General features: G+C 44.5%; 3 protein-coding genes across 3 annotated transcripts; all 3 read left to right on the top strand.

Moving 5' to 3' along the window:
* The first annotated feature begins 20,720 nt into the window (after window positions 1-20,720).
* On the top strand, window positions 20,721-31,709 carry LOC310829831 (keratin, type I cytoskeletal 19-like). The gene is made up of 8 exons (XM_083708834.1): window positions 20,721-21,259; window positions 23,783-23,865; window positions 24,654-24,810; window positions 25,869-26,030; window positions 27,372-27,497; window positions 27,681-27,901; window positions 29,336-29,367; window positions 31,399-31,709. The coding sequence occupies exons 1-8, from the start codon at window positions 20,861-20,863 to the stop codon at window positions 31,494-31,496; spliced, it is 1,278 nt and encodes a 425-aa protein (XP_083564960.1). The 5' UTR covers window positions 20,721-20,860; the 3' UTR covers window positions 31,497-31,709.
* A 3,249-nt stretch (window positions 31,710-34,958) lies between these two features.
* LOC310829818 (keratin, type I cytoskeletal 12-like) lies at window positions 34,959-42,444 on the top strand. Its single transcript, XM_083708794.1, has 8 exons — window positions 34,959-35,737; window positions 36,323-36,405; window positions 36,612-36,768; window positions 38,501-38,662; window positions 38,778-38,903; window positions 40,371-40,588; window positions 40,914-40,966; window positions 42,182-42,444. The coding sequence occupies exons 1-8, from the start codon at window positions 35,189-35,191 to the stop codon at window positions 42,277-42,279; spliced, it is 1,446 nt and encodes a 481-aa protein (XP_083564920.1). The 5' UTR covers window positions 34,959-35,188; the 3' UTR covers window positions 42,280-42,444.
* Window positions 42,445-51,754: 9,310 nt separating this feature from the next.
* On the top strand, window positions 51,755-61,322 carry LOC310830867 (keratin, type I cytoskeletal 12-like; the record flags this gene model as incomplete). Its single annotated transcript, XM_083710703.1, has 8 exons — window positions 51,755-52,114; window positions 53,470-53,552; window positions 54,587-54,743; window positions 55,914-56,075; window positions 56,834-56,959; window positions 57,652-57,869; window positions 59,540-59,865; window positions 60,985-61,322. 8 exons carry the CDS (start codon window positions 51,755-51,757, stop codon window positions 61,086-61,088), a joined length of 1,536 nt encoding a protein of 511 aa, XP_083566829.1. The 3' UTR covers window positions 61,089-61,322.
* Window positions 61,323-61,944: the final 622 nt, after the last annotated feature.

Here is a 61,944-nt window from a genome sequence, read left to right as displayed (position 1 = left end):
AACGGGTAATACTAGGTAGACAACTCTAAGCTAACTGACGTATTCTTTCAGCTTTATACCCAATGTAAGCCCAACCAGCTAGAACATGGGCATGGCTGTCTAATACTCTAACATTATTTACAAACTTGGACCATTCTATGCAATCATCTCAAAAGATGTAGGAGTGGTGGAGAAGATGTGCAGAAAGAGCAAGCAAAGCTGAGCTTGTGGCCCTCCAGATGTTGTTGGACTCCAGGTCCCATCACCCTCAACCAGTGTCCATGCTGGCTGTCCAACAGCTTCTGAAGAGCACCAGGTTCCACATGCCTTACCTACTGTACAAAGAAAGCCTTAAGCCAGGCATGACAAACCAGGTGAACTGGTCACAAGCTGATGCTCTCCCACTGAGCTACTGAGTCCCACCTTTGGGGACCAAGAAAAGATGTTGCTTGCTCCATTCCCTGGGAGACCCATCTGTGTTGCTAGGAAACCACCAGGTATTCCTTCTGCCTTGGCAGCCAAACAAGCCCCACAAGGGCTCTCACACCGCTTCTCGGTTGGCCCTGGGAAGAAAGCGTGAGAAAGATTTATGAGAAGGTATCTAGGCTAAAATTAACAATTTCTCAATGTGCTACAGACTTGGCGCCGTCCTGGGTTGGCAACAGGTTCAGGGTGAAGAAAAGGCAGGAATCCTTCACTGGAACAAACCTATAGAACTCATCACCCATGGGACCTGCTAGGATAACTGGGGGCAAAGATGGCTTTGAAAAAAGACACTTAAAAATATAGGGAGGATTGTTCTAATATCAGAGTGGATAGCTAGAAAATAGACCATCTATATTCAGAGGCAGGATAACTTGAATTGACAGAACAGGTGGTAGTGTCATGTTTGTTTAAGCCTGGATTTTTTGAAGGGGAGAGATAAAGACGACTACTTTCTACCATCAGGTTTTAATGAGAACCTTATTTTCTTTTATGAAGTCATAGAATCTTCTCTCTGCACATAAGCAAGCTCCACGGACAGATGCCAAACTTTCACAGGCTACCCAGAGCTCTTTCATTATGCCAATTGAGAAAGAAGATCAAAGGTGTCCATAATTAATTTTCGCATATGATGTTTTGCCTGCACAAAGCTCATTGCATTCTTAGAATACCCAGCTGTCAGATGATGGATTTTAAAACTCTTGGTCTCTTAACCAACAACTTCAGGAAATATGGAAATGAAAACACTTTCCTTTCTGCTTTTCCAAGAAGAGGGATATTCAGCAAAGCTTGGTTGATGTTGTGTGGGGTTTTGTGTTTTTTTAAGGAAAGCATTCCCAGATCTGGGATGCCTCTAGATGAAGGCAAACAACAACCGTCTCAAATGTAGATCCAGCGCAGAATCAGACTTCCAGGATTCAACAAGTTCTATGAATAGCAGGCTGCTTTGGTCTAATCCACCATTCGGTATAGTGTCTAAAAACTCTTTCTTAGACTCCATCTACACTTTTCATTTAAACCAGTGTTATGCCACTGCATGCTACCTTTAAATAATAATAATAATAATAATAATAATAATAATAATAATAATAATAATTATTATTATTATTATTATTTAAAAAACAAATTGCACCCTAAATAATCTATAGTTCCCAGGATTCTTTGGGGGAAGCCATGGCTGTTTAAACTGGCATGATGCCACTTTAAGTATATAGTACAAATGGGTCCATACACACTCAATACCGCACCTTAGGATTCACCTGTATTCATAGCAAACCATTGGATGCAGGCTGTCTTGCCTCAAAACAGGCAGCTGAGCTGAAAAGTCGGAGTTCAGTGGCACAGCACATCTTCCACATGCATTGCAGATGGTTTCAAATTTGATCCCTGCCATCTCCAGTTAAAAGGTGCTGAGGAACAGTGCTGACAAGGACCTCTTTCCCAGAGATGGACAAAAGCTAAAGTCCCTACCAGAGAAGAATGGCAGATCAAGTTGATGGATTATGCCAAAATGGCAAAAATGACCCGAAGAATCAGAAATCAAGAAGACCAAAATTTTAATAAGGAATGGGGAAAATTTATAATTTATCTTAAAAACCATTGTAAACAGTTAAAATCGTTAGTAGGATTGGAATAACACTTGTAGTTTAATGGTGAATTTTGGACACAATGGAGAGGTAAAAGATTTGGATTATTATAAAAGATGCAGGAGGAAATGATTAACAAGAGGACCCACAAAGGAGAGGGTAAAAGTCCAGGAGATTCTTTGGAATCTTGTTTCTCTGTTGTATGTTGCAAAATTTTAATCTGAAAAAACAAACAAACAAATTTATTTAAGAAAAGAGGAAGACCTCTCTGTCCCAGACTGCCTAATGCCAGTGTTTGAGTAGGCATCAATAGACCAATGGCCTGATTCAGTATAAGGCATCTTCATATGTTCCTTCCAAGGCTGTGATTCAGTTCTATTACATCATCGTTCTTAGGCAGTCCCTGTTACAGAACTGATACTCAAAACGTATGATATTAACTTTCTCAAAGCCACCCAGAGTGTCTATGGCTTTTGCTTGGATATGAAGTGCAATTCTAACGCTTTATCTAAGTACTTATCTAGCACTAAGTATCTAATGACTGCAAGGAGCACACAGGTGGCTGCCAAATAAAACTGTCATCGGTTTTATGTAATTCCCCAAAGAACCTTCCCATAAATCTTTGCAGCAATTATTCCGCCTCCTCTAAATTCCCTTCCCTCCTTCTCAAGCCACATAAATACACCCTCGCAAGGCCAATGGACCTGCACGTATCAGACGTTCAACTCTACCGCCAACACGGTTGAGGCTTGCACCCAACATGGTGCCAGCTGTGGTTGGACTGGAGCTCCCTTCAGCCTTAGCCAACATGGCTGATTGTCAGGGAATATGGGAGTTGTCATCACTCATACGCTGAGGTGCTTGAAACACCAGTTCAGAAATCTCTTATACTTGGTTCAGGGATTGGCAACTTCTAGGCCATATCTGGACACTGAATGGTATCCTCAAGTCCTGTGCTTGCCAAACAAGTGGCAGAAAGGATATCTGGAGGAAGTGGCAGCTGTAACTATGGAATTGACTGAATGAAATGAGTCACCAAGAGGACACCTGCAAGAGGCCACCCTGTCAAAGTGGCCACCCATTAAAATTAGGCCCTCTTTTCCCCTCATAGAGTGGTAGTTCTTAGGGTGGTCTAAGAATCAGTTCCTTTTCCCAGGGAAATCGAGAAATTCTAGTTCTATGAAAGGAATAGTTGTTTCCTAACATCTCTCTCTCTCACTCACACTCTCTCTCTAATTTTCATTATTACCATTTCCAAAATCACATTCACGTTCAAATATACATTTCCACCATTAATATCTTTCTTTATAATAAAAACATTCAGTGACTTTTGTTCTTTGCCTTCCCTGGCTCCTTTAATTTCCCCACCATTCCTGCATATTCTTATATATCCATTTAGATATGTATTACACTGTTGAATTTACCTTAATGCTGCTAGCGTTTTCACTTGTTTACAATTATTTTCCAGATACTCCACAATGTTTTTCCACTCCTCTTTATATAATTGATCTTCTTGCTCTCTTATTTTACTTGTTAGGCCTGCTAACTCTGCATATTCTATCATTTCTAATTGCCAATCCTCCTTTTTAGGGACATCACTCACCTGCTACTTTTGGGATAACAAGATCCAAGCTGCTATAGTGGCATACATAAATATTTTTTTCTGACTCCTGGGTACCATCTGTACCATTCCCAGAAGGAATGCTTCTGGGGTTTTTTTTTTTTTTGGGAGGGGGGGGATATTTTTTAAAACATTGTTTTCATCTCATTATATTTCATTTCCCAGTACTCTTTAACTATTTTTGCATGCCTACCACATATGCAAAAATGTTCCTTCTGCTTCTTTACATTTCCAACATACCTCAGATTCTGATTTATATATCTTAGCTCATCTACTCAGAGTTAGATACCATCTGTGTATCATTTTCATACAATCTTCTTTCAGTGTATATAGCATGCAGTAAATATTCCATAATTTCTCCCAGAGGTCAAATTCTATATTATGCCCTATATCTCTTGCCCAGTGAATCATTGATGATTTTACCAGCTCATCTTTCATTTCCCATTCAAGTGTTTTCCTAACAACTCTCAACACCCTTAGCAGACTACAGCTCCCAGGATTCTTTGGGGGAAGCCATGACTGTTGAAAATGATATGATGATGCTTAAATGTGTAGTGTAGATGGGCCTTGTTTGCAGATCAGGATTCTATAGAGTACCGAGTTAGAGGGACCATTTACCGTATATTTCGCTCTATAACATGCACCCAACCATAATACGCACGTAGTTTTTAGAGGAGGAAAATCCGTAGGCGTGCCCACCCGTAGGCATTCCCTCCATAACACGCACAGACATTTCCCCTTACTTTTTAGGAGGAAAAAAGTGAGTGTTATGGTGCAAAAAATACGGTATATCTTCAAAACCAGAACTGTAGCAGTTAAGACAGATTATATTTCCACTTTGCTGAGGGTCATAATATAGAACAAGCAGGTAATTAAGAAATACCTTTCCTTCTGCATCCTCTATGTCTTCTGGTCGTTGGAAAGCGGCTGTGGGTCAAACTGTACGTATGTGATGTGGGAGTTCCGTGGCTGGTAATCTTTTCATTCTGCAAAAAAGTAGCTGTAACACCCCACCACCTCCAATTTGGACCAGGGTTCCAGCAGAAGGAGAGGGGCGATCTAAACCTCTGCCCTTGTACCATGATCTCGATCCAAATTCCCTACAAACCTGCCTTAGCTACGGAGGGAGAAACTCACAGGCTCGTTTTCCTCTCTGTGCCTAACAGCGCCTGGAATGGGTGGACAGGGGCGCCGACTTATAAAAAATATTGGGGGGGCCATACCGGGGTCCTGCCCCGGGAAGTTTTCTAAGAGCCGCTCCCGGCCTGTTGCTGCTGCTGCCGCCCGCCTCGTGGCCCCCTCGCCAGCTGAGGGAGGGAGAGAGACTGAGAAGGAGAGAGATGCGTGGTGGGCAAGGCAAGTGCCCGCCGCGCCGCGCCTCCCACCGCCCCTCGTGCCGGCCGCCCCCTCCCCTCCCTTCCCTGTGCGCGCGCGCTCGCTCGCCCTCCTCACCCCAGCTCTTGGCCGTTCGCCCCAGGAACTCGCCGCTGTTGGCAGTTGTAGATGAACCTCCACCACTCGGCCATAGACTGGCTGAAGGGCTTCTTCTCCTCCTTGGCCATAGAGAGAGAGAGAGAGAGAGAGAGAGAGAGAGAGAGAGAGAGAGAGAGAGGCTGGAGAGAGAGAGGAAGCTTGGTGGTTCGCGGGCGGCGGTTTTTCCCCTGCCGAAACAACAGCGGCTCCTCAGAACCGCTAAGTAACTCTCCCTCAGGCGCCCGGCGGGAGAGCAGAAGAGAGGAAAAGGAAAGAGGGGCTGGGCCAGTCGCACGCACCGAGCAAAACTACTCGCGCCGCCTCTTTTACTACCGTAATAATTATTTGGTTTTAACTCGTTACTGAATGGATTTTAAAAGGTAACTATCGTCAAACAAGGAAAATTAAAAATACCAACATAATTTTGTGATTTTACAAAGCATAAAATAACTAATAATTTTCTTAAATTATTGGGGGGGCAGAGCCCCCCCAAACGAATTTTTGAGGGGGCTCAGGCCCCCTCAGGCCCCATGGAGTCGGCGCCTATGCGGGTGGATGCAGTTTAGACCAAGCCTGTGGTGTGAGGGCAAAGGGTTAAATCTCCCTTCCCCAATCCAAACACTTGCACACTGCCCTTAGTAGTTGCTACTTGCAAAATGGAAAAATAAACAGGCATTAGGAATCACAGAACTGAAACAAATCATTTGGCCAGAAGCAAACCTCAAAGCAGTAGCTTCTTACTATGACAACAGTCTTAAATGTTTAGGACCTGGTGTTGTTTCACTCTTTCCCTGGGCTAGTTCATCATTAAATCCGTTGCTAGGATGTCTTCCTGTGTCAACAAGGTTGCTTGGAAAGGAAGCAGTGCAGAGGTGGCATATTGCCTCAGTCTCAAACGTCAATGCCAAGCCACCTTGGAAGTGCAGCTGTCTCTACCCACAGAAAACAATGCCATGATTAATCGTTCAGGAACCATTAACCACATCATCACCTGGGAAATGTCTCCCAATTTAAAGATTAGCCTTTAATGTGTCCCAAAATGACACAAGGAAAAAAACCCATCGTTTTCATTTCGAGCCTGTCCTGGTTGCTGATGAATAATCGCAACCCATGCCTGTAAATTTGGGGGTGCATGTCTACTCAAAAGCAAGTCCCCCTGTGTTCCTCAGGCTTACTCCCAAACAGGGAATAGGGGTGTCTATTTCTTGTCTATGTCATTTGTGTATCTGTTCATTCAGAGGTCTGTTCCATTCTGTTTCCACATTCATCTGTGTTTATGTCCAATTGCACTAACACTCCTCCTGCACAGATTGTTTTTCTCTCTAACGTGATCGACTCCATATTACAATAGGTTCTGGTAAGAGTAAATGGAATCATATAAACTGTAAAGTGTGTCTTACCAGCCAAACTATAAACTCATGTGCTCTGTAAACTGGGGCCAATTCTTCCCGGCCAAAATAAAAGGAGCGCTCTGCCTTCAGACACTTTGGGTATTGTTGTAGGTGTCCTTACTTTACCAGCTTCAAGCTTGCTGATTTATAAAAGGAGAATAAAATTCACTGAGCCAGAAGAAGCAACATGGGAAATAATTGTCTGACTTGTTGTTGTTGTTGCTGTTGTTGTTGTTGTTGTATTTCGCCATTAAAATTTATATACAGCCCTTCATCCACAGATCTCAGGGCGGTTCACAACATAAAATCACAAAATAAAAACCATAAAATATATAGCAAAAATAAGAACAACAACAAACCAACAATCCCCCTCTCCCATATCTTTGAGGAGCTACATCGTAAACAGCAGTATTCATGTAGCCCCATTTCCAGCAATAGCAGGTCAGTCCCCTGGAAAATGTATGACCTGCAGGGACCTCATGTAAATGTTTACACAAATTCAATTGCATATAATGAGGACAGAGCCTGGTGTGCTGGAGCTCACGTCAGAAGCTCACATCAGTTGGGCATAGTGCAGCCCTGAGCTACAATTGCATTTACAGTCATACCTCAGGTTACAGACGCTTCAGGTTGCGTTTTTTCGGGTTACGGACTGCCGAAACCCAGAAGTACCAGAACAGGTTACTTCCGGGTATCGGCGGTCGCGCATGCGCAGAAGCGCTAAATCGCGCTTTGCACATGCGCAGAAGTGCACAAACGTGCATCCCACACAGATCACATTCGCAACCCGAGCATCCACTGTATTGTGCAAGAGAACACAGCTACATGGCTATGAATGAAAACATTGCATAGGCCTCTGTGCCTATTTCTGTTACAGGTCTGCTACATTAAAAATGTGCTAGACAAATTTGACAGAGAAAAAGCACACAGTGGAAAGTGAATTGTTTATTGTATTTTCCTCAACAGCTGTGAAACTCAAAAACCCAAAGAGCCTAAAAAGTGAAAAACACACCCAAGAAAGTGAACTGGAAGATGAATGGGAAATAGTGCAAAGTTCTTAACTGCCCGCCCCCCAAACAAAACAAACTTAATTCACATTCAGTTCACTCTGCAATTACAGGAACAACTTTCAGCTATAGTGCAGAGATTTTTGACATATTTGGTGAATCTCACCAAACAGAACTAGTTTGTTCCAAGCACTGAACTTTTACTAGTTTTATAGTTGCATGGATGCTCAAAATCCAATGCCATGGAGGGAGACAGGTGTGCAGGTGTCAGGCGGCAGAAGAGCATGAGCAAAAAGGATGCAGGGGTGTGCCTATTAATGCTGGGGTGGAGGGAGACTGCAGATACAAAACAGTTGTTGAGTTCTTTAATGAGAAGTAAATATATGCTACAGGAAGCTGTCAGGCTAGAATTATAGAAACAAAAATAATAATCCAGCAATATGGGTTTTCCCACCTTGGTTTCAGGTGCAGCCAATGAGTCACATGAGAGTATTCCTTTAAAAATAAAAAGTTCACTGGATTCAACATACTGTATTTAAGCAACTTCCATAGAAACTTGTATTCACTGCATAATCTTTTCCTGATTCTTAATTACACATGGGTTTTAGGTTTCCAGCCTTTCGTCTGTTACCTGATCTGCTACAAATGTCTCTTAATCTGCGTAGGTGACGCAAAGTTCTATGGATGAGTCACCTGGAAGCCATTGGTGTTCATAAACCGGAAAACATGGAGAAGATCAAGCTTTGCAGGCACACACATAATGCAAAACAAACAAAGAACCCCACATTATCTACAATATATTTTAGAAAGTGTTTGGTCCATCTGTTTGTCTGCCTGTCTGTTCTCTATAGGGTTCCGAGACCTCTTGAGAGATCAGCAAAAACCTGGCACAAGGACTCCCAAGTTGGAGGTGGTGTTCTTCACCATCATTTGGACCCCGGGAGCAATTTGGAATCAAGATGGCAACCATGTTTTCTGGCTCTCAGATGGACAATGCAATTAGTTAAATCCTTGCATTGTGTGGGGCAGGCTTCCCAAACCCAGTGAGCTCCAGAGGTTTTGAACCTCAAGTCCCATCATCTTTGACCACTGCTGGCTGGAGCTGACAGGCGCTGCAATCCAGAACTGGAGAGCATCAAGTTGGGGCAGGATGCTTATGTGTTTCAGAAACAGGACCTCCCTGTTGGTCACCGATTTCCTATTATACTGTGTCAGGAGACAAACATTAGTTTTCTCAAGACAGGAATGTGACATGATAAGGCCATTGTTTTCCTGGGTGTACACATGCATTTCTTTTGTCCTGCTGTTGCATCTGGTTAAGCAGGTTTTGCAAAATATTTTTTTAAGCCTGTAGAACCTGAGAGCAGAGACTATAGATGGATGTGTTCACACCACTGCCAGTCCTCTGAGAAGACACCTGATTACCCTCAGCCAATTTTTCTTTATAAGGAATTGTTGCTGTTCTTTTAAAAGCAGCAGCACTCAGTTCCACTTGGCATTCCATTTCCACAAGACATGTTTGTTTCCCACAGTTTGCAGGCCACCGCCAAGGTTATCCTAAAGTGCAAATATTGATTTAGGCTTCTTTTAGTGAAAGACTCTTCATCGGGGAACCGGCTCCCTGGGCTCAAAACCGAAACTGATGACTCAGAAGCAAAGCCCACTGAAAAAGTCTTTTGGTTTCAAGGGAGGGATAAGCCCTTATTTGGGCACTCGCTTTACATGATTAACAATTTCAGGCTCCTAAATTCCAAAGGGGGGTCTATGTGTGTACAGCAGGCTCTTAAATAAAAACAGCCCCCCCATCTGTGGATAGTTGGTGGTGGGGACTGGGGTTTGTAACGATGTGGCCCATAGGTGTCACCCCACTCTCTCCTTCCACCTGATTGTTAGTCAGTCCCCGCCACCAACTATCCACTGGGCTTTTGTGAGGATAAAATGGAGAGGGGAAGAAGCGTGTACCCCACTGGGAACCTGTTTTCAGCCTGAGGGCTTCTGTCACAGGAGCGTGCAGTCAGCAGTTCTTTGAACACAGTTCAAAGATGGCGTTAGCTCTTCATTAGCAAAAACATGATCACAGACTTGGTTGAGTGTCAGGCCTAAAGAACAGAGTTGCTCATTCCCAGCAGTCTTCCTCCGTGAAAATCAGTTGTCGAGAATGACAGTCCCCACCTCCTCACAGCAGTCTAAATCCCCTCCTCCCCAGGGCTTCTTCCAAGCAATCGGAGATTGCAACTGCATGCAGCTAACCTCTCCTCTGCCCTTTTCATGCCTCTTCTGGTTCTGGGAGACAAGCAGGAAGGGGAGCCTGTCTCAGCAGGAAACCAATGACTCCTTACCAACCTGACTTATCTCTGCCTCTTGGCCTCTATCCTTCCCTGCTTCAGCCTCAGCCTCTGATTCCGGATTTCTCTCTGTCACAGACTCTCCCTGCTCACTAAGCCCTGTTACCTCTTCAGCTTCCAACGCCTCCTCTTCGCATTCTTCTCCCTCCTCTCCCTTTGTCGTCCCACCACCACTCCCCAGGCTCGGAGCCTTCTTCCCTTGGTGGTTCCCCAGCTGGCTCCTCCCACCAATCCCATGCGCCCAACCAGTCCATGACAGCTGGTTATGGCCTTGGGAGAGACCTACGCAACCAAACCCAGAGGCCTAGCAGACCGCATTTGGCCCACAGGCCTAAGGAGCCCCATTCCCAGCAGTAATGCACATGTAACCATTAATTTGCCTTTGGCTCCAAGAGTCGGAAATTGCAAATGAGTCTATAACACCGGCAAGGTACAGTTCCTAAGACAGAGAGGTTATTTTGTAATTTCTAAGGAGCAAGGTGCCAGGAATTTGAGCCTGCTTGGAATCCGCTTTGCCTGGCCTGCAACCGGCAGCAGTGACTCAAGTGAAAGTAGAAATGTACACATCACGCATTGCATGGTACAATCTGTGCATGAAGAAATGAGGAAAACACACACTTTCACACTTCCTTAACCACCTGCACCTTCCTCTGAGGAAGAACGAAAAGATCAAGATCAGTGTCAGGGACTGGCAGGACAGAGGAGAATGAGGCAGATCAGGCAAGTGAAGGGCCAGATGCTTCCTCATCCTCTCCTGCCCCACTGTATCCCAGAACCAGGAGGGCACTGGTCTTCATTAACTATGAACCCCCAAATCTGGGATCCCCTCGAAACTGGTGCCAAGGTTTGCAGTTGTTTTGCAGTGAAACCCCTGCGTTTTGCAGTGCCCCACAAATGGAGTAATTCCTACAGCAAACCCAGATCCGTGGTTAATGCCCCCAAAATGCAACATTGTCTGATTCACTCCAAACCGGCACCGAACTTTGGCAAAAGTTTTTGTCTGAAAATCCCAACAGCAAATGGGAATAGAACTTAAGAAGCCTTTCAATGGAAAGGAAAGGTGGTGACAGCAGAACTCTGGGACTGTTGCTGCATCACCACAAAAACCTCTGGGAAAGCCAAAGACTTAAACAATGGTTTTAAAGAAATGAGGAGGAAAATACTTCTTTTGGGGAGTGGGAGGGGCCGGGGATAAAGAAGAATAGAATGAGGTGGAGAGGAGAGGAGGAAGAGCACACTGAATTTAAGATTGAGGAAATGGCAAACGTGTCCTCTTTTTTGCTCTTCAAAATACGGCAACACTAGATGTGGCATTATCACAGCATGCGGCTGGCAGCTGGCATAAGAGATGGGAGAGTTGAACCCCCCCCCCCCCATCAAATCACCTTATGGCATGGAGCTCATTGGTTTTGGTCATTTTGGTTGAATTATTCCAATTGCAGGATTGCAGGAGGTACGCTCTAGAAGGCTAAGGCAGGCAAGGACCCACAGCCCAGGTGGGGCTCACAGTCTCAGGGAGAAAGTATGTGATTCCTCAGCTGGAGTAGGCACAGGACAGGCCACATGCCTCGTCAAGACCAGGTGCTGCAGGGATACTGCATCCTGGCCACCTTAACATGTGTAAGAGCTACCTGCTTTTTGCAGATTCCTTTGTTCTTATAATCAAACCATGCCTCTTTATTAATCAATAAGCTATTGTGTGTCTTCACTTGGGGTGGGGGGTGGGCTTTTATGTACATTCATATTTCAAATGCTTCTGCTCCACTTCTGCTTTGATTAGAGATCAGCTTAAACAGGGAGCATTTAAGCCATGCGCTAGCAACTTGTAGGCAGATGGCGACCTCTAGTGAGGAAGGAACACATATATTATGATGGGTGAAAAGGAATGCAGTGCCACTTCAAGCAATTGTCAGTAGGAAGAGCACATCTATGATAGAGATGGATAGATAGATAGATAGATAGATAGATAGATAGATGATAGATAGATGATATAGATGAGAGAGAGAGAGAGAGAGAGAGAGAGATATGATAGATGCATTTCAACAGCACACATTTCCCATAATTCACACGTTTAGAAGAACAACATAAGAACAGAAGAAGAGGCTGCTGGGTGAGGCCAATGGCCCATCTTAGTCCAGCATCCTGTTCTCACAGCTGCCTGTGGGAAACCTGCAAGCAGGACCTGATCACAAGAGCATTTTCCCCTCCTGTGGCTTCCAGCAACTGGTATTCAGAAGCACTGTTGCCCCCCTCCATGAAGGAAGAGCCTGGTCCTCCTGGCTAGCAGCCTTTGACAGCCTCATCCCCCACAAATTTGCCCAATCCTCTTTTAAAGATATCCAAGTTTATGGCCATCACTACCTCCTATGGGAGCAAGTGCCATAGCTTAACTTTGCCCGGGGGTGTGTGTCTTCTCTTGTATCTATTCAGCTTCACAGGACTTAGTGTTATGAGTTTGTAACCCAAAATGTTTGTAACCTGAAGCATTTGTAACCCAGGGTACCACTATAGTATGTTAACTTGTATCAATGTAACTAGTGGGCATTTGGGGGGATTGTTTTCCCCACCAACAGGGATTAAAGCTTTTCATTTCAACATATTCATGATATAAATCACTTTGCATAATAAAAGAAGATAATTTGCAGCTTGCTCAACTAAAAATAAAATTAAAAAAAAACACCAACCAATTTGAGCTCCTTGGAGAAAAACTGGGATCTAAAAGCAATACACAGGTAAATACAGTGGTACCTCGGGTTAAGTACTTAATTCGTTCCAGAGGTCCGTTCTTAACCTGAAACTGTTCTTAACCTGAAGCACCACTTTAGTTAATGGGGCCTCCTGCTGCCACCGTGCCGCCAGAGCACAATTTCTGCTCTCATCCTGAAGCAAAGTTCTTAACCTGAAGCACTATTTCTGGGTTAGCGGAGTCTGTAACCTGAAGCGTATGTAACCTGAAGCATATGTAACCTGAGGTACCACTGTACACGTCTTGCATAAAAGATGTACACAAGCTGTGTCTCTTACTGGGGAACACATTAAGAAAAACACACAGGAAAGTGTGCACTTCACATTAAAAGTGCCTATTTTTATAAGGAAACCATGCACACAATGTGTGCAGAGTGCAAGGGGGAGGGATGGGTCTGTTACCGGAAAAATCCGAGGGCTCCCTTGGACAAAACAAAGACACCAACAAGGATAACTTGGAGTAAAACAGCAGCCTGTAGGCTTGGCGTTTATTGAACTGTTGCAACAGGGTGTTCCCCTCACTTGCAGGAGAGAGGAAAAACACAGAAAAATGGTGTGCAAGACCTTATAATAACTTTTGAAATTCCCATCCTGTAGGTCAAGCCCACCCCCAGAAACATCATGCATACATTACAGAAAGGAGGGCTTGAGGGAGGAGTTGTGGTGGTAACCTGAGTGTCCTGTCACCTAGCTGGTTCCCTTCTCCTCCTCCCCATGAGTCATTTTCTGAAGACAAAAGGTAGTCGCAGTTTCCTGCCCCCTGAGGGAAGATCTGATCATTGTCCTTTGTTCCACTCCATGCTGAATCCACTCCCATATGGAAGTTCTTTGTGATCTTGATTGTCTTCTGTCTAGGACCATCAGGGTTGGCATAGCAACTGGGCAGGGCTCCTGTGGATGTGCTGGGATGGTGAAGGGATTATGGTGCCCTGTATCAAACCTTCCCCATTTTGTAGTCTTTCCTTCATGGAGTAAAATAAAAGTGGAACAATGCAAATCCGATGTATGGTTGATTATCTATGAATTTATAACAGAAGCGCAGCGTATGTAGTGTGTGAGTGTGAGTGTGTGAAGTTTGTACAAACTGAATGATGGGGGGGGGGTTCCTGCTACAGGTCGAACAGCATACAAGGGAATGGAACGGTCCCATGGCTTTGACTGAGACCAAAATGGGATGGAAAGAGTTACTTAGTGCATCTCTGCTCCACAACAACTGTGATCTAATACAGTGGTACCTCAGGTTACATGTGCTACAGGTTACATATGCTTCAGGTTACAGACTCCGCTAACCCAGAAATAATGCTTCAGGTTAAGAACTTTGCTTCAGGATGAGAACAGAAATCGTGCTCCGGCGGCGCGGCGGCAGCTGGAGGCCCCATTAGCTAAAGTGGTGCTTCAGGTTAACAACAGTTTCAGGTTAAGAACGGACCTCTGGAACGAATTAAGTACTTAACCCGAGGTACTACTGTACTGACTATAGTTAAGGGGATTGCTGAACCTTGTTCAAGGTGGGATTTTGGCTTTTCCTCTTGCCACCGCCACCTCCTCCTTCCTCCATGTACTCTAAAATGGAAGCAGCACCTGAGAGTTCATGCCCCGAAAGAGGTGTCTCTGTTCGCTTGTGCCTTAATGGTTTTTTAAAAAGTGGATGCTTGAGTAAACCCCAATGGCACGCATGACGCCTGGGTGAGTCACTAGCATTATCTCTACAAATATGCCTTCACCTTTGCCGTGCTGCTGGAAGCGCTGTGGAAAAAGGAGGGGGGAAATATCAAATGCTTCTCTGTACTGCTTTACCAGGTAACAAACAGCTCTGTAGCTTGCCTTCCTCTGAAAGGTCTAGCTATGTTGAAAAAAATCTCCTTTCTCAGGGAGAAGGATGGGTTGAAGTGCTTATATCATTTCTGCAGATTTCCGTGGGAACTGAGCAGCTCAGAACATAGGCTGCATTCACCCCATACATTTAAACAGTCATGGCGTCCCCCAAAGGATTATGGGTGCTGCAACTTGTTAAGGGTGCTGGGAGTGGTTAGGAGATCCCTGTCCGCAACTCGGTTTGAAAAGGGCTCTTTACAACCTGTTACACTGAAGCTGGGGAAGTGATCTAAATGAAAAGACCTCGCCTATTTCCCCTTCTCCTCCTGCCCATACGCGAACACTTGTATCAGTACGTATCAAACTTTATTTCGGCCGCAGACCAGCACAGATGAACACTTGTCTATTTATTAATAAGCAAATGAAAGAGACATTGCTCGGTTTTCTAAGGTTCTTATCTAAGAGATTTGACTAGCGAACCTTGAACTTCTGCTCTCGTGAATTGCCTTATTTACGTTTACGCTAAACAGCTGCACCCATACCAAACCCAAAACCTATGGCTTCGGGAATCAAACAAATCCAGCCATTATTTTACATACCTTCAATGATTTATAATACCTCCGCCCCCAGCAAACTGCTTCCATTGTTACAGCAACTTTACTCTCGGGTTGTCACCTTCCTCCTTCTCTTCCTGTAGGGTTCAGCTGGGAGGAGGATGGGGAGAAACCTAGAATTATTTAGTTCCATGTGTCATTGGCTCCACCTACTGTTTGGGTTCCCTGCCATTCGCGCCGCCAGTCCCAATGGGCATCGGCAGTGCCAGATTCATGTATAGGCTAAGTAGGCTGAAGCCTAGGGCCTCTAAATCTAGGGGGCCTCACCAGCCTGCCCTCTCCCCAGTGCCACAGTCTCCCCTCTCCCAAAATTTCAAAATTTGCAAAATTGCAATTTGCAGCAGTGGGGCGCAACTTGATTTTTTATTTTTATTTTTTGGTAAGGCTCCAGTTCACAGCCAAAGTCTGCAAAATCTTATATATATATAAATAAAATCCATCTAGATTGCCCTGGTGCAGGGCCCCCCTTAGGAGCAGCATGTGGGGCCCAATTTGGCAAAATTGCTGCAATTGCCTTAAGGTCAGCCCTGATGAGACTGTGCAGGGGTTGGACTGACAAGCCCTGCACCTTCTAGGTCCCTGGTGTCACTATTCAGAGTACAGACTCAAGGACTTGTTACGGAAATAAAGGGGGGGGCACTTATTGGAAAACAGTTTTGTCACCTCTTCCCCCCACCAAACCCCAAGACAATGAGCCCAGCCACCTTTTATTCACAGTTGCATAAGCACTACACTAGAGAATAGCCATAAACCTGTACATTCAACTGCTGAAATATACACCCAAAATGTAGCAATGGAGATTTATGTTACTGCTTTATGAATGAACACTTTGTTTTATGACTGGACTCTGTATTTTGTGAATTACCTAAGAGCCACCAATAGGGAGCTAACCAATTGCTAACCAATGACAGCTAACCAATTGGGTACTACCAAACAGTGATCCCTATTGCTGAAAGCAGGTAACCAGCAGGGAATGCTTCAGCTCAGCCTTTGCACAGTTGACTGAACACCCCCTGCTGTGCAGATAATGGAGAAAGCTCATAAATTGTATCCCTTCTGGCATCCTGACCAACTACATTATGCTGGTATAAATCCTGGTGCACCACAAGCCCAGAATAGCAGCAAATAAAATCCGCTCATACATCAGTGACTGATAAGACTTGTCAACCAGTTCTTCCAAAGTCTTCCTAAATTATAAAGTTCTAAAATACAGACCAAAAGTGAACAGGTCTAGGAAGAGTGAGGCATACAATGGGCACCACCAGTGAAAAGGCCCTGCTCCATGTAACTCCTGCCCTGTCATTTGATTGAGTGCCCACTTGCCCTCCTTCTTGACATTGAATGCTATCTATTGGAGTCTCCAGGCCCAGTACAAAGACCATAAGAAGGGAGAGCAGGGACCTTGAAGTTCCCAACAGCTGTTAATCAAGCAAGCAAGCAAGCACACAGGTCACTTTTGTCACAGTCAGGACGCCTATGTCCTGGCCAGGCCTGCACCCAATCTTGTTTTTGTACAATCTTGTTTGTCCTCAGTAACCAAAATTATATTATCAACATATACAAGTAGAAAAGTTGTTTTCCTTCATTTGCAAGGAATCGTACAAAACAAAGTGGCACTAATAAAGAAAAGTTCCAGGGTGGCAACATAAAGTAACTAAAAATGCTTTTGCAATTCATCAAAACTATCCAGCGATATCAAGTTATAGGAAAACTAGTGCTATTAACAGTAATCCTTCTAGTTGGTTAATTGGTTCGGCAACTTCCATGCACATGGTGAGTGATGCCAATCATTTCCCCCAAGAGTTAAATGATAACTAATCAGAGGCAGCTACAGTTGCAAATGGCAACAAAATATCTGTGAAAGGAAGAGGAGCAGGTTTGCTCAAGTGTGTTGCAGGTAGAAATACTGTTTGTAATGAAGTGAGAACAGTAGTTTACTTGCTCGAATTAACAAATAAGAAAGTTTTGAGAATTTAAATTCTAGATTAGAATTGATTACTTCATTTAGAAGGGGATTGTAAGAAAAACACTGGGGCCTAATTGAAATAGTAGAGTGCCTGGTATCTGGTGGGCAATCTCATCCTTTATTTCCACACTGTGGCTGCCGACCAAATCACCTGTCAGGAGAGTTATGAGATTCAGGTGAGGGTCAGATGCCTTGTCAATCCCAGCAGGTATATAAGAGGATAACCGCCTTTGCCCTGGCCAGGCCCGCAGTTTTTTTAAGAATAACATTACAACTTCATTTTCCTAAAAAATAATTATTATACAGTGGTACCTCGGGTTACATACGCTTCAGGTTACAGACTCCGCTAACCCAGAAATAGTGCTTCAGGTTAAGAACTTTGCTTCAGGATAAGAACAGAAATCATGCTCCGGTGGCACTGCGGCAGCAGGAGGCCCCATTAGGTAAAGTGATGCTTCAGGTTAAGAACAGTTTCAGATTAAGAACTGACCTCCGGAATGAATTAAGTACTTAACCCAAGGTACCACTGTACCACAAAAGATTTACAAAGTTCAGCTATTGCAAAAGTTTTTCAGTGTTAATTTTATGCATTTTTAAAATCACCATGGTATTTAACAATAATATCTTATGTCCTTTAGAGGAGAAATTGTGAATTGCAGCATTTTTTAAAATCATCATGGTATTTAACAATAATATCTTATGTCCTTTAGAGGAGAAATTGCGAATTGCAGAATTTTAAATACCTGTCATCCTCCTTGGCTTCACTCAATTTTATTTATAACACTCTTCCATTTTCTTCTAGCTGTGAGGGTGGGGGATGGGGAGGGGCCTCACAAGTGGAGTAGCCTAGGGCCTCTCTTCATCTAAATCCAGCCCTGGGCAACAACCACCAGTAACTTAGCAGTATTGTTGTGACACTGGCAAATTTCTTTCCACCATTGTGGGACATTGTTGCGGAAGAGAACGCAAAAAAGCCCATTGCATGGTGAACTTCTGCTGCATCAACAGCCACATGGGAATCCCCTGTTGCCCAAGATTAAAACTCGCTCACCTGCTAGTGCAAAGGGCACTTGCAGTAGCAGACAGAGAAAGTTGGGTGCAGCCCTGCATTTACAGCATCTCTTTGCAATTCGTTCTCTCGTGATGAATATGCATTTATTTCCACCCTAAACCAGGTATTCAAAAAGAAAGAACACAAGCAAGAGAAAACAGGAGTAAGACTCTCTGAATAGCAAGGCCTTAACAATTCCATACCCCAGGCTTTGGGCACCAGATGCTGCGACCTACAACAGACTCTCTGAGCATTGTTGAATGAATGACAGGTGCAGCTTAAAGATGCAGCCAGTTAATGTAATTGCAATGCCCTGAAGCACCTTCAGCTATAAAGTCTATAGATTACACATCTGCCATCCATGCTTTGATCAAAGCCATGTCTGCCCTAGCTTTCCATTATCATGTTTTGCATTTGTGATGTGTCACCAGGATGACTAGACTCTCGGCAGTGGGGGGAACATCACCCATAGTTGCTGTCTCCGGGGGCTAGGGCACTGTGGTCCCTCTCAATCTTTTTGAGGCCTTGAATTGCTGGAGCTGGGCTCAGAGCAATGTTAGAACAATGTGCTTCAGAAGACGGCACTTCTGCCTCCATTGATGTCCAATATTTCACAGATGAAAATAGAGGCAATATTGCACATGGTTGTGGGGTTAGGGGCAAAGGATGGCAGGCCAGCAGCATAAAGGACCATGGTGGGCCAAATCCAAATCCAAGCAGAAACTAGAGCAGGGGTCTTGAATCTTTTTGGAATTTTGAGACTGCTCCATTGGCACCAATCACAAAATGGCTGCCTCGGGAATGTGGCATGACACAAAATGGCTGCTGCATCTAACGGAGCAGAAAGAGACAGGGGACCACAAAATAGTGCAGCCATGCTGTCTTATCCCTCACATTAGCCACCAATGCATTCGCAGACAGACGCTCTTTGCACCTCTCCTCAGTTCAGAACAGAAGGAAGGCAATAAAAGAAGGCACCCAATAAAATACATTTAAGAGGATGTGGTACAAGCGGGATTTTCATGCACTGTGGTTTTCTGAAGTAACTTTTACTGAAACCTTTCACCAACACCACAGGAGGTCCTGGTGGGCAAACTGGCACCAGCAGACACCATGCTGGTGAACCCTGAAATAGTGGATTAAAGTGCAAGCCTGCCAATGCCTCCACAGGACAGGAGCACTGAGGCAGGCCACAGACTGCAAGGCAAACTGGGGATTATATTAGCATTGCAAATAATAAACTTGCAAAGATTATAAACGGGGGGGGGGGGCACTTAAAACCTGGCTAACCTGCTGGGGGCTGGCAGTGGAGGGGCAAAGAGCTCTATCTCCACCACTGGTGATTTGCTGCATTTATATGATGAGTGCAGAGTGCAGAGTGATGAGGCTTCCCATCTCCTGCAGCCGACTTGGTTTCTATGTTGGGACAGAGTGCTCCTCCCTTTCTGCATCAGCCTACTCACTTGCCTGCATGGAATTCCTTGTCACCTTTGGCTACCAGGCAAGTGCTTAATTGCAAGGCTGGCCTACCATAAAAAAATCACTGCTCAGTTTCATCTGCATTTATATTTGGTGGAGTCATGATCCACTGAGAAAGTAAGAGGAGCCCTGCTGGATCCTGCCAGTGGCTCATCGAGTCCAGCATCCTGTTCTCAGTGTGACCAAGCAGAAGCGTGTGGGAAACAAGAAACTGGGTTTCACCCTCATGAACATGCCCATTGCTAAAACCACAGTGAGGTCAAATTCTGCTTGTTGATAGTATTTACACCCTGTGTGCCTGCCTGCCTTCCCTGCAAATAGGTAAAGGTAAAGGGACCCCTGACTGTTAGGTCAGCATGACTAAGCCGCTTCTGGCAAACCAGAGCAGCGCACGGAAACGCCATTTACCTTCCCACCAGAGTGGTACCTATTTATCTACTTGCACTTTGGCATGTTTTTGAACTGCTAGGTTGGCAGGAGCAAGGACCGAGCAGCGGGAGCTCACCCCGTCGTGGGGATTCGAACCGCCAACCTTCTGATCGGCAAGTACTAGGCTCTGTGGTTTAACCCACAGCGCCACCCGCGTCACGTCCCTGCAAATAGAGCAGAGGAATTTGCTTATTCCTGTGAAATCATAGAATCATAGAGTCAGAAGGAATCTTGAGGGTCATCTAGTCCAACCCCTGAAAATGCAGGAATCCTGCCCACAGCTGTCCCTGGGTGGGCTCAAACCACCAACCTTCTGGTTAGCAGCCAGAAGCACTGACCCACAAAGCAAGGATGGATTCAGGCAGGAATTCATCACGTTCCAGCTACCTTTTCCCTCCATAGAGAGTAGCTTCCAGCCCTCCCACACATTGACGCTTCCCTATGGCTGCCTATAGAGTGAGATGGTGCAATAAATCATTCAGAAGGGTGTATCTTTGCTCCAACATAATCACAAAGAAACCCGGATCCCCAGCAGACTTTGGACTGAAGCATAGGTGAATTGTTGATTAAACATTGGATTGTTAGTGGTAAATGTTTTATTGCCCAATGATGGGTTGGGGCAAAATGTTGAGAATGTCAATGCCACCTTAACAGGCTTATCAGCAGAGGTGGAGTTTGACACAGTCAAGTCTCTTTCTTTTACACCAAGTATAAAGGTCTAACAAGTTTGCCCCACCAATCATTTCCTACAATAGAGTCTCTGAAGCTGGTAGTTCCTTAGCTAAAGAAGAAGAAGAAGAAGAAGAAGAAGAAGAAGAAGAAGAAGAAGAAGAAGAAGAAGAAGAAGAAGAAGAAGAAGAAGAAGAAGAATCATCAATGGCTTTCTCTGGCTTTTCCTCTGTTCAGTCTTCTCGACCAAGCCTAGCTGGCTCAATCTACAAATCATCGTCGGTCAAAACATACCGAGCGCCCAGTGTCCATGGAGGAGCTGGCGGGTATGGCACCCGCATCTCCACCGGCACCAGCTATGGTGGCTTGGGTGGTGGCTTTCAGCTTGGTGCTTCCACCAGCGACCTGCTGCTTGCTGGCAATGGGAAGGCGACAATGCAGAATTTGAATGACCGTTTGGCTGTGTATCTGGAAAAGGTGCGCTCCTTGGAAAAAAGCAATGCTCAGCTTGAAATGCAGATCCGCGAGTGGTATGAGAAGTGCTCCCCTGTTGCTAAGCAAGACTACAGCATGTATTTCAAAACCATTGAGGACCTCCAGAACAAGGTAAGAAGTTGTTCAAATTCTAAGCCATTGACTGGGTAACGGTATGAGCCTGTGAAGGGTAGACAGTGTGCCATTTCCTTACACGTGTATATCAATCAAGCCAAAAAGTTATTTTAACTCAGAGCAGCTTGTGCTGATTTTCTCACAGTTATGGCTCTCCTGAATTGCCTTTTGCTGGCAGTGCACTGCTTGAGGATACGTGCTGCCCTGGCTCTGACCAAGTGGGTGAGCTATGACCTCATTACACAATGTGAACTAGATAGCACACTTGGTTAGAGCGTGGTGCTGATAACGCCAAGACTGCTAGTTCAATCCCCGTATGGGACAGTTGCATATTCCTGCATTGCAGGGGGTTGGACCAGACGATCCTCAGGGTCCCATCCAACTCTATGATTCTATGATCTATGATCTCTATGGACTCATGTCATTGGTCACCACATGCAAAGGTCATCCATCCATCATGGTCATCCTGCCCATCAGCCTGGAGGTGTGGCAAAGTGGCCTTCAGTCATGCCCTGCACATTTCCCCATACAGTGAATAACTTAGGAGGCTCCCCAACAATGCAATGCTTCTTTTTTATGTATACAACTAAGTGGAACACTAAAATAGAACAGTCCTTCTGCAGAGGCATATTTGACTTTTGTTCTTAAACAATTGTTTGAGCAATGAGCACAACTGGGATCAAATAGCACTGTGTTATCCGGGGCATGGAACCACAACTTTGTATCTAGCCAAGTCGTAGTCAGAGCAGACCGACTGAAATCAATGAACTTACATTAGTCATGTCTGCTGATTTTAGTGGGTCTGCTCTGTGTCTGCCTTAGATTAATTCGACCCACCATTTTTATTTCATTGAGAAAGTGCCTTGGCCGTGTTAAGAAACTCTAGTGAAAAAGCAGATCTGTCCCATAATCAGATTAAAATGTCTGCCCATCAGAAAATATCGAAGCTCCTTGAGAAGGAATCCTCTGTTTTCACCATGCATGTTATTCACTAAACTTACTACTACTACTACTACTCCCATGTCGGGGAGGGGGGTGCACTTCCCTATTTACTCTTCCCACACCCTTCCATGAGTCAATTAAAACCTGTTATAAAATCCCAAATGCTGATGAGAATGGCCTTACGAGCATGCCATTTAAATCATTCACCCCACCCTCTTTCCTCACCGTTTTGTACCTAATCTAATCTCTGCCATAAAGTTGCACCCACAGAAAAGTAAATACGTGGTCGATTGAGACTTGGGAGGTGCCATGTATGGAAGTAGGGAGAAGGGGTAGAGTCCATGTTCAGGTCGTAGCTTCTAGATTCATGATAATTTTCACTGTGTGGTTTTCAAGAGCAAACAAACACTGCGACCAAGCAAAACTTACATACGGGCACTTGGAATTTTGAGAAGATTTCCATGAGGAGCTGCCCCCAACATTACGTGCTCCCATCTGAGCAGGGTGGGAATTCTTTTCAAGATTATTGGGAAATGTAAAACCAAATTTGCTTTAGAACTGCAGCTAATCCACCCAGGGGGGAATGTAGGAATTTAGCAAGCTGCAGGGCTCTTTTTCAGGAGGAAACTCACAGGAACTCAGTTCCGGCACCTCTCAGGTGGGTGCCATTGCCATTCTAAGAGATTAGAGAGGTGTTCATGATGAGTACTGGCACCTCTTTTTCTAGAAAAATAGCACTGGGAAGCTGCCTTATATTGAGTCAGACTATTGGAAACAGCAGCTGACTGTTAGAAGCACTCCAGGATCTTCTAGCCCTACCTTGAGATGCTGGGTATTGAAGCTGCAGCTTTTGGCATGTTAAGCATGTGCTCTACCATTCAGCCTTAGGGATACGGGTGGCGCTGTGGTCTAAACCACTGAGTCTCTTGGGCTTGCTCATCAGAAGGTTAGCAGTTTGAATCCCCACAATGGAGTGAGTTCCTGTTGCTCTGTCCCAGCTTCTGCCAACCTAGCAGTTTGAAAGCATGCCAGTGCAAGTAGATAAATAGGTACTGCTGCGGCGGGAAGGTAAACGGTGTTTCCATGCGCTCTGGTTTCTTTCACGGTGTCCCGTTGTGCTAGAAGCGGTTTAGTCATGCCAGCCACATGACCCGGAAAGCTGTCTGTGGACAAACGCCAGCTCCCTCGGCCTGAAAGCAAGATGAGCGCCACAACCCCATAGTCGACTTTGACTGGACTTAAGAGTCCGGGGTCCTTCACCTTAGCTTTTACCTTTACCACTGAGCCAAAGCAATTCCCCTAATGAAAGGAAATCAGGCGATAGAGTAGAACAGTCCATGCTGAGTCATGCTGGCCATCTCTCTGCCTAGTGGTAGGGCCCATGTTCTTCATTAGAACATCCTTTTAAAGTTCTCCACTGATCTTCTTCTTTGGGCCTTTGTTTCTCATTATATTGCTGTCTCTTGTCTTTCACTGACCTTCAGTTCTAACTTCCGTTGCCTGGAGGTGGAAACTCTTTTAAGTTTCTGAGTTGGTTTGCTGCATGACTAACCCCTCACTTTCTGTTGTTCCCTCCAGATTATCGCAGAACGACTGGCCAACACCCAGATTGTATTGGCGATTGACAATACCAAGCTGGCAGCTGATGATTTCCGTGTGAAGTACGTAGGTTAAAAACCAATGAATACATTACGGCAATCCATTAACATGCACAGTAATATTTCATTACCAATTATTCTCTCTTACACACAATGCTGTGGGCTTCTCAAAGGAAAAGCAGGAACTATGGGAATGTCTTTCCAGTTCCACAGGGGGCCGGAGTGAGAATTGTAAAATCTGTGAAGATTTTATGCAGTCTACATTCATTCATTCATTCATTCATTCATTTATTCATTCATTGCTTGCATTTATATGCCACTTTTTCCTCTAAGTAGTTCAAGGTGCAGTACATGGTTTCCCCCTTCTTCATTTAATCTCAAAAACCCTGTGTGGTAGACTAGGCTGAGATAGGATTGTCATATTTCAAGAAGTAAAAATCCGGGCACAAAAGAGTGTTGAGCTTTTCTTTTTGGAAAAATGCCCAAAAAGTTGTTGAATTTTGGGGGGAAATCACCCATAAGTAACACTTCCTGGTTCTGTTTACAAAAACCTGGACATTTTGCCGATTATTGAAAATTCCCCCTGGATGGTCACTTCGGCTTTGGAATCTCAGACATTTCCAGGAAAAACCAGACATATGACAACCCTAGAGATTGCCATAATCACTGTAGCAATTGTTGGTAAGCATCTACCCAAGAATATTTAAAAAACCAACCAACCCAGGATTCAGGATTCAGCTATCATAAAGAGGTCCATTGCAGTCGTATTGGCCAATGAAATTAACAACTGCTGGGGAATTGGTCCAGTTTGCTAAGAAGGAAGCTGACATGTCTTTTTGAACATCAAACAGATACGAGAATGAGCTGGGTCTCAGACAAAGTGTGGAAAATGACACAGCAGGGTTAGCCAGACTCATCGATGACTTGACCCTGACTAAGTCTGATCTTGAGCATCAGGTCGAAGGTCTGAAGGAAGAACTGGCTTACCTCAAGAAAAATCACGATGAGGTAAGCAAACATCCCATTAAGCCAAAGAGTTGTGGATTTTCTCAGCTTCAAGTGTCCACAGGACCATCTCTGCCAATAGGCAGAGTGAAGCATTTGCCTCAGGTGACAGATACTGGTGAGTAGCAAGATGTCGGATGGCAGAGCTAGGTGTTCTTGTGCATACACACCCAAACCTGATCTGCTATACTCTGGTGCAGCAGATTCAATTCTTCAGTTTGGTAAGCTTTTGGAGATGGAATGCAAGGAGGAAACCATCTTAGGCAGAAAAATATATTCAGATGGGCCTGCCAGTAGGGCCAAAGAGTTCGAGGGAAGATCTAGCAGAGATGTCAGAGAAGACACAATGGGAACAAATTACTTAAATTACTAAATTGCATGATTTCACCAGAGCAGACAGCGAAGTGAACAACAAGATTTGGGTGGTAGCCGAACTGCAGGGTAATGAAAACAGTGCATCATGCAGCAGATACAGAACAAAATGATGCCTTCCTACATCCCTCGGACCGAATTAGTAAGCAGTAGCCAGATCTTGAAAGCCTGTGACTACACAGATGAGGAGCAATCTCATTCGGTTGACTGGTAAAACTCATATATAAGGGCACTTAAGTAGAATAAAAGTAAAGGTACCTCTGACTGTTAGGTCCAGTCGTGACCGACTCTGGGGTTGCAGCGCTCATCTCGCTCTATAAGCCGAGGGAGCCGGTGTACAGCTTCCAGGTCATGTGGCCACCATGACTAAGCCGCTTCTGATGAAACTAGAGCAGCACACCGAAATGCTGTTTACCTTCCCGCCGGAGTGGTACCTATTTATCTACTTGCACTGGCATGCTTTGGAACTGCTAGGTGGGCAGGAGCTGGGACCGAGCAATGGGAGCTCACCCCGTCATGGGGATTCAAAGCATTGACCTTCTGATTGGCAAACTCTGTGGTTTAGACCACAGCACCACCCGCGTCCATAAGTAGAATATGGAAAGCCAAAAAGAACCCTATTCCTTGAACTTGATGCTGGTTTCAACGTTAACTAGCACGGAATAATCATGATCACTGGTCTTTTGCAGGAAAAGGCAAGATTGCAGAAGCAGCTGGGTGGCACCGTGTCAGTCGAGGTGGATGCTGCTCCAGGCATTAATCTGGGCCAGATTATGGACAACATGCGCCAGCAGTATGAAGTCATGGCTGAAAAGAATCGTCAAGAGGCTAAAGACCGTTTTGATAAACAGGTGATGTTTGTCATGATGGTTGTTATGACTAAAGTTTGTTATTATGACTAATAACCATTCACATGGCATTTTACCTGTGAAAACTACTTGATATGCTTTTATTCACAAAACACTGTGATGAAATAGGACGTTAGGTCTGCAATCCTGTTCCTACATCCCCCAATAGGACTTATTTATGATCAGACAATCGCTGTAATTGTTCCATTCTGCAAATTCAGGCTAAGAGAGCCTTCCAAAAACCAGCAAAGGCTGGTTTCAAATGGTGCATGTACACATTATAGCAGGTTTGATCTTAAAGGAGGCATTTCCCTCTCTGTGTGACAGAATGCCCCTCTTGATATTCTGCCTACTACATATACACATATACATGCACACACAAATATATATGCAATTCTTTTTTAAATAACAAAAAATATGCTGCAGCTATGGGGCACATCCTTTGTCATTCAGCAGTATATTTTAGTCTATTCAGCTACACTGTTGATAGATGATAGCTAGATAGCTAGATAGATGATGATGATAGATGATATAGATAGATAGATGATAGATAGATAGATAGATAGATAGATAGATAGATAGATAGATGATAGATGATAGATAGATAGATAGATAGATAGATAGATAGATAGATGATAGATAGATAGATAGATAGATAGATAGATAGATAGATAGATAGATAGATAGATAGATAGATATAGATGATAGATAGATAGATAGATAGATAGATAGATAGATAGATAGATATAGATAGATAGATAGATAGATAGATAGATAGATGATAGATAGATGATAGATAGATAGATAGATAGATAGATAGATGATAGATAGATATAGATATTCATTTTCCAATTAAAAAAACATTCATATTAATAACAAATCAAACCAAATCTTTCCACATTCAAAAACAAAAAACAATATAGCCAATTATATAATCCAAATTAATTAATTTCGATGGAACTTCCCATGTTCTGGATTTCAAGAGCTAAATGTCCATCCTTTCTCTTTCTGCTATCCCCTTTATTACTTCACAGTTTTCCAATCCTGATATTGACAATCTCCTGGTCACTGGTAGAACTGTCTATCTTGTTTTATTTGACCATTCCTTATTTCTATCACCACGCAGGGGGCTTTTTCCTCATTGTTCTCAGTCTTAATATTTTGAAGCACAGTCCTCCTTCGAAGCCTCCTCCTTTTTCTGCTGATTGTTGTTCTAATAGGCTCTGGGCTTCCATCCAAGGTTGAAATTAATTAGTGTATTCAGCTACACTGTTAATCACCCCAACAACAATAATATTTGATTTCTCGCCGTTGGATTTCTCTCTCTCCATCTTTGTATTTTAGGTTGAAGAATGGAATATAGAGGTGACCACCACTACGCAACAACTTGAGGGCCATAGAAATGAGGTCACAGACCGGAGACGTACACTTCAGACCACGGAGATTGAACTCCAATCCCAGCTTAACTTGGTAAAGTTCAAGTGCAGCAATACATTTACTGCTTTCGGTTCATTGCATGACCATTTGGGTTCCTGCCCCTCAGAGCTATGCAAACGCTGGCAATCAGCTGACCACCACCACAGGCTTTGGGTCACTTGACATTCTAGACTAGGGAACATCCTCTTGAACTGAACATCTGCTCTCTTCTTCTAGAAAGCGGATCAGGAGAATATCCTGGCGGAAACCGAAGCACGTTACGGAGCCATGTTGGCCCAGATACAGGCTTCCATTGGGAACATAGAGGCCCAGCTGATGCAGCTGCGGAGTGACATGGAGCGCCAGACCCAGGAGTACAGCAGCCTCTTGGACATCAAGGTCAAGCTAGAGGCAGAGATCGCCACGTATCGCCGCCTGCTGGAAGGGGAAGACAGCAGGTGAGGGATTTGGTCCAAAGGTGCTTACGTGGTGCGGGTCAGCAGACTGCATGTTATGGGATGTGGAGGAAAACAGAGCTGGCTGAGTGACTCTGGTATAGCAGATGGCATAATCGTATCGTATTGTAAAGCCTTTATGGGCATCACATACAACATCCAAAACAAATCAATACAGAATTACTACTTCCCCAGTGGCACAAAACATTTGCTAAAAGAAAGGAGGCAGAGCAGTCTATCGTCACATCTCTTGGTCTCCAGGGAGATCAGACGTCTGCAGTGTATTTTGACAGCAAAAAACCAAATAGAGATATTTAGCCACTAACTTGGTGATCTCCAGATCATTCCCCAGTAATAGAAAATGCATGACCTCTGACTCTGGTTTCCATTTGGGGGTACAGAGTTGATCTAGAAATTGCTGGCTGAGATCAGCATATAGTTTACAATTGAAAAGCATATGTGTAAGGTGGTCTTCACATGGCCAAGTTCTTTCTCCTTCCACCCTGCCTGAGAACCTTCCCCAAAGGAGAGATGGTATAAGCAATGAGCAGAGAGGAGGAGGAGAGCTTTAAAATGTCCGGTCTGCAAAGCAATACACTGAGCATGCAGAGGCCATATAGGAAGTTTGCCCACGCAGATGTCAGGCTGCTAAAGAGATGCTATCTCTTGTCGTTTGCCTAGGAAGCAATGGGCTGTATTCAGTGGAGTCATTGTGCAAGTGGGACGGCTTTCAATCATGCAACAGAACTTCCCCTTCCCTTATGTCTCTCTCACACACAAACACATCTATTATGGGGTTTCAAATCTTCAGCTGATGCAGGCAGAGGAGGGAGGGAAGTGAAGTTACATTACACTTGCAGACATGGGACCTAACTGATATGAAGCCCTGACAGAAATGAAGAACCCAAATGCAATAAGCAAATGATGAAACTCTTTTAAAAAAGCAAACCTTTTTGTAAGTAAAGGTGATCATGGGTCTGGAAACTAAGCCTTAGGAGAAGCGCTTGAAGGAGCTGGGTATGTTTAGCTTGGAAAAGAGGAGGCTGAGATGATAGCCATCTTCAAATATCTAAAGGGCTGTCACATGGAGAAGGGAGCCTGCTTGTTTTCTCCTGCTCTGGAGGGTAGGACTCGAACCAATGGCTTCAAGCTGCAAGAAAGGAGATTCTGACTAAACATTCAGGGGGAAAAAACTTTTTTCAGCAGTGGAACAGACTCCCACAATTGGGGGTGGACTCTCCTTCCTTGGAGGTTTTTAAGCAGAGACCAAATGGCCATCTGTCAAGGATGCTTTAGCTGAGATCCTTGCATTGCAGGGGGCTGGAGTAGAGGACCCTTGGGGTCACTTCCAATTCTAATATGCTATGATTCTATGATTTATAAAACACACTATATCTGATTCTGTTTTTATTTCATTTTTTTAAATAAAAAAAACAGGACTATTCTTGAAGAACTGGAAGCTGAAAAAGGTATGCGTCTGAATCGTCAACACCCTCTCTCATTTGTTGAAGGTTTCCACTGAAAAAAGCATTTCAGAGAGGCCTCGTTGGGATTTTGTTTTCAGAAATCCATTGCATTCTGGCAGGAGGGTGTTGCACCATTGTTTTAGAAACAGAGGAAATTTATACCAAGTCAGTCCCATTGTTCTATCTAGCTCAGTATTGTTTACACTGACTTGCAGCAGCTACCCAACTCCCTTAGATGCTGGGGATTGAAACCTGGAATGCAAAACAGATGCCCCGTCCCTGAGCTATATGACCCTTCCCCTTAGCAGGTAACTGGCTTGCACAGAAAAGGGCTTTCAGGTCTCTTCCAGCATCAGCAATCCACCCATCCATACCATGTACATCACTGATACAAAAAGTATTTTAGGCAGCACCCATATAGACTTATGCATGTTCTGCCATGTGGCCAGAACCACTTTTCACATTGTTTTGGGTACATTACATCTTTAATTTAGCATTTGGGCCCTAATGGTCAACTCTGAGCACAATCTCTTTCAGCCGGCAGTGACTATTGGGGTGGCACATATGGGAATGTTCAGGGTGGCAGGAGATGATATATTGTTTATTAATATCCTTCCTAACTTGCACTAGCAAGTTCCTTTACTTGGCAAAGTTTACATTCCCCTTCTCACACACAGCAGAAATCTGGTTGCAGGCTCATTGCTCATTAGAACCTCTTACTATTATGCAATTCAATCTCCCTCGGATTGAATTGTATGTTCCTGGTAAGATCCCCTTTTAAATCCCTCCTAAAAGAATAAAGACACTGCAGTCTTATTCATAAGCAATAAAATGAAACTTTCAGGCAGAGCACAGCGTGATCCCTGAAGGCAGGCTTCAGGCTTAAAGTTACAGACTTATACTAACAGGTTTACCCCATAAGGAAGATGACCTGGGGGACTGCTTGGCTGGCAGCCAGCAGTTCATTCCAGGAAGTTCGCAGGATGAAAAGAAGATGGAAAACAGGGAGAGGGGCACCATGCCTTGTCCTTTTACCGGGTCTGGAAAGGTCACACCCACCCACTAGTCACATGCAAGGAAGATGCTCCAGGCTAGGAGGAACAGGAAGTTTCGACTGGCTGGATCAAACATTCCCTTGCATGTCCACTCTAGGAAAACAAGGAATGTTGTACTTGGCTGCTCTCAGTGGATTACATCCCATAGCACAGACAGCAAAGTCCTTCTCACGTCACTAGCAGCACTGCAACTTACCTGGACTGTGTCTGGGGCAGGAGAGGACGGTGGTCAGGTCAGGGCGGCCCAGGTGAACAGATGAAGCTCCTGCTGGTGAGGCCCACACAGCCCTGACCTTACCGCTTCCCTGCCCTGTCCCAGCATTTTTTATATATATTTTATTTATTTATTAAAAAATAAACTAGCCCCATCTAGAGAAGCTGCAGCGACATGAGTGGCCGGAGCCCAATTTCCCCCTACCACACTAGGAATTCAAACAGTCATCCTGCTGCAAAAGCCAGCAGGAAAGTCCCTCCCCATCTCTTCATCCAACCAGTCATTGAAAACACTTATGCAATTCAAGCTTTGTTGCTGTACAAGCAAAGTCCTCCGTGCATCTTATCTGGTCTTGTTTTCCGCTCTAACAGTCAGCATTAGATCCCTCCTGAACTGGTTCTTACCAGTCTTGTGGTCAGGCCTCATTCTTGCATTGGTGACACTGGCCTCACTGATAATGAGCTTTGCAGAATTTCTACCTCCTGGTCCCTAGCCATAATGCCAAAACGGAATGATTAGGGGGTCTTCCAAGCAAGACATGAATTTTTTGCCCACTGGTTATGTTATATTATCATTTAAAGCACCCAATGAATTCTAAGCATGCATCTGATACATATTTTTCGGGGGGCTGGGATAACTCGGTAGAGCATGAGATCCTTAATCTCAGGGTCATGGGTTTGAACCCCACATAGGGCAAAACAGTCTTGCACCGCTAGATGACCCTTGTGGTTCTTTCCAATTCTATAATTCTATCTCCCTTTCCAGAAAGGAATAAAGTCCTGAGAATCAAGACTGTTGTTGAAGAGATGGTTGATGGGCAAGTCGTATCATCCAGAACTGACGAGAGGGAGCAGAAGATGTAGCCGGTGGCGGAACGATACGCATTTTACGTTCTTTGTGTTAAGGCACCCAAAAATAACCTAATTTGAAATCCTACCTTTCTGAAGACGAAATGATACGTCTCTATAGTTTTACAAAGGGAACTCAATGATAAAGGAAACAATGTGCTATTCCTAAAGAATCGATTGACTGTTTCTTCTAATTAAAAAAAAAAGTCTGTGTTCATTATGACAAAAGGCTGCAACTGTATGTTTTGTTATTATCAGTTTAACTGGTTGAGTTAAAGCACTCCAGCCTGTATCTAGTGCTGCCCATGAGAACACACTTCCACTCTTGCAACAGGACTTCTTCTTCCCCTTTGCATGCGCTCTAAAATCTGCTCTGGGGGGTTCCAGCCTGAGGGAGTTGGGGGGGGGCTGCAGATGGAAGGAGGAAGATTCATTCTTCAAGTGAAGTCTGCTCACGCAACCCTGGGTTCTGCTCTCCAAGATCCAGCTTCTTTATCCCAACCCCAGCTCTGTGTGGGACTGAATACTTCCCTTAGGCCAGGGTTATGGTTCCTGTCGCGGTCATCCCTCTCCATTGCCCACAATGGCCAGGAATGATGGCAGAGGGAATTAAACAACAGCAGGCAGGCCACATGTTCCTTGTCCCTGCCCTACGCAAAACAATGAATTTTATCCAGGATAGAAATGATCTATCGATTACTGTTCTGCTTTTCATCTTTTCAATCTTAAATCCAGTTCTCCACATTTCTGCAGCAATCTGTGATCATTTAAAAAAAAATCCTCAAGAAAATTCTCCAGCATATTACTGTCAGTTTCTCTCAAGAACCACGTTGTGGCGGGCAGTTTTGATTAACACGTGCAGTTTTTGCAAGCAATTTCCCTCAACTGAACGTACCTTTGTAAGTTATTTTTCAGAAATACATGCATTTTTATGGATGCTATGTAGAGTACTTTATGCATTTCTGTACACATTGGGAAGCTCACAAGCAGGACATGACTGCAACAGTACTCTCTCCCCCCACCCCACCCCCCACTTGTGATTTCCAGTGTGGCATGACATTTTTTCACTGTTGTGGTAGTGGTATTGTAGCTACTACCCATCAAAACAACAACAACAACAACAATTTATTATTTATACCCCACCCATCTGGCTGGGTTTCCCCAGCCATTCTGGGCGGTTTCCAACTGAATATTAAAAACAATACAGCATCAGACATTAAAAACATCCTTAAACAGAACCACCTTCAGTTGTTTTTTAAAAGTAAAATAGTTTTTTAAAAATAGTTTTTATTAACAATTTCAACATAAGAAATTATCACAACATATCATCTTCATCATTCCCCCCCCCACCGCAATTTTCCCCCTCCCTCTCCCCCATCTTCCCTCAGCTCCTCTCTCTGATTTTTCAGCACATGCTGTTCTCTGCATATTATAAAACTGTAAAGATCCTTAAATTATCTATTATATTAACAGTCAATATGTTTCTGTATGTTTATTCAAAGCCAAAAGTAAAATAGTTGTTTATTGCCTTGACATCTGCTGGGAGGGCGTTCCACAGGGTAGGTGCAACTACTGAGAAGGCCCTCTGCCTGGTTCCCTGTAAACTCACATCTCACAGCGAGGGAACCGGCAGAAGGCCCTCGGCGCTGGACCTCAGTGTCCGGGTTGGATGATGGGGTGGAGACGCTCCTTCAGGTTTACAGGACCGAGGCCATTTAGGGCTTTAAAGATCAGCACCACCACTTTTAATTGTGCTCGGAAATGTATTGGGAGCCAACAGCATTTTCCTACTTCGATTTGTCAAATCCTCTTCTTATTATTGTTTATTACGCATGCTATTTGTTGGTCCTGACCTGCTGATTTTCAGCTGTGTTGAGCATTTCTTTCCATGCTAAGATAGGATTGAAACACTATAAGTGAGCAAACAGTTAAATTGACAGCATTTTAATAGCGGCTAACCACACAAAATTGGATGGGATGCGAGGCCCCTGTTGCCTTGTCCGGGTTGCACCCAGGGCAGCTGCCCCTGACACCTGCCTCGAACAATACCACTGCTTCCTTATTATCCTCCCAGCTCCTTTTTATCTTTTTGATACATGAAGTAATCCTTTGCCTGTCAGCTAACACACATCCCCTTTGGCAAACACGCAGGCCTCCGAAAACAGGAAGATTCTGTTGTTGTTTCCCAACAAAGGATAATATACAAATATATAAAGTCGTCCTTTTGAGAGAGAGGGGGGGAAAACTACCCTTCCCGCTTTGATGATCTTGATCCGTGCAAAAGAGCCAAAAAAAACACTCCTCGGTTTCACAGGCATGAGTCACTAGCCAATTCTATGAAAAAGAAGAAGAAGAAAAGAGAAATAATTCTTTCAGATTCTTGACTTCTTGCTCCAATACCATTCATAAGAAATCCCTGTCAAAAACAAACATGCACCACACCTATAAGCCGCAGGGCCTGGGTCCATTGCAAAGTGATAAACTCAAGATGGCATCTCCGACACGATCACTGAGTTTCCTGTATCTGAGTAATGGCTGTAGAGAGGGGTGAGGATTGAGATCACAGCCTGTAGGCAGTTAATGCTCATCCCCATTGCAGGCCTCATAAAAATCTCCCCCTATCACACCCATTGGTAGCAAATAGCACCTTGAGGACAGGGAAATTGCATTGCAACCATTACGGGGGATTAAATCCACTCACGTGCCACCAATCCTGATTCCCCCGTTCCTATTATTTAGGGGAAGGAAACGAAACATGACGTTCAAAATACAACATAATTACTGCATGAGCTGTACTTGGGGGGGAGAGAGGAAGGGTCTATTAAGACAGTCACATTTACACAGGGAGGGAAGAAAAGAAAGATAGTGATTTGTCAGTACCAGCAAAATGCAGTACATATTGGTTGGTTTCTTTAGTGCAAGCAGAGAATTTGATTTACACCTTCCATCCATCCATCCATCCATTCATCATATTTGCACTGTGTTGTGTATATCTAGTGATATACAGGCAATGCAATTTAAATGGGCTTTTATTTTTAAACCAAAACTATTTATATTTTTAAAATTATATTTTAAAACCAAAAGGATTTATATTTTAAAATGTTTTCAGATGATTTTAATTGCTTTAAATATGCTTTTATTTTATTTTCAATTGTATTCTTTTAACATGTTGGTGTTAGCTGCCCTGGGCTCCATTGAAAAGAAGGATGGGAGGGGCATTATTATTATTATTATTATTATTATTATTATTATTATTATTATCCAAAGCCATGAGAGAGAGAGATGATAGATAGATAGGGAGAGAAATATTCAAGTATGCTGAAGAAATGAAGGTAAATGATTTTAGAAACTGGAGGGAGGCTTAGTAAGTTAGAAGATATTTCCGGCTAGCGCTGCACCACATGGATTGTTTCGGAGTTTTGACTCCACTCCACCCAAATCCGCCCCTGTTAGCAGAGCAAATACCTGGAGGGCGCTGCGTTTCCACACCAGCAGACAATTTGGGTTTGCACACATCATCCAGCTTGGCCAGGAGATAATTAAATGGGCAAAGAGATGAAAGTATGTTGCCTAAGGAGGTGTGGACTTCTGCAATCAAACACTCCCTTTGTTTCCATATATAAAGCCCAATCCTACATGAAGGCTGTTCTGCTTTACTTTGCCAGCCCTTCAGCAGGTTCTGCCAAGCAAGGTCCTTCTAGTACACCATGGCCCTCTCCATCCGAGCATCCTCAGGGCCTCGCCAGTTCTCCTCCCGGAGCGGATACGGAGGAGGCTCTCTTAGGCTGTCTAGCAGCAGCAGTGCAGGGAGCTTTGGGGGGTTTGGCGGTGGGTCTCTGCTCAACTTTGGTAGCAGTAGTGGCGGTGGATATGGAGGAGGAGGAGGATATGGAGGAGGCAGTGGGTTTGGTGGAGGACTAGGTGGTGGATATGGTGGAGGGGGCTATGGTGGAGGGCTAGGAGGGGGCTATGGTGGAGGGTTAGGATCTGGCTTTGGAGGTGGCTTTGGGTCTGGAGGAGGAGGAGGAGGAGGAGAAAGCAGCCTTCTATCAGGTACTGAAAAGGAAACCATGCAGAACCTGAACGACCGCCTGGCTGCCTACCTGGACAGGGTGCGTTCGCTGGAAGAAGCCAACACTGAACTGGAACGCAAGATCCGTGAATGGTACGAGAAAAATGGCCCTGGGGCTGGTGGCCCAGGGACCGGTAGAGATTACAGTAGATACTACCCTGTCATTGAAGATCTCAGGAACAAGGTGAGCAATTTCCCCCTCTCCCCGCCAATGATGCCCTCCGAAAAGGCATTGATTGTTGAGGCATTCTGGGAACTGTAGCTCCGTGATGGGTAGACGGGTCTCCTAACTTCTCTCAGTACCCTTAACTAACTACAGTTCCCAAGATTCTTTGGGGGAATCCACGGCTGCTTGAAGTGGTATGATGATGCTTTAGATCAGCCTTTCTCAACCTGTGGGTCCCCAGATGTTATTGGACTACAACTCCCATTACCCCTAGCTATCAAGGCCAGAGCTCAGGGATGATGGGAGTTGTAGTCCAACAACATCTGGGGACCCACAGGTTGTGAACCACTGCTTTAGATGTATAGGGCAGAGGGGGTCTATGCCATGTTCATTAATTTCAGTGTGTCTACTGTGAGTGAATCTTAGTTGGCTGCCATCCCAGGTTAGCTGCTATGTGTGGTTTTGCAGGCATGTTTTTATTTCCATGTGCCGTTTTATCTGCATGTATTTATTTTAGAATTACTAGTGAAACGTCAGTACTAATGAACAAGTTATTATCTGGGCAGAGCTGCGTTCTCTAGAAACATTCTTCTTGTTTCACAGATCATCAGCGCAACGATCGAAAATGCCCGGGTTGTTCTTCAAATTGACAATGCAAGGCTGGCAGCTGATGATTTCAGGCTGAAGTAAGTAGACACCCATTCCTTATGAAATATTCACCGCCCCGCTCCAAATCTATCATCGTCTTTAGCTACGTGATCTGTACCTACTCTTTTGCATTTGTAAATAGTAGTAAGGTCAGGTGCAGATCACATAGATCCAGCTACATCTAGTCATTTGATACGATGCCGTTTGTTTAACAGAAAGAGCTCTGTGTCTAATTTCTTCCTAGATTCGAGAATGAAGTGGCACTTCGCCAGAGTGTTGAGGCTGACATTAACGGCCTCCGCAGAGTCCTGGATGAACTGACTTTGACCAGAGCTGACTTGGAGATGCAGATAGAGACTCTGAACGAGGAGCTGGCATACCTCAAGAAGAACCATGAGGAGGTAGGCCATGTTGTACTCACATTATTTCAGTTTGTTTGTTTGTTTTCATTTTTCAAGGGGAAGCCGGAGTCAGGTCTGCTTGCTGGATCTTGTTCTCCAACCCTTGCTTTAGGGCAGATCCTCACCATAAATTTAAAGCATTTTCAGTGTACATAGGTCTTCCCACAAAGACTTCTACAGTTCATTGAGGGTGCTGGAAAGGGTAGCTCTGTGAGGGGGGAAACTACATTTCCCAAAATGCTTTAGGGGGAGCCATATGTTTTAAATATGTGTTGGATATGCTTCAAATGTATATTGTGGATCTGCCCTTAGAGGCAGTTTTAGGGCTAATGGTTGGATCCATTGTCAAATAAGTGTGTGTTGGGGCAAACACAATCGAACTCTGGTATACTTGGATGCCACAAGGAATGTGAAGTGCTTCTTCCTATCAGAAAGCTTCTTAAACCCCAAATGAGGGGTTCCCAAACTGTGGTCCATGGACCACGAGCAGTTCAAAAGTTTCACCCAGGTATTCTTCAACAGGTCTGGGGGGAATGGCAGTAGCAGCCACTGTGAATGGCAGGCTCAGTGGCTGCTCTGTTATTCTAAGAGGCAGAATGGACTGGAAGTGACCGGGAAAGGCTACCTAAAAGGAGCCGAGAGGATTGGCAGCCAGAAAGGCAGAGTGAGAGGCACATCCATTGCATCAAATGCTCACACTGAGTTCTAATTATATTTTTAATTTCTGCGTTTATTGTAATACACACGCACACACGCATATATATATATATATATATATATATATATATATATATATATAAATAAACATTCAAATGTTCAGTTTAAAAATTATACAGAATCAAGGACAAGTCATTCTAACTTCTATGGCAGGCAAAAATATCATGAATTGGTCCTCCAAAACCCTCAACTATTTAAAAGTGGTCCAGGGCAGGGGGCGTTTAGGAACCCCTGCCCTGAATGGTGTATTATTCTAGAATCTGAGCAGGCACAAACCATTTATTCTTGGCGAGTCTCCTGCATGGGAGGTCCAGAGGGTGGCGACACAAGAACAGGCCTTTTCCGTGTTGGCTCCCCACTTGTGGAGTGCTCTCCAGAGGGAGGCTCACCTGGTGCCATCATTACTTACCTTTGGGTGCCAGGCAAAATCTTTTCATTTCTGCCAGGCCCTTCGCTTTTGATTATCTGCGGCCTCCTTCAGTGGGTCAGATGGATTAGTCCTGCCTATGGAAATAATGAGCTTTAGGCTCCCTCTCCTGCTTTGTTTTGATGCATGTTTTATTTATTTGTTGCTGTAAGTCACTTTGAGCTACTTTTGTGTTTGTTTTAATAAAAGGGCTGGTGAACTGCTTTTTTTAAAAAAAAAGTATAGTAAGTTTAACAGTATGAGGCAGTTTGAATCCCCGCAACAGGGTGAGCTCCCGTTGTTCGGTCCCTGCTCCTGCCCACCTAGCAGTTTGAAAGCACGTCAAAGTGCAAGTAGATAAATAGGTACCGCTCCAGCAGGAAGATAAACAGTGTTTCTGTGCGCTGCTCTGGTTCGCCAGAAGCAGCTTAGTCATGCTGGCCACATGACCCGGAAGCTGTACGCCAGCTCCCTTGGCCAATAAAGCCAGATGAGCATCGCAACCCCAGAGTCGGCCACGACTGGACCTAATGGTCAGGGGTCCCTTTACCTTTTAAGCTGAACAAATGAATAAAATAAAGACTGCTTGTTTCTATTTGGTCTTTGCAGGAGCTCCAAGGACTCCAGGGCAGTGTTGGGGGGCAAGTCAGTGTGGAGATGGATGCTGCTCCAGGGATTGACTTGACCAAACTCCTGAATGACATGAGAGCCCAGTATGAGGCAGTGGCTGAACAGCACCGGAAAGAAGCTGAAGCCTGGTTCAACGAAAAGGTGACCGCCTTGGGAACAAAACCATTTGCTCAGGTCAAATGGCAAAAACTAGTGCTCCGAGGTGAACTGCGTCCTTCCTGTCCTTCTCCCCTCATTCCGGCATTTGATGTTTCAGAGCGGAGAGCTGAAGAGAGAGATCTCTACAAACACCGAGCAGCTCCAGTCGGGGAAGAGCGAAATCACGGACCTGAGACGTACATTGCAAAGCCTGGAGATCGAGCTGCAGTCGCAACTCGCTATGGTATGGGAATCCACCCACTGGGGCCTTTAATGTCTCTTATGTTTACATTTTGCGGACGTGACCTTTAAATCGGTACAATGGGGCACGGAAGAGAGGACGCAGAGGCTGCAAATATGGGTGAATTCAGTAAACCTGTGGTAAGTTGACTCACACTGGCAGCGACAGAAGCCAGGCCCAGCAGGAAAACATCAAGTGAGGTGTTGGCTCAAGCCTGACAGCATGGTGGATTAGTATTTTATCCACCCAGGCACCAGTCTCAGTGGGGAGCTGGATTCTGTGGTTTAGCAAGCTGAAAAGGGGGCTGGTAGCTGCAGAAGCTGCTTAGAGCATTAATGTTAAGATTATGGCAATAGTTCTCACCTCTGCTCCAGTCGAAACTTAGATCAGCCTTCTTCAATCTGGTGCCCTCTTGATTTTTTTTAGACTCCAACTCCCATCAGCTCCAGCTACTGGGTTTGGTGAGGCATGATGTCTGGAGAGCACCTGTTTGAGGAATACTGGGACTTGAACATAGGCCAGCTGTGGGGAGCGGCTGATTTGAACCAGAAGAACCATAAATGAGGGAAATTAAATTAAAAACAAAGGGAAACAGGAAGTCACGACAAAATCCTGGGCACAGACTAGAGAGGAGCAAGAGTTGCTTAGTCACAGGCAGAGTGACCATGACTGAATGATATCTTTCTATGAGCCAGTGAGGAGTACCAAAATCAACAGCTAGAAGTCCTACCATTTTTCAAGCTATCTGAGGAAAGGCATGGGGAAGAAATTTGGTTCGGTTTGCCTATTAACACCTGTTTGCCTAACATGCTTTCCCTGAAAAGATAAGCGAATATTCACAACTGTGTGCACAAAATGTATCTCTTGAAGGACATGCATATTAAAGCACATATATTCGTGGAAACGACGTGCAAATTGCATGCAAAAAAAAATGTATAAATTGGGGTGGAGGAAGTACACGCAAAATGCCGACAAATTTTCACAAGGGCTTTTTTGGGGTGAAAAACAAAATTGCCATGCGGTGTGGGAACGTAGCAAACTGAGCTTAAGATCTGAAAAATAAGGAAGAGAGAGAAGACAGAGTGGTCCATCTCTATCTGAGAGCCAAACAGCACATTACAGGCAACTTTTCAAGAAGTTTTCCTTTCTGTGGGGTTCCAGACATGTGCCTTTGGAGGTGGGCATTTTCAGAAGAGAGCAACAGGCAGGGAAGGGGGTTCAGAACCGTTCCCTGCCAGCTGTCTGTCTCCCCTCTTGATCTCCCTTCCTAGACCTGGCTTTTTCCTCTTCAAAGGAGGCAACTGGGCCACAGTTCCATAGGTTTGTGAGCCATGTGCTATTGGGCCTGTGGGTTGCTCTGTCTTCCATTCAAGAGTCATATGGGTGCCACTATCTGACAAAATACAACCTACTTCTTCCACTTCATTTCTTGTGTATTGAGCTAACGCACCTCTCTTTCTTTCAATACAGAAAAAATCTCTTGAAGACACTCTAGGAGAAACTGAAGCAGGCTACTGTGCCCAGCTGGCCCAAATGCAGCTTCAAATTGGAAACCTGGAATCCCAGCTTTTCCAGGTCCGAGCAGACATGGAGCGGCAAAATGTGGAATATCAGCATCTCCTGGATATCAAGGCCCGTCTCGAGATGGAGATTGAGACTTACCGCCGACTGCTAGATGGAGAAGTTGGGTAGGAAGGCCACCAAATTTACCTCTCTCACTGCGGGGTCAGTTCTCTCACACTGAGACTGAGCATACAATGTACCTACATAAAGCACATTGGAAGCACATTTTCCTCCCTCTAGGAATTATGGGAGTTGTGGTGTTTAAGGGTTTCTGGGAACTGTAACCCTGTGAGGGGTTAACTACAGAACCCAAAATTATTTGAGAGGAAGAATGCGCCTCAAATTGTGCTTTCAAGATATAGTGTGGGCGCACCCTGAGCTTGCTCTGTCTTTACTGTGCCCGATTCTGACAAAAGGATGCGGCCTGAAATTTCTACCATCTCTCCACAGGTCATTTGAAAGTGCTTCCGTGGCAAGTGTCAAGTCGGTGGATTCCTCTCGCGGTGAGCAAACATTAGGATTGCAGTCGCACAGCTTGGGCCTGCCAAAAATACATAACAATGCAAATGAGTTTGGGATTCCAGCCAGCCAGCCAGCCATGCCATGCCCTTTTCTGGGATACTCCATTCCATTCCCCTTTCTCACCCCCTGGTTTTCCATTTTCTCCTCAGCATTTAGTCAGCTCAGCAGACGGTTGCCACTAAACCTGCTCAGTCTTTACTGGGCTGGTGTTGGATATTCCCTCTGAGAGTTCCACCCAGCCCCATATAAAATCATTATTTATTTCATTTATGAATCGCCTTTTCTCCAGAAGGAGTCTGGGATTATGCGCAATAAATAAATAAGACAAACTGGTTATTTTGTACTTCTACAAGCCTGGGGATTGTCCCCCGAGCTTACTGAGAGCGTTACCTCCCATTTGTGGAGCTGTTTGGAGCTATGAAAGACCCACACCTGGAATATGGGTTTGCTAATGGTATATAGCAAAAGCAGGAAACCGCAAGCCCCAGGGGGCAACTATGGCTGTCTGGCCCTCATCAGCCTTGCTTCATGCCCTTCTGGTGGGTTTTTGGCCTGGCTGGAGCAAATCCCTTAACTGTGATCATTGCTTTCGCTTGTCAGGATGGGGGATAAAAAGTGTGGGGGTATCAGTGTGTTCAGGAATTAGCTAACAACAACAACAACAATTTATTATTTATACCCCGCCCATCTGGCTGGGTTTCCCCAGCCACTCTGGGCGGCTTCCAACAAAACACTACCATACAATAGCCTATTAAACATTAAAAGCTTCCCTAAACAGGGCTGCCTTCAGATGTCTTCTCATCTGTACAAAGACTGTACTGTCTCTACTGTACAAAGGCAAAATTTGCATTCATTGCTCTGTCCACTTTTGCCTCTGGCCTGCCCACCACCACTGGCCCTTAAAGCATTCCTTGGGGGACAATTTGGCTCCGCCCCTTCGAAATGCCATAAACCGCTGGTCTGAATACTTCAACCTTGCACTAAACATCTCCTTTTTTGCTTACTGCCACCTGGAGGACGAAGCCTTTGTCTTTCCAAGCTCCTGTGGCACCCACAAGCATGTTTCGCCTCTTGGATTCATTTACTGACTCTGCCAGAGCAAGCACTTTCATTTAAAGTATCCCGAGCTAAACTGAACACTTGGCAAATGTGAAACAGGTCATGTGAAAGTGAAACTTCTGTTCTGTTTTACTTAGATCCAAACAAAACCAGGAAGATCAAGACCATCGTCGAAGAGGTCGTGGATGGCAAAGTGGTTTCATCCCAAGTTAAGGAAGTTGAAGAGAAGATATAAGAGAAAAGCTTCAACAATTTGTTCTGCAAATGTGCGCAATTATTAGGTTTACTTTTTCCTCTAATCTCCGCTTTCCTCTCTTAAGCATGAAGTGTTACAGAAGCAAAGATGCATTTGAAATTTCTCTCTAGCCGAGTGATTCAATAAAAACTCTGCTTCAGCTTGCACAGTGGGTTATCTTGCAAGTCATTCCAGGTTCCATCACAGGTGGTTTCATTGGGTGGGTTGTGGCTTGGTGTGGATGGCATTGTTCCAAGAGGAATATAGCAGGTGTGCCCACCTCCCATGCCAAGTAATGCCCACCCTGTCCTTGCATCCTCCTCTCCTGTTGTTCCCAGCCAGGTGGTTGGGCCATGCAATAAGTAAAACAGAAAAGATCACAACATATATAATCAGAATAAAAACAACAACCCAATAACACACACACACCCATAAAAGAGCCACATTTTAAAAGGGTATATGTCAAACAGATCAACCAAAGGCCTGGTTAAAAATGAACTTTTTTGCCTGGTGCCTAAAGGTGTGTAATGAAGGAGCCAAGCGAACTTCCCTGGGGAGAGCATTCCACAGACAGGGAGCCATTGCAGAGAAGGCCCCGTTCTCGTGTTGCCACCCTCCAAACCTCTCCAGGAGGAGGCACACGAAGAAGGGCCTCAGAAGATGGTCTTGGGCTCTGGGGAGGTTCATATGGAAAAAGGCGATCTGTGAGGTATTGTGGTCCTGAACCGTTAAATCAGACCAGAGGATACTTTAGGAAATCTTGTACCTTGAATCTCCCAGGACTTTTGGTTATTTGGGGTGGAGGGGGGTATTTCTGCATGCAAGTCAATCACATGTTTTATCTCAGCTGGCTGTGCTTTAGGAACAGCCTCACACTTCAGATTTCCAATCTACGTGCAGTGCATATCAAGTCCTGCCTGTACATATTTTCAAATCCACAGGTATGAAACAGTGGCAGAGCAAGTGTTTGGCTGTCATCCACAGCTAGGATTCGAAAGGACTTCTGCCTGAGAACCTGGAGAACTGTTGGCAAGCTCTGTAGACAGCACGGAGCTCAATATCAACAGCCTGACTCAGTATACAATAGCTTTCCTATGTTCCTGACTACCATACTTCATAGTTCTATGTGATTTTCTCAATTCAACTCAAAAGCAATAACCGTACTCAGAACATACAGTAATATTGTGGCAACTTGTCTCCATTCGAAAACACACAAAAAGGGCAAGAAATGTTATTAACAACTGACTACGCTTATAGGACTACAATAAGTTTTGTAAGGAGAACCATATAAAATATTGCAGAAAATATTTGTGAGAATGGATTTTAAGCTATGCATTATTAGTTAGGATCAAATGTAAGATTAAGAGATGAGGTTTGAAAATCATTAGACGTGGCTGATGGAAGTTTCAGGCTAAAATAGCTAAAATGTTCTATAAGATGAGATGAGACGATATGTTCTGTTTGGAAAATATATGTAAAAACTAATAAAAATGTAAATTAAAATAGAAAAAGAAATGTTATTGACATTGTTGGTACAAAGGTTTGAAAAGACAAGACTTCCTCAAGATTTAGTAACATGGGGCCCTCCAGCTATTACTGAAATCCCAGTCAGGGAAAATGGGAGTTCCTGGGATAGTTAAGGATGATGGAAGCTGTGGGTGCTTTAGCTGAGATTCCTGCATTGCATTGGGGGTGGACTAGATGTCCCTCGGGATCCCTTCCAGCTCTGCGATTCTATCAACATCCGGAAGGCACCATGTTGGGTATCTGATTACAGAAGGAATGGAAGCAAAATTAAAGGAGGATCCCTGTTGAAGAACGCTAAGTAAATAAATGAGTTTTTAAAACAAATACAGAGACAAAAGGAAGCAAGCAAGAAAAATAAACAAGCATAAAGACCACAGGTCTATGGGACACAGCACCACAATCAAACAACACATTTCAAACTAGTTTTAAGAAGGACAGGGTGCCATCTACTGGGGACGCAGAAAACAACCATTTAAAAGAATTCACTTTTTACCAAAAACATATTTCACCCAGAGGCTCAGATGGGGCTTGTCAGCCTGGGTAGGCAGTTCATCTCGGAGGAGGGAAACTCTCATCCTAAACCTCTGCTGCCTTGCAGAATATTTTTGGAAGGAGTAAACCCTACACAAGTCTGGAGTGGAGTCCCTAAGACAGTTGGATGGCACCTTGGATGAGAGCCAGTGTGGTGTAGTGGTTAAGAGCGGTGGACTCGTAATCTGGTGAACCGGGTTCACGTCTCCGCTCCTCCACATGCAGCTGCTGGGTAACCTTGGGCCAGTCACATTTCTTTGAAGTCTCTCAGCCCCACTCACCTCACAGAGTGTTTGTTGTGAGGGAGGAAGGGAAAGGAGATTGTTAACCGCTTTGAGACTCCTTAGGGTAGTGATAAAGCGGGATATCAAATCCAAACTCTTCTTTTTCTTCTTCTTCTTCTTGTATGCCTCCTTCTGGCAACTCCTGCAACCCAGCCGGTGCCAAATGTATTGCTCTGCTTTCCTTTGGACCACATCAGTGAGGCCAAGACGAGAGTCTTGTTGTCTGGGCAGCCCAGGACCTCCACACACACTGCCCAGGCTTATGCCCTGGGGAGGGCACTTTGGTGCTGCTAACACCGTGATTTGACTTCACCCCCGGAGGTGCACTCCATTGCCTCTCAGGACAGATGGATGCCAACAACGATTTCACCCTGGTTCAGTGGTTCTGTTGCCCAAGTTGTTAGGCTAGTTTCATTCGTTCAATCTAGGCAAGTCAATGCTTATTATGACAAAAAATATGATTGGCCTATTATATTTCATTAAGATTCAAATCCTCTTAATCCCCATGCACCTGAAGGGATGTTCTTCCTTTCCTCGTAGAATGCAGTGGCCCAGTTCATACACAACACAAAGTGAAACCATGGCTTAGTGCAAACAAGCAAAAAGTAGCTTCCCAGAGCAAAGGCAGCAGCTGCCGTGCTCTTCTCCCAGGTCTAGCCAGCATTAGAGATGGGGAAGAAATACAGTTCGATTCACATTTAAGGGCAAGCCGACCTAATTTGCACAAATAGAAACTTCCTTTGAAATTCACACTTCTACAGGTTTAGCAAGACACTTCTCCAGCCAATTAATGTGTATCGATTTTGCAATTTTCGCTTATATATGCCTTTGTATGATCACATGAAGTTTTAAGTGATCATACAAAGGCATATATTAGCAGAAATTGCAAAATTGTATTACAGGAAATTGCAAAATTCAGAGAAGTGCAAATTGACATGTTTCAGTTCACATATTGGTTTGGGGAGAGCAAATGAGGCAGGTTCACATACAAAATGCAAACTGAACTCATTTCCCCACAATCCCTAGCACAAAGGCAAAAGTCAAGGAGTTCAAGGAAGATAATAGTAGAGCGGAGATCTTAGGCAGTGAAAAGATCACCTGTGATTTTTAACAAGGGCCGTTTCAGTGGAGCACAGAAGGTAGAGGTCCGATTGAAAGGGGTCAAGATGGAGGCTGGAAGAGAGAAGCTCAACAAAAGGAACAGCGCACTCCAGGGATTTGGAGGCAAAAGGGTGGGGGGGGGAGCAAGATCAACCAAGATCCTAGAGGGCAAGGATGAGTCAGTAAAGGGGTTGGAGAATGTGGAGCAGGCAGGTGGAGGGCAGATCTTAGCAGAGCATCAAATACAGAAATTCCAGAGATTGTTCCAGTGATTGTTGCAATGGGTGTGGATCAGGGTGGTGCAGTAATGTTGCTTGGCCAGATAAAAAGCAGAAGGTAAAGGAAAGATTCGGAACTGAAACTGTTTTCTGCCAGGACCTCTCAGCAACCAGGAAAGCATAAGTGGGGGTAATGAATTGAGGGACAGCAAGCCAGGGTTGGGGTTCAATGGAGTGAAAATCTTGATGGGGCCAATGAGGCAAATGTTGAAGATAGGGAGGAGTGGAAATTGGGAACTGTATTATCAGTGCAGTTTCCTCCTGCCCAACATACGGTTGGCATTCCATGCCCACTGGGCATGCTCAGTTCCCATTGGGCTCTTTTTGGGTCTCCCAGAGTGGGTGGGCATAAAGATATACCACAAAAACACAGGTTTTCATGTTCCTGAGTCACATGATACCTCATTCTTATATAGGGGTGGTGTCATTTTGGATTGGCACTAGAGAATAAGTGTGGCCCTGCAGCAAACTCTATTCCATCCCCTTTCCACCCACCCCAGTTTTCCTTGTTGTCCCCCCCCCAACACTGTGCATTCCATTCACACTGAGCATGCTCAGTACTTATTGGACTGTTTGAGTTTCTTCCTCCATTTTGTCCCCACCCCCCATTTTGGATATGGGAGGGTGAACACACTTGCGATACATTAGCATCTTGTATTTCTTAATTGCTTTCAGTGGATAGCAGTGGAGGGCTTGGGTACTACAGAGCCCTGTGCAAGGCCAAATTCCCCCCCCCAACCCTCGCAGGCATCAGGTTGACCACGGACCTGATCCAGTAGCCTCTTGCTATGCTCTTATGTCCTGTTCAATAACCCACATAAGTAGCAACTTTGTTTATTTCTCCCCACAAATCACTGTGTTTTGAGTCCACTGGGAAAACTGTGAATAAAAAGTAGACCATCGAAACAAAACACACACATTCTTCCTTCTCCTTCTCTTCCATCTCCCTTCTCCTCTCCAAGTCCTCCCCTCTCAAACACAGGGCATTTCCTCAGTTAATTTAGTTTCATTTCTCAGAATAGAAAAGCAGGGAAAGAGGTTATGAATTAAACTTTCTGGAGAAAAAACCAGGGTGAAAGAGCTGCTTGGAAGGCTGGGGACTCCCTGACCCGCCTCAACATGCCTTGTTAATGGGGTGATGTGACTCGGGAACGTGAGAGTCTGCTCTGCTTGGCTGTGTCATTCAGGATTCACACAGAGGTGATGCACACCCTTAAGAGGCGTGCTGGAAACTGCTGACTTGCTTCTGTGTTCTGCCCAACAGGCTGCCAAAATTACACGGCAGCATAAGGGCATCACACGCAATTAGAAAATCCATCCCCCTTTATGGCATTTGCCTGCATAGAATCATAGAGTTGGAAGGGACCCTGAGGATCATCTAGTCCAACCCCCTGCGATGCCAGAATATGCAGCTGTTCCATACAGGGATCGAACCTGCAGCCTTGGTGTTATCAGCACCACGCTCTAACCAACTGAGCTGAAGAATGAATGAATATTTATTTGCGTCAGCCATTGGCCATAGCAATAAAACAACAATACAATATACAAAGAATAGAAATAAAAACTCAATTATATAAAATACATTTTAGGGTTTTGAATCAATAGTCAAATAGGGTATCTTATTCTAATTGCCCCAGCTAAAAACCTTGCAGACTTTGCTGTCATCTGCTCATCCTGATCTGCCAAAAGAAAGGACAGTGTGGCAGTGGTTGGGCGACCCAGAATGGACAATAAAAGAGGGGTGGTAACGTCATTCCTCAAGTCTTTATAAAGAGTGCAAGCCACAAGGGCATGCACCACCGATTTGGTACTGCCGTCTCCACAGGGACATAAGCATTTTTCATGTGGAATCTGTTGGAATCGTCCCTCCAGTACAGCCGAGGGCAATACATTCAATCTTGCGAGAGTAAAAAGCGTCTATGTTTTAGAATTGCTAGATATCTATGCAGATAGGGTACCAGAGAGTTGAAATGGGAAGGTGGGAAATGGTCATATCATGGGCAAAATTTCCTTATTGTGGCCAAGTTGTTCTGACACTCGATACCATTTAGGCGCTGACAAATTAGACTGTTTGCTTTACTAAAACCCAAAGTGTGTAGCTGTTGTGGTGATAAACCACAAGAGCAAAGTTTTTGATAGACAATTTTAGTCCAGGCACTCTTGTGACAATCTTGCAGCATTAGGGATATTAAACAGGGGGGATTTGAGTTTAGGCGAAGCCATTAGTTAAGTGCCCTACGCCAGGTCCATAATTCTACCGAGGGAAGATTAGCCTCTAGGAGCAACCATCTGAGCTATCCAGGTGCTGAAGGTTCCTGACCCCTCGCTGTCCTACCACACAAGTCCATCCACTTTCCTACATGAAGGGATGGTACATGTGTCATCTTCACTGTTAAATAGAATGCAAAGGGTGAGGCTATCCAGATTTGCCATAGGACAGAAAAATCCTTCAGGAACAATAGATTTTAGCATACGTCTGTCTTGGGAGACAATGGAGGAGTGCACCTTTGGGAGTGAAGCCAAACCATTGGATAGTTACACTGCTTGCTGTGACTGTAGATCAGAGGTTTTCAGCCAGTGTTCTGTGGCAACTTGGGATGCCTTGAATGATGGTCAGGGGTGCCGTGGGCAACATTGGCCTCTGTCCCTCTTCCCGTCCTCCCCTCCTCTGATGCCCTCTTGTGTCTCTGCCTCCCAAAGGGTTGTGTGGTTGTTTGGTGTGTGTGTGTGTGTGTGTGTTTAATTTTTTATTTTTTTTACCAACAACCAAAACACAAACAGTGAAAACAAACAGTGAAAAACCCCAGGCAGCTGTTACATTGGGTATACATAATCAATAATAACATATTCAAATCAACCATATGTATAATTCTATATACCTTAACACTCCTCCCTCCACAAACTTTTAACATTTTAATTGCCCCAAATTGTTCAAACCTGCCCAAATAATTCAATATTTTCTCAAACCAATCCTCCTCCTTTTTACTGACCTTAAACCCTTTCATTTTATATATTTGTTGTTTGTTGCAACAGCCCCAGGCAAATGATGCCTCTGGCACTGGCCAGAGGGTGCTGGCCGTCAGGACCTGAGGCGGCCTCGGAGTAGGCAAGCAAGTGGGTGAGGGAGCCCAGCCAGCCAGCCCTCGCTGTTGGTAATGGACTGACAAGTGGGAGGCTGGGTAGGAAGGCAGGCACTGAACTGGCCTTTCTTGTGCTTGCAGTGTGAGCCATTCTGCCATGCAGGCCTGGCAGCACCCACTGCTACCTCCCAAGGTGAGTAAGGGGCTGTCTTCATGTTCACCTTTGGCCAATCTCTGTCAGGGTGTTATGGCTTGGGGCATCCTCTTCCCAGGCCCCTGTGGGGCAGTGTGAGGAGGCACCCCTCTTTGGGGCAGGGGGGTGGCTCAGAGACTGGGGTGGTAGTGGTAGCTGCCTGGAAGACTCCCAAGGAGAGGGGAGAGGAGAGGAGGCTGAGGGAAAACTCCACAAGGAAGGGTGTTCAAAAAGGGGTGAGGGGCTGCCATCTCTGAAGGCAAGGGGTGAGGTAACTGGGCTCCTGAGCCCCACAGAGGTGCCACAGAAAGAATGTGGTTGGTTAGGTAAGCCATGGGCTCAAAAAGGTTGAAAACCTTTGCTGCAGATCATTGATCTGGTGAGCACCACTATAGATACTGGATAGGACTGGCGTTTGTTCCAAGATTGTGAAAGTTATGGCGTTGACTCCAGTGTCATCTCTTGCCCTTGTGAACCCGTATTAGTCAGATGGAGCAGAACCTTCATTGGCGCGGTCAGAAGCGATACAAAAAGGTGCTCATGTCTTTCTTCAATGTGATGGCCGTGGTTGATGGAGAATGACTAACAGGTTAACAAAAGCTTGCCTCTGTGGTCTCAAAAGATGATTTATGTTTCTGGGTTTGGCAAAGGGTATGCGTGATGCAATGTATCTAACATTATTTCAATTGAAAAGGAGATTTAGCTAGTCAGCAGTCATGACAAGCTTTAAGTAATTAGTGGGATAAAAAACAACAACTTCATCTGCCCTTTGAAAGCCGGGAGGAAAATTAGCCAGTATACACTAAGTGCACTATCATAGACTCACCTGCCACCATTCATTGACAGCATAATTATTTTCAATCCAGAATTAAGCATAGAATCACAGAATTAAGATGATGGTTTTTAAAAAATTACTTTTCAAGCAAGCACTTGAACTGCATCCAAAATATACTGTGACCTCTGCTCCTGGAAAAACCCTAAGTCAGCCCCGAGAGAAGAGTTGGGGAAGGGAGCCTATAAGCTATATGACAGCTCAGCACAGTTATAAACAGGAGCCACCAGCTACTAGTTATGAACTTCTGTGGTTTTCAGAATCTGATTTGCCCCCCTGAATCTCTGTGGTCCAAAATCTCTCCCTGGTGTAAAGGGTCAGGGACCCGTGCTTTAGTCCAGCTAGTCCAGGACTCTGTTCTCCCATTGGTCAACCAGATGATTATGGGAAGCTCTCAGGCAGGACTAAAGCATGACAGCGCTCTCCACTCCCATGGTTTCTAGCAACTGGTGTTCAGAGATATATTGCCTCAAACCGTGAAGGTCAAACATAGCCATCAGGGTTAGTAGGCATTGACAGCCTTCTCCTGAGTGAATTTGTCCAGTCCTCTTTTAAAGCTATCCAAGTTGTTGGCTCTCCCTGTCTCTTGTGGAAACTAGCTCCTCAGTTTAACCACACACCGTGTGAAGAAGTTCTTCCTTTTTGTCTACGCTGGAATAAAACTTGCCAGAATCAGCGTTAACCTGAAAGTTAACGCTGCAATTCCGGCAAGATGTGTGCAAAAGGGAGAAGGAATAAAGAGGCATGGTAATGCAGGGATAAAACAAGGATATAGTGGTATGGTACCTCAGGTTAAGAACTTAATTCGTTCTGGAGGTCCGTTCTTAACCTGAAACTGTTCTTAACCTGAGGTACCACTTTAGCTAATGGGGCCTCCTGCTGCCGCTGCGCCACAGCTGCATGATTTCTGTTCTCATCCTGAAGCAAAGTTCTTAACCTGAGGTACTATTTCTGGGTTAGCGGTGTCTGTAACCTGAAGCATCTGTAACCCAAGGTACCAGTGTACCTAAAGAAACAGCATGCAATAATGTGTTAGGAAGCAGCGAAGCTATAAAAAGGAAAGTACAGTAATTACTCAATTGAGTTCCAAAGGCTCTAATGAAAGGGTTGGCCCACCCCGCTCCACCTATTCTCCATGTTGACATGCTGATTAACCAGAGGGAAGAACCCAAGCATGCATATTGGGATTAGCTATTAATTATTATAATTAGCTGATGATGGGCTAGGCTAGCAATTTGGCAAAAAAACACACCATACACTTAGGAATATGATGCAATTGCACATTTGTGTATAAAAAGGTAAAAACTGCCTTCCGAGGTCACCATCACTGCATTTCTGCACAGGGAAGGTCCTCTGTACGTTGTGCTGCAAACATGAGTTTCTTTAGCCAGTCCTCCAGACAAGCCACTTCTTCCCGCAGCAGCAGCAGCAGCCGAGGACCAGCAAGGATGTCTGGCCATGGAGCATGCAGCTTCAGCGGTGGATCTAGCGGCAGGGCCTTTGGTGGAAGCTCCAGCTTCAGTGGTGGATCAAGTGGCAGGGGCTTGGGTGGAAGCTCAAGCTTCAGCGGCGGATCTAGCAGAAGGACCATTGGTGGAGGCTCCAGCTGTGGTGGCGGCGCCTGGGGCTCTGGCGGGAGCATGTGCGGTATGAATGGGATGTCTGAGAGCAGAGGGAGATGGAGTTCTGGTGGCATGTCATGTGGTGCTGGTGGGTCCTGGGGCTCAAGTGCTGGGTGGGGTGCCATTGGAGGTGGGTCGGCTGGGGGTTTTAACGGCTTTGGGGGCGGCGAGGGCGGACTCCTTTCCGGCGGCGAGAAGCAGACGATGCAAAATCTCAACGACCGCTTGGCAGCCTATCTGAACAATGTCCAAGCGCTGGAGGAGGCGAACAGTGACCTGGAGAGGAAGATTGCAGAATGGTACGAGAAGTTTGGAGGAAGCTCCAGAGGCGGAGAGCAACGGGATTACAGCAAGTATTACGCAGTCATCGATGACCTTAGGGCGCAGGTATGGAAAGAAACAAGCCACAAAAATATGTTGCAGGGCTTTATTTGATGCATTTGTTCAATTCACAAGGCTTATACAGTCGTACCTTGGAAGTCAAACGGAATCTGTTTTGGAAGTCCATTTGACTCCCAAAACGTTTGGAAGCCAAAGTGCAGCTTCTGATTGGCTGCAGGAAGCTCCTGCAGCCAATCGGAAGCCCCGTCAGACGTTCAGCTTCCAAAAATAGTTCGCAAACCAGAACGGTCACTTCCAGGTTTGTGGCGTTCGGGAGTCAAAATGTCTGAGAAATAAGTTGTTCGAAAACCAAGGTACAGCTGTATTTATTGTGCGAATTTGCAGGTGGAGGGGGGCAGGAGAGAGTTAATGGGGCCAGGGGGACTGCTGAGGTCCCTTAATGGTCAACAAGCCAAGTTGCCAGACAAATCTATTAAGGAAATTGCAGGCGAATGGCCCTTAATAACTATAAAATAGCTGGAGACACTGGAACATAGGAAGGTGCCTTACACTTAGCCAAGCTACTCATCCAACTTATGTTGGTATTGCCTACACTGAGTTACAGTGACTGTCCATGATTTCAGAGAGGCTTCTCTCCTAGTCTGTTCTGGAGATGCCAGGGATTGAATCTGCATGCAAAGCAGATGCTCTATCATTGAGTTACGGCCCTTTCTCAGAGACACCCCTGGAAGGTGAGATCCATTTTGACAAAGGGCATACTTTTATTCCCCCAACCCTCACATTATTATTATTATAAGTTGAGTTTATATACTGCCTTATACCCAGAGGTCTCAGGGCGGTTCACAGAAATGTAACCTTTCCTCATAGAGAAGTAGCTCCAGCTCCCCAGTCATTTATTGCTGAAATATTAATTTTATTTACCTACTTTTCTTTTCTGTGGGTTTTTTTGTTAGTATTCTTCCATTCTAATAAAAAAAAACTCCTTAAACTTATTGGATGCTTAGTTTTAGACAAAATCTATCCTAACTATATAAAAGAGAAGAAAGAAATAATGTCGTTTTAAAACCCGTATATCTCTCATCTGTTTTTTTAATACTATATATTCCCCTCATTAATTAAGCAGACTTGTCTTGACTTCCCAAAACAAAAGGAGACAAGATATGTAACATAATTCATAATCCGTCCTATTCTTAATGGTGCTAAATAATAATTCCTGTACAGATTAAAATTGGGTAGAAATTTCCAACAGCGCTGTAGTTTATTTCTCTGGGGGAAGCCATGACTACTTAAAGTGGTATCATACTGCTTTAAATGTGCGTGAATGAGTTGGGAGAGGAACTTACTACATGTCCGAATCCAACATTCAATTATATATTAATTATTGATTCTTTCTTTTGCAGATAATTGCTGCAATTACAGACAATGGCGGCCTCATTTTGCAGGTTGATAATGCTAGGCTGGCTGCTGCTGACTTCAAGCTGAAGTAAGTGGGACAAAATGGGCATCTGCTCCACATCCTGGTGGAGATGTTTGCTGAATCATTCATGTAGAGCAGAAAAACCAGCCTACTGTGAGATCTCCAGCATGCATATCCCATGAGGTGTAAATACAGTACATTTACTGTATGCTTGGGTGGAACAAATTCATACCCACCAGCCAATTAATTGCATTTGTGTGCTCCAGCACAACACCAACCATGTCTACTCAGAAGTACGTCCCATGGAGTTCAGTGGGGCTTACTCCCAAGGGTTATAGGGCTGCAGTCCTAATTTCACATCATAAATTTAGCTGAGTGCTTAGCTAATTCCAGGTTTGGTTCATATGTGTGACAAAAACACCACTGATAACCACACCTTCTTTAAAACCTGATATGCAAGCACATAGCCCCAACATAAAGCTGTGGGTTAAACCACAGAGCCTAGGATTTGCCGATCAGAAGGTCAGCGGTTTGAATCCCTGCAATGGGGTGAGCTCCCGTTGCTCGGTCCCTGCTCCTGCCAACCTAGCAGTTCTAAAGCACATCAAAGTGCAAGTAGATAAATAGGTACCACTCTGGCGGGAAGGTAAACGGCATTTCCGTGTGCTGCTCTGGTTCACCAGAAGCAGCTTAGTCATGCTGGCCACATGACCCAGAAGCTGTACGCCGGCTCCCTCAGCCAATAAAGCGAGATGAGTGCCCCAACCCTAGAGTCGGTCACGACTGGACCTAATGGTCAGGGGTCCCTTTACCTTTAAAATAATATAGGAACTTAAGAAGAGCCTGCTGAATCAGGCCAGTGGCCCATCTAGTCCAGTGGCCTGTGGGAAATCTGCAAGCAGGATTTGGGCACAAGAGACCTCTCTCCTCCTGTGTTTTCCAGCAACTGGTCTTCAGAAGCCTTGTTGCCTCCAACCGTGAAGAAAACTGATGAAGGCATCAAAGAAAACACCCACAGAGAAGGAACATGTTTCCCTCTCTGTGTTCAGATGATTCCCACATGATCTGCTGACAACCTTTTTTATTCCATTTTGCTTCAGGTACGACAATGATGTGGCTCTCCGCCAGAGTGTTGAAGCTGACACCAATGGCCTCCGTAAGGTCCTAGATGAGATAACCATGAGCAGGGGTGATCTTGAAATGCAGATTGAAAGCCTGACTGAGGAGCTTGAGTATATGAAGAAGACTCATGAAGAGGTAATGTAGGTCTCAGTAATGCCTAAAGTCAGGTCCAATATGTGTGTGTTTGTGTATATTTACCATTACATATACACACACATTACATATACACACACACGTGTGCTTGCCGTGGGACTTAATAGTATTGGTTTGCATTACCCGTATAGATAATAGGGGAGTGGGTGGCGCTGTGCTCTAAACCACAGAGCCTCTTGGGCTTGCTGATCAGAAGGTCGGAGGTTCAAATTCGCATGATGGGGTGAGCTCCTGTTGCTTTGTCCCAGCTTCTGCCAACCTAGCAGTTCCAGTGCAAGTATATAAATAGGTACCACTGCGGCAGGAAGGTAAACAGCATTTCTGTGCGCTCTGGTTTCCATCACGGTGTTCCGTTGTGCCAGAAGCTGGACACATGAACAAGAAAGCTGTCTGTGGACAAACTCTGGCTCCTGTGGCTTGAAAGTGAGATGAGTGCCACATCCCAGTTCGCCCTTGACTGGACTTAACCGTCCAGGGGTCCTTTGCCTTTTCACCTTTACATAGATAATAAACAGACCAGAGCCCAAATCAAGCTTCACCTACGCAGGAGAAACTTCAGGTAAATGATGGAGCAGAAAACAAAATAGAACAGGGATGCCAACTTGAATAAAATATTGTTGGGGGCCCAGGTAAGCCCCACCCCACATAATCAATCACATGACGCAGTGTACAACACAACATTTGAATGGGAATGCCCATCAACTCTGTGAGGGCCCAGCCCCCTCAAATATTTTATTGTGGGGGCCAAGGCCCCATGGCCCCTAGGAGTTGGCTTCTATGAAATGGTAAGAGCAGGTATCCCAAAACTCGGCCCTCCAGCTGTTTTGGGACTACACCTCCCATCATCCCTAGCTAACAGGACCAGTGGTCAGGGATGATGGGAATTGTAGTCACAAAACATCTGGAGGGCTGAGTTTGGGGGTGCCTGGGTAAGAGGTACCCCACACCTACATCTGCTAAATCTATTTTGGATCAGATATAGACCTCTCTGGAGTCTCGGCGCTAGAAGCAAAGTTATTGAAACCAGTTGATGTCATCTAGAAAATATTACAATTACTCAGAGATACTCCTCATATTTTAAAAAAACCACACAATCTGTTTTATTTTACTGCTCTTGCAGCAAGTGTTGAAGGAACATTTTTATTGATGCAGGATATGAGCTCTGTGACTGATACCACGGCCGGAGGCATTGATGTGCAAATGAATGCCGCCCCAGGAGTTGACCTGACTGCCCTCCTCAATAAGATGAGAGGAGAATATGAAGCCCTCGCTGAGGAGAACAGGCAAGACATTGAGGCCTGGTTCAACGAACAGGTAGGTGGCGGAAATGCTCACTTTTTTATTATTTCAATAGTTTTCATTTGGTTTTACAAATTCATTCACACTCATAGTCACAAATAATAAAAAATAACACAAGATTCTTCCAAATCTCAAGACATCTCTCCTCCCCTCCGTGGGCTCTTTAAGGTAACTTTTTTTTAACTGCATATTGTAAGTCCATCTAATTTACAATCCTCCATTGTATCCAAGGTTTATGTATCATTGCAACAGTTATTTAAAACCTGCCAAAGTGTTTACAGTGGTCTTTCAAATATAATATGAATTTGTCCCATTCTCTGTTGAAGTTTTGATCCTCCTGATTTCTGATTTTCCCGTCCAGTCTTGCCATCTCTGCATAGTCTAGTAGTTTCATCTGCCAGTCCACCTTCGTAGACATCTTGTCATCTTTCCAGCTCTGGGCAAGAGGCATCCTTGCAGCTATTGTAGCATACATAAACAATCTTTTTAGTTCCTTCGGTATCTCTGCACCTACAATTCCTAACAAAAAGGCTTCTGGGTTTTTTTAGCAAAGGTTATTTTCAACATTTTTTTTCCAATTCATTATATATCATTTCCCAGAATTCCTTTATCACTTTACAATTCCACCACATATGATAAAAAGTGCCTTCTTTTTGTCTTGCAGAAAATGCTCACTTTTGACTTCGCAGAGGACTCTTCCTTAAGCAAAATTATTCATTTGACTAAAAACCTTTGGATAACTCTCTCTCCCTCTTTTAATCACTTTATTTCAGAGTCAAGAACTGAATAAGCAGATCACCAGCAGTGTTGAAGAGACCAGCACCAACAAGAGTGAGATTACCGAACTAAGACACACTCTGCAAAGCCTAGAAATGGAACTGCAAACCCAATTGTCTATGGTATAAGAATTCTTTCTTTCGTTCAGTTAGCATCTTTTTTTCTTTGAGAATTTTTATTTTACAATTTTACAATTGCAAATAAACATTTCACAAACTTTAAAACATCCAGGGACTTCCCTTCTTCTCTTTCCATGGTTCATTTTGTGTATCATACATCCCTGCATATTTTACTATAACCATTCAAATCAATTTTCCTCTATCACATCTGTCAAAAATTAATTACCGGTACTCTGTTGAATTTATCTTAAGGCTGCCAGTGTTTTCAGCTGTATAGTCATTTTCCACATATTCAATAAATGTTTTCCACTCTTCTTTAAATGTATGTTCTTCTTGCTCTCTTATTCTATGTGTTAAATCTACAAGTTCTGCAGATTCTGTCAACTTAAGTTGCCTGTCCTCTTCAGTTGGGACCTCGCTCACTTTTCATTTGGGGGCTAACAGTTAGCATCTTTCTTTACTTATTACTTTATACCTTTCTAACCCTTCCTTAAGTTTAAAACAAGAAGAGATATAGACAATATACACAGAGGGCACACATGGCCTTGTAGCATCCAGCCCTACCATTAAACATACCATTAAATGTGTTTGTGGGAGGGGCTATTTATTTGTTTATGTTTTTATTATCTGTGTTCTCATTTTATCTTTTTATTCAACTTTCAATGTTCCACCACCCCCACCCCGCCTTTCATCAGAAACAATCTCTGGAGGCCACCCTGGCAGATGTAGAAGGCAGATTCTGTGGCGAACTTTCCCAGATACAAGGAGTAATAAGCAACGTGGAGGGACAAGTGGTGCAGATCAGGGAAGACATGGAAAGCCAAAACAGAGAATATGAACAGCTCCTGGATATCAAGATCCGCCTGGAGAATGAGATTGAGACTTACCGCAGTCTGCTGGATGGAGGAGACAGGTAAAAAAGGGAGGAACGTGGTAGAAGTCTGCCATTCCTAAATGTATTTGATTTTCCTTTGCCTAAGGGTCCACACATCACTTGGTTTCTCATTGCTTAACTGGGCATTTCCCTGCTCGATACGCACATTCTCCAGTCAGTTTGCATAGTCCCCGAGAAACATGCCCTTTCTTTCTATTTCTGGTTCAGAAATGGGCAAATGTATTATGAGGCAGCCTGCTTGTGCTGGTTAAAAGAATTGATCACATTGGATAATGCAGACATCCTGAACTTAGAAGGTCACGATTTAAAATTCAGCTGGCATGCATGTCTCTGGTATGGGAAGGCAAAAATTTATAAAAGTTTTATGAATCATATTCTAAAGAAGAATTTGTATAGAGTTTGGGAGAAATATAAAAATCTGCTGGAAAGGAAAACATCTTTATGGCTACAGTGGAACCTCGTGTTGTGGACGTAATCCGTCCTGGAGGTGTGTCTGCAACTTGAAGCATTTGCATCCAGAAGCGCCGCATCTGCGCACACATGCAGTACGTTTTAGCGCTTCTGCACATGCCCAAACGGCGAAACCCGGAAGTAGCTGTTCCAGTACTTCCGGGTTGCCGCAGGATGAAAAGATGTAACCTGAAGCGGATGCAACATGAAGTATGACTGTATCTCCAATCGAGGCTATTACAATTAAGAAAGTTAATATGGATAGACAGTGGGCAACCTACAGGGAATTGCTGCACTTTAAAGAGGGGGAATCTAAACAGAAATCAATGGAAAGTGTAAGGAGTCATGTTAAGGGCTGGCTACAATATCATCAGTTACATGAAATGTTTCAAATAGACAGGAAAAATGGGTGTTCGTATCAAAGCTCACAATTTGAAAAAGAACTTCTACAAAACAAAGGAAAACTTGTTTAAAATGTTTAATCTGTTATTGGATAGGGAGACAAAAGACAAGCTTGTTAAAAAGCCTCTATGACAGATTGGACAATAGATATAGGACTATATATGCACACACACACAGACACACACACATATATACATATATGCATATATACATACACACAGAGAGACACACACAGGGGGGGAGCTGCTTCTGGCCAACTGCCTAATTGTACATGGTCCATAAAACAGATCCTCCTACTGATAAGCAGAGTAGCAAGAAGACTATCTCTTTTTCTGCAGTCCAACCCTCTTTCCACCACTGTCAGCTGTTCTCCAGTCAGCTGAGCAGCACAAGGGGGATTGCAGGAAGAGTAATGTCTTAAACCTTCCCTCCTCCACCCACAATTCCACAATTCTGATGGACCACCACCACCCATGCTTCTATTAAGCTTAGGAGAAAGTTTGATAGTAGCTTGGGGGGGCAAATACAGGAATTGCAGGGGAGGAAAACCTCACCAGCTGAGGAAGGGCTACCTAACAGTGGGGGAAAGGGCTGTGAGAGAAAGAGTGTGAAGTACTTCTGCACCCAACCACCCACAATAATATTAGCACACTTATTCAATACATCCAAACTTCATTACGGTTCAGATAGATGTTGCCTTTTCTCATCTCGATCCCACATAATATCTACAATAAAGACTTTACTGATCTTGGTACTGTCAAATGTACATTCACAGAAGCCCTCTCTTTTTTCTATAACCAAGTCTAAAGTTTCTTTGTTTTTTACTGTTCTTATAGTGATTTTGAATCTGGATCCAGAAGAACCTCTTCAGAAACTAGATCTAGAGGATCTGTAGGTTCAAGTTCTAGAGACCAGACCTCTTCCAGCTCTGGATCCAGAGCTTTTGGCAGTGGAGACTCGAGATCCACAGGATCTAGAGGGTTCGGATCTTCCGGTTCTTCAGATTCCAGATCCAGGGTCCAAGAAACTTCCAGCTTTCAGTCACAGTCCAGAGGCTCTGGGTCTGCAGACTCACAATCTAGAAGCTCAGGATCTACAGACAGAGGATTTAGTGGTGGAAGTTCGCAGGATTCAGGATCAAGATATGGAAGCAGCAGCAGAGGTAATACATGTTGCTCTTATTTTTCTGTTAAAAATGCACATTTCTATTTTTGTTTAAAATGCACATTTATTTTGCTACTAATTTCAGAGGGTGAAATAGTGCTGATAAATTGCCTATTGGAGTACCAAAATTGAACTGAGAAAGTTCCGTATATGGCAGGGTTGTGCTGGTGAAGAAAGAATCAAAGTTAAGGAGCCACCAATGTAATAACAACTTTACCTCAAATGGTCACTGTGGCGTTTGCCTCCTAGGGTGGGTCATAAGGAAAGGGTTAAATGAGTGTGATGTGATTGGCCAGTGGGAATGTAAGGGAGGAGTAAAAGTTAGAGTGGGAGGTTTTGAAAGTCAGTTGAGGTTTGGGAACTGGAGAAGGAAGAGGGAGGATTAGGTGTGGGTTGGTAGAGTTGTATTGTGAGAGAGTGAGAGGAATTGTCAGGTGGAGTCAGATAGATAGTTGGGAATAATCAGTTTGAAGTTGTTAGGAACTAAGATCTAAGCAAAATTAACTGAAACCATAAGCTTGTTCCTGCATTTAAAAATAAACTTGATTATTTGTTAATGTTAACAACTGTCTGGACTCCGTGTGTCCCCGTGAGATATGGCGTGGTGGCAACGGAAAAAGCAATCGCAGTGGCGGCACAGGGTCAATAGATCAGAGGCCCTGTGTGTGATCACCACAGTCACCCAGTGCAGAAATTGCCCAATGGGATGGTTGATCAGGGTTGCAGCTGCTCCCATTGACCCTCTTCCCTCCAAGCTGCTATTTGCATGGGCTATGAATCGTGGGTCAACTCTGGGCAAATGGGATATTGATGGCACAGAGTGTGTGGCACAATGACAGAGCATCTGCCTTACGTACAGAACATCCCAGATTCAATTACCTACATCTCCAAGTAGAACTGGGAAAGCAGACCGAAAACCTGGATAGTTTCTGCCAATCAATCTGGACAATACTGGCTTATATGGGCCAATGGTCTGGTTCACTATAAGGCAGCTTCCTGTGTTTCTAAGTAGTACAGTCCCAGCCCCAGCCCCCCATATTTAAATAAGAGTTCCATGATCTGCTTGTTTAAAAGAATAACGGCTCTCCTAAATCCCTGCATTTCCTTTCTTGCACAGATGTACAAAAAACAAGAGTGATCAAGACAATAGTGGAAGATAGAATTGGTGATCAAGTCGTCTCGACTCACGTCCAATCAGTTGAAGAAAAGCCAATTAAATAAGCCATCTCAGATTCCCATAGGGAATCTTTCAAAGCATGCCATAGCAGATGCATGCCATGAAAGAAACTATGCCAAGGTATCAGGAGCTCGAAGATTTCTGCCTTAAATCCACAATGCCGTGTTAGAATTGCCTTTTTTCTCTGCTTCTGTCACTGCTGCTTTCTTGAGCGCCTTTCTTCCATGCAAACCAACCAAGACAGAAAACCGTGATCTCAGCCTGCAATAAAGATTTTCCTTCTGAAGCAAGTAAATGATAACATTGTGGTCAGGTGTCTTTATTTTAAAGCATTGTTTACATACTGCCTGTGCCAGTCTTCTCCAAACTGGTGGCTTCTAGGTGCGTGGGACTACAACTCCCATTAGCCCCGACCAGCACAGCAGGGACGGAACGTGGATCTCTTGGTTTCAGATCTACAAACCAGTCACGGATGGGACAAGCCTCAAAAAGATGACACCATCGAAGAGAGGGCTGACCTCTGAACGTCCTTCAAAACAGAGGACTACACTCAGTAAAACAATCACAGCAGCCCTGTTTCTAAGCTACTGCAGCTATGTGCATCTTAATTGACCAGCCCCACGAAGATCCTCCATATAGAAGCCCCAATGATCATGAAGGGCATCTCCATGTATGTGAGGCCAGGCTGTGAATTCAAAAAACCCCTGTGCTCTTGAAGCACTTGTGGAGAAGCTGTCATTAGACCCCCAGTCACATGTTGGTGCAGGGATAGGCCAAAGGGCTGAATGTGGCCCTCTAGGCCTCTCTGCCTTTCGGGGGAGACGTGGGTGGCACTGTGGGTTAAACCACAGAGCCTAGAGCTTGCTGATCAGAAGGTTGGTGGTTTGAATCCCCACGACG

This window comes from Podarcis gaigeae, assembly GCF_964106915.1.
Source record: "Podarcis gaigeae genome assembly, chromosome: 13".
In the NCBI taxonomy this organism is placed as follows: domain Eukaryota; kingdom Metazoa; phylum Chordata; class Lepidosauria; order Squamata; family Lacertidae; genus Podarcis; species Podarcis gaigeae.
This window is presented reverse-complemented; position numbering and strand designations above follow the sequence as displayed.

Coding starts and splice junctions, on each gene's coding strand:
- LOC310829831 (XM_083708834.1), top strand. CDS start 20,861: ATGGCTTTCTCTGGCTTTTCCTCTGTTCAGTCTTCTCGACCAAGCCTA. Junction 24,811..25,868: donor TCAAGAAAAATCACGATGAG/GTAAGCAAACAT, acceptor GGTCTTTTGCAG/GAAAAGGCAAGATTGCAGAA. Junction 27,498..27,680: donor TCCAATCCCAGCTTAACTTG/GTAAAGTTCAAG, acceptor CTCTTCTTCTAG/AAAGCGGATCAGGAGAATAT.
- LOC310829818 (XM_083708794.1), top strand. CDS start 35,189: ATGGCCCTCTCCATCCGAGCATCCTCAGGGCCTCGCCAGTTCTCCTCC. Junction 40,589..40,913: donor CTGCTAGATGGAGAAGTTGG/GTAGGAAGGCCA, acceptor ATCTCTCCACAG/GTCATTTGAAAGTGCTTCCG. Junction 40,967..42,181: donor GTCGGTGGATTCCTCTCGCG/GTGAGCAAACAT, acceptor TGTTTTACTTAG/ATCCAAACAAAACCAGGAAG.